This window comes from Mytilus californianus, unplaced genomic scaffold (assembly GCF_021869535.1).
Source record: "Mytilus californianus isolate M0D057914Y unplaced genomic scaffold, xbMytCali1.0.p SCAF_1, whole genome shotgun sequence".
In the NCBI taxonomy this organism is placed as follows: Eukaryota; Metazoa; Mollusca; class Bivalvia; order Mytilida; family Mytilidae; genus Mytilus; species Mytilus californianus.
The window spans coordinates 141,002,834-141,074,922 of NW_026262581.1; the positions used below are offsets into that span (position 1 = coordinate 141,002,834).

General features: G+C 33.6%; 1 protein-coding gene and 2 long non-coding RNA genes across 5 annotated transcripts; 1 reads left to right on the top strand and 2 right to left on the bottom strand.

The window, feature by feature from the left end:
• The first annotated feature begins 32,223 nt into the window (after positions 1-32,223).
• Positions 32,224-59,467, top strand: LOC127737547 (putative defense protein Hdd11-like). Its single transcript, XM_052248384.1, has 5 exons — positions 32,224-32,468; positions 44,608-44,813; positions 48,394-48,560; positions 55,273-55,364; positions 58,932-59,467. The coding sequence occupies exons 1-5, from the start codon at positions 32,419-32,421 to the stop codon at positions 59,125-59,127; spliced, it is 711 nt and encodes a 236-aa protein (XP_052104344.1). The 5' UTR covers positions 32,224-32,418; the 3' UTR covers positions 59,128-59,467.
• Positions 59,468-62,819: 3,352 nt separating this feature from the next.
• LOC127737567 (uncharacterized) lies at positions 62,820-66,463 on the bottom strand. 3 transcript variants are annotated; one of them, XR_007999692.1, is made up of 3 exons: positions 65,201-66,463; positions 64,574-64,938; positions 62,820-64,470 (listed from the first exon to the last, which is right to left on the bottom strand). It is a non-coding gene; the product is annotated as an uncharacterized LOC127737567 (long non-coding RNA). The 3 variants fall into 3 exon arrangements; XR_007999691.1 differs by having other exon boundaries at positions 64,989-66,463; XR_007999690.1 differs by having other exon boundaries at positions 64,574-66,463.
• A 441-nt stretch (positions 66,464-66,904) lies between these two features.
• Positions 66,905-67,210, bottom strand: LOC127737578 (uncharacterized). Its single transcript, XR_007999697.1, has 2 exons — positions 67,163-67,210; positions 66,905-67,101 (listed from the first exon to the last, which is right to left on the bottom strand). It is a non-coding gene; the product is annotated as an uncharacterized LOC127737578 (long non-coding RNA).
• Between the last annotated feature and the right edge of the window lie 4,879 nt (positions 67,211-72,089).

Consider the following 72,089-nt stretch of genomic DNA (forward strand, 5'->3'; position numbering starts at 1 on the left):
ATCTCCTGGAAATTTAAACAAATCGTTTACCCAACAGGAAACACTATTTCCAAAGCCATAAATTCTCAGATAACTGATCGTAACATTTAGTTGCTTACTTTTTCAATTATTTGATAACTGACGGGAATTCTCTTAGGACTGAAGACAGGAATTTTAGCGTATGTTTTGTTGGAATTGACAATGAGATTGAGATCTCTTTTGCGTTCAGCTTTTATCTCAACAATATCCAGGTAGACCAAGGATTAAAGTAAAAAAGAACTTTTCATTAGAAAGTCATTCATCACTCTGACTGGTCAACTTTGAACATTTATTAATAGAGAAAGGTCTTGTTCGGCAAATGGAAAGGCTATAAGATCGTTGATTACAACATCTAAAAGCTTTTTGAACATTAATTTATTAAGCGAAGATCACGGAAATATCAAAACCGTATGTTGTAACTGTGTAAAGTGTTTAATCTGCAATACAGTAATTACTGGTTAGCGTTTTACGTGCTCTGTCAAATATTATAAAGCTTTGTGCGGAGGAATAAACTGAAAGCAATACACATTGCACAACAATTCTGTGAAACAAGATTGAGATTAAAAAAGATTGCACATGCTGTTGCATTTGTGATTAATTAACAATAGGTAACACGGGTTTCATGCTTACAAAAAAATCTACAGGACAATTATAGCACTTCTAAGCTCGTTTAATATGAAATCCTACACGGTATAATATCATGACATTCTATATCTATTGTATCGTGGTGCGTCACAACTTTTATGAATAACATTTTTATTGTTTACCTGCAATAACCATATTATATTTGAAGGGTGTTATAGAGAAAAGAATCAAAATATATAGATATATATTCGTTTCTTTAATAGTGTGCATGTTTATCATATAGAAACTACCCAGGCAACGCAGTACTGAACGAAGAAGCTTAAGCAAGGAAAAATAAGATCTTCATTAAAGTAATTGTTTGACAATATTTTCGAGATTAAAAATTTAAATCCCGTTTACTTCGAATTAAACAGACAATCGTTATCATTTTACAAGCTGACACAAACTCGGGTCATTGTAAATTAGAATTTTTATGAAGTTTTGTATTTTGTTAGCTGCATATCAAAATAGAAAAAAACAAACATACAGACTGTTGACTTTTTGAAGTACACCCAATACTAAAGTAGTGAAATTTTCAAAGTTCACACAGGTTAAGTATTTACAACAGAAATTGCATAGATAAGCATGCGAAATTGATAGCATTGTGCAATTTGAACTTGAATACTTCTAAAACTATTAAAGCTGACGAAGATTTAGCAATTAGAACAGAAATATATGTAAGCCTTAAATCTATGTCTAGCCTCAAATTTGTTCAACAAGTCCTGCACTGTCTTATGTGCTGACCTCAGAATTATCAAAACGTCTTCAAGAAAATATATTTGTTGTCAAAAACATCTTGAAGATCTACACCAAACGGTGAAAAAGATTTGTGTCTTGTGTCTACTGTTGCCTTATCATCAGATAGTGGAAAGCATACACCAAGAACAAACAGTTAAGCTAAATTTATGGAACGCCAAAGCTGTCTTATGTGGAACTCTGATATTACTTTATGTTGTTTTATTATTACTTGATGATATTTTGTCTTTACTTAATATGGTTTTGACATTACGTAATGATGTTTTGGTATTAAATATGGAATAGTCATTACTTAATGATATTTCGATATTACACGATATGGTTTCGTATTGACTTGGTATAGTTTTGTCATTACTCAATATGGTTTTGTCATTACTCGATGTGGTTTCACCATTATTTAATGTGGTTGTGTCATTAGTCAATGTGGTTTTAACATTACTTGATGTGAATGTGACTAAACGTTATGTAGTTGTTTCATTATATGATGTGGTTTTGTTATTTTGTAATGATGATTTGCCTATTCTTTATATGGTTTTAACATTACGTAATGATGTTTCAAAATTTGACGATTTTACACTACATGATGTGTTTGTTTCATTATTTGATGTGGTCCTGTCATTCTTTGATGTGGTTATCCCATTACTTGATGAGGTAAAATCACGTGACCAATTCGGAAAAAAATATGTTCTATTTTTAAACAGATTTCAATATATCATTTGTTTAATGTGCTTGGATGGGTATCGCTATCCATTGAGTTAAAGTTCAAATTAAAGTTCGAGTGGTTGTTCAGAGTTATTTGGTATGAAAAAGGGGAACGGCGGACAATAATAAGAAAAAAAGTATTAAAAAGTTTACAGTACTTCGGACATAATTGGGATATCCCCAAACCACTTGGTCTTGTTGTTTTTATCCTAAGTTCTCAAACGGAAGCAGTATTTTTGTAATAAATTTGTAAAATATTCCACGTAACCCTGTGTCTCGCCTGATATTGCTGCTGCAAGTGTAAAAGCGTCATGTCGATCGGCTGTACATTTATCGGTAAAAACAAAATTAAAAAAAAATGTTTTTCTGTAGATGCTTTTTCTTGAAATTGAGGAATAACTCCTATACAAGTTTTAAAACACTTCATGGAGGTTTACAAATTTATCATGTTAAAACAGTTTAATTCGGTTTTATTTAACTAAAACAAAACTGTATGGTTTTCAACAATAAGCAAAACATATACCCTATAGTAAGCTATAAAAGGTCCCGAAATGAAAAATGTAAAAAACTAGAAACCTAACGATCTATAGATAGATAGATAGATAGATACTTTATTCTCTAAAAAACTAATTACAAGTTTACAGAGAAACATACAATACAAATACAGGTACAATAGTTGAGGTAAACAAATACAGTATGATATTCTAAAGTACAAAATTATAATGGCATACATGTTTAGTAACATGTATAATGAAAGGTTAAACTCAATAGAAATTTAAAAAAATGGAGATGGAGACGCCGACGCCGACGCCACTACCGAAGACGAAATATATGTTTGTTGTGTCTCACTGCCGCTACATTGATGTCGCAGGCTCGACACAAATCAAAAGACTTGAACTTTATTGTTAACAAATGAAACACTTCAAATCACTTCAACTCACACTGAAGTTACAGGGAAACGGGGGGAGGGGGGCTCGGACTTAGCGACAAAGCATAAATACTATAAAATAAGAATTCTCCGATTTTTTTTAGCGAACTTATATGAATATCAATCTTTTATTTGTAATCAATTGAATTCCCTGATCTACCTCGCACTAATTGAAAAATAAACTTTTTGGAATATCTGTTTCACATGTGACGACGGACATGTTCCAGTGGTCGTAACCATAATACCGTCATCTTTTCCTTGAATGTGAACTACCAAATAAAACCAAATCACTGGGTTTGTACTTTCTCGAATAACACGACGGGTGCCTTTCTGGAGCATCCGAGATCACCCCGATGGATTTATATTACCCAGTCATACCGATCTATTGAGTCAGCCAAATGAAACCGTTTTGTATGCCACCGCAACTGGAAGTTTGGGGCATATTGTTTTACCCCTGTCCGTCCGTCTGTCCGTTCCATTATGGATATATAGTTATTCCGCATAACTCCTCCTACAGTTTGAATCCTAGGAAGTTTTCTCTTTACTGTCTGTTTGTACATATATTGAAGGTGTGTATGTGGTCAGGGTTTAATGTTTATTAATATTTGCTCTTTTGGGAGATAGTTGAATTTTTTTTGGAAATTTTTTGGGAAATTTACTTGCATAAGAAGAGCGTTTCCAGATAACTCCTCCTACAATTTGAATGCTAGGAAGTTTTCACTCTGCTGGCTGTTTGTACAATTATTGAAGGTGTGCAAGTGGTTAGGGTTTTTATTTTTATTATCATTTGCTCTTTTGGGAGATAATTGAACTTAAACTCCACCAAGTGCACTTTCTTTATGTACCTGCCCCAAGTCAGGAGCATGAAGTTCAATTGTTGTCGTTGTATAAACGTGTGTCTTTTTTTTTTTGTAGATTGTTTAAATTGTTTAAATATAAATAAGACCGTTTGTTTTGTCGTTTGAATTTTTTCACATGGTGCATGGTGGCCTTTTGTAGCTGACCTGACTATACGGTGTGTTGAAGGCTGTACGGTTGCCTATATATGATTTCTTACACCCACTGCATTTAAACTCTGGTGGATAGTTGTCTCATTGTCAATCACACCACATCTAACTTTATTTCAACTTCTGCATGTATGTATGTATACTGTAACATTGTTTATCTTTTGTACGCATACCCAGGAGCCCTCTTTTCGGAAGCCCCAGCAAAAGTCCTTGTTCCGCGATAGAAAATTTAATTGCGAACTCATATAAGATAGCTCGAATTTCAACTCAAAATCTTAATTAATCTGAATGAGACTTAAATTCGAATCTTACTCAACTCAAAAAGTGACTCATAAATAATGTTGTAACTAGAACTATATACCTTTATATGTGACTCAAACTCGACTCTGAAGTCCAACTCGAAACTCAATGCTAACTAAAACTTTAATTCTAATAATGACTTGAATTCGAAATCGAAGACTAACTCAAAGTATAACTCAAACAGTAACCCGAACTTTAATTTGAACTCTAATTCGATGGATGGCCACACTCATCCAAGGCACATACAACATGGAAATCTATCTAAAAATAGAACAGGTTTTTCCGAATTGGTCACGTGATTTTACCTCATCAAGTAATGGGATAACCACATCAAAGAATGACAGGACCACATCAAATAATGAAACAAACACATCATGTAGTGTAAAATCGTCAAATTTTGAAACATCATTACGTAATGTTAAAACCATATAAAGAATAGGCAAATCATCATTACAAAATAACAAAACCACATCATGTAATGAGACAACTACATATATATAACGTTAAGTCACATTCACATCAAGTAATGTTAAAACCACATTGACTAATGACACAACCATATTAAATAATGGTGAAACCACATCGAGTAATGACAAAACCATATTGAGTAATGACAAAACTGTATCAAGTCAATACGAAACCATATCGTGTAATATCGAAATATCATTAAGTAATGACTATTCCATATTGAGTTATATCAAAACATCATTACGTAATGTCAAAACCATATTAAGTAAAGACAAAATATCATCAAGTAATAATAAAACAACATAAAGTAATATCAGAGTTCCACATAAGACAGCTGTGGCGTTCCATATAAATTTGCCAAAAGTATGGTTAACATTGTGAAGATATTCTTAATTTGTTTTTCTAATGGAATCGACAATTCATAATATTGGAATAATAAAACTGCTATGCTGCTCGAAAATTGATTACGTTAATTATGTTGTAAATAGGTTTTATACAGTCAAAGAGAATGACCAATATATTTAATTAAATAGGAAAGTGCATTTTTGTATTTTATAGTTAATCGTGACAGAATGATATAAACATATCGTTAAACAGGCTTGAAACCTCCGGAGATTACAGTCGTGTTGTAGAACGGATAGAGTAGGCTGCAAACAAATATCCTTTTTAGAAAATTAAATGCCTGGTATCTTTGCTTATTTGTTTTTACTACCACTGGGTCGATGTCACTGCTGTTGGAGGTTTCCTCCCCGGGGGTATTGTTATGAATATGGTATAACATCAGTTTACTCGGAACTACATATACTTGGGTTTACTATTACCAATGTACATTCGGAAGACTACTACGTCATATTTAGGAATTCCGGGATTCCCCATGGTATATTTGACAGTCATTACCCAAGTTGTTATCCTGATCGGACGTCCCCATTTGATGAGCGGCCTGATAGATGACCAAATGACTCAAGCCTAGGATTGTTATATTGAGGTAATATAACGCATACACATACCCCTATAAAATCATTACAGTGGTGTCAGAAGTCGGCACGATTCCACTGATTTACACTGCGGTTTATCGGTGATATTTATTCCCGCCGAATTTCATATTTTTTCTTTGTTTTCGCGAGAGGAAAATTTTTGTTTCTTCTCTCCCGCGATTGTATTATTTCATGGCGCGCTGATTTATCAATACTTTTGATATTTGCGCAAGTGATATATTCGTTTCATATTCATATTGTAATTATCAGACTTTCCGTGTGATAAAATTCCCATCCCCCTTTTTGTAACACATTTACAAAATACACAGATTTGCATACACCTTGAGAATAAGACAAAATAACCTTATAAACAAACTACTAGTGGATAGTTATTGATTATCTATTTGGTTTATTTCAGGTTTTGTTTATTTATTTTAATACAAATCAACACATTTTTTTTTCATTCATTGATATTCCGTTGCATTTGGCGTCAGATCTTCTGATGTCAGATATCATTTATGTTTTTCTTTTGTTTTTCATAAATTATTGATACAACTGTGTGCGTCAGATCTTCTAATGTCATAGTTGTTATCAAATTATTTTTTTTTTCATTTTGTTTAATTGTCTTGTCTGTTTTACCGTCTGAAAAGTGTTCACTCATTTAAGATATAAGAATGTGTTGATAATATACTTGTACTACTAATTGTTGTGAATTGTGTATACATACGTCATTGTTTACAGTTTCATGTCTGTGTTTAAATAGTAATTTTTCGGAGTTTGTGAGTTCGTATATTTGATATTAAAACAAAGACAAATATAAACATATTTGCTTGTGTCACTTATATGTTTATTTACATTTATGCATATGTGAACATTTTTAATATTTAGGTCCCCTGATTTATATGATGATATAAACAGGGTTATTAGAATTAATTAATTTCTGAAGCAGCATTGCGCGTCAGATCCTCTGATGTCATAAGTGTTTTCAGATTGTTTTTTTTATTTTGCTATACTTGTGTTTTCATTGGCAAATCAGAATAAAATTAGTATACCAATTTTTCTTAAATTGTGATTGTATGTACAGGTGTTTGTGATTATTTTTTTAAAATCTTGTTTGTATATTGTAGTGTTACACAGTTTGTATTGTATATATTTTGTGTGTTTTTTGTGTGTAATTCCTTGTAATATTCGGGGTTTTTTTTATGCTTTTATTTTAATCTTAGTTAGTAAATCTCAACTCAAAATATGAGTAACTCAAGTAATTTTGACGGAACAGCGCCGCTCGGATGGTCCCTGCTGAAAGCCGATATAGAGTCTACAGCTTTTGTGAAAGGATGGAAAAGTGAACAAAAATTACAAACATTGGTATCGAGAATTACTGGAAAAGCACTGAAGTTCTATAAGAACAGGTCATATACAGTACAAGCAGACTACGAAACATTGTGCAAACTCTTTAACGACCGATTTGACTCAGTTGGCTATCCATTACTCATTTTGGAAAATCTAAATAATATCTTCCCATATCCAGATGAGTTATTGGACGAATTTACAGACAGGATTGAAGAGTTGGTAGAAGGGGCATTCCAAAATGAAACAGAAAATGTAAAAGAACATCTGACTATAAAATACCTCACTAATGCTTGTTGTGATGAAGAAGGGAAGGAACTAGTGAAAGCTGTCGCCGAAGATTCAGTGTACGAGGCAAAACGCTATCTCTGTACATTAAGTAAAATAACAGCTAAGAGATATTTAAAGCTCAAAAGTTTGTGGGAACCTGAAATGAAAAACAAAAGAGATGAAACCAATTTACAGATTGAAAAGACTGAAGACCAGGATCCAATTGTAGGAAACCAGGGAAAAGAGGAGATTGTTGATTTAGAAGAGAAGGTTGACACAGTACATGTACATAACGGTGAACCAGAATATTATATCCTCTCTAAGCATCTGAGTGAAGAGGAAGATTATACTATGAAAACAAGGGAGAGTCCAAAGAAAGAACAAGATTCTTTATCGGAAACAGATGAAAAAGAGCAAACAATACCTACAACTCGCCAATGTTTCAATAAACCGAAAAGTAACTGTGGATTAAAGATAAACGAAAGAAAAGTAAATGTCACGAAACAGACATAGTCCCCAAGGTTAATTACACGAAAAAAGCTCCATTTAATGGTTCAGTCAATTGTCGATGAAAATAATAACTTGAATAAAAAGATGTCATCAAACAGACGGGAACGGATACCGGAGGAAGACAACAGACTCAGTGCAGAAGCTCGTATACAAAAATACGACAAGGCCAAACAAACTCAGACCAAATATGAACCAGGAGAAAACAAGGACACTAAAAATGAAGTAGAAAGAAATTCGTCATCGAAATATGAAATAAAAAAAGCTTCATGTCAGAATCGATTAAATCACCATGAGTTAGAAATGCTCAGTGACATCATTGACCAATTAGCGCCAACTTCTGTTTATCGTTCAGATAAGTGGCTGACTTGTGAACTGAAGAGTAGGAAATATCGTTATTGGACAACACCACCACTGGTTGATGAAAGAAATACAGGAGAAGATGATGGTGAAAGGAAACGTCAGATTGCTGTTCAAGGAAGTAAACAATATTTTCAAGACGCCATGTGTTACCATCTCAAAGGACAGACTTTAAAGACAGACCAATTCACCCAAACTGACAAAGAATTACTCAGGATGGATGTCAGTCATAAAAGAAAGGAGAGGAACAATCAGAGTACGCAAACAACGGATGATTTACAAATGGATAATGGTGAAGGAAAAAAATGGAGATATGGTTTCACACATACGGAAATAAAACAACAAACAATCAATTCAAAATGTGAACATCACATGGACACACATATAGAAGAACATAAAATAGGAACCACAGGGGAAGAAATAAAGCATAACAATCTGACCAATGATAAATGGGAAACAGAAACTGAAAAGAAACCATACAAAGAGACTCGATCATCCAAGACAAAGAAAAGCAATTTTGTGCAGAAGATAAAACTTGAAAAACGGAAGTTGATCTACCTAAGAGGAAATAAAAATACACACTCAAGGGACACAATTCCAACTACTTCGAGAACACTTATAAGAAGAAAAGAACGACTTGATATGCAAGCTCTACAGAAAACCAGGAGTAGGTTTAGAAAGGGACTTAAAAAACCAACAACAAGGCAAATGGATAAAAGAAAACATTGGATAACAATGGGGAAATTAGTGAGAAATACGAACACTTACAACACTGACATCAACAATGAATGTTTGGGAACAGACACACTATATAGCGGTTCTACAACCTTTGAGAAAGATAGCGTTTTTTAAAAATTAGGTCCTTATTTGCTACCTGAGTGTTTGTATATTCTAAAGTTGTTCTTAAATTTTATTGTAAATATATGTGTAGTTCATATTTTGTATTATCTGTATTGAATGCTGTATATTTAAATGCATATGTCATGTACAAAATATAAGCATGTATTTGCGTTGCTCCATAATTCGTGTTTGTCATTTGTTTGCAGTTGAGATATCTTTTATTTTTAAAACGAATATTTATTTAGCTGTTTAGAGTGAATATTAATGAGCAAAAATACAATCCATCTATTTATTCGTATTAAACATGTTTCCTGTTTAAAAGTTGACGATAGTTTCAGCTTTTGCTTGGATTATGTCGGTATAATATTCATATAAAACATATTTTGTGGGTCTTTCTGTTCTCAAGGAATATCCTTTCTTCCCAGAATTTTTACAGTTAGGATCTTTTTGATGTTGAAGTGAACTCTTTTATCACATTTAGATTTCAGAAACAACACATTCTATAATTTACTGTCATTCCACTTTATTTGTTGAACGGAATAATAACCGCATCTTTCTGGATAATGCTGGACCAGAACTTTTAGTTTAGAACTGATTTTGGTTATATGAAATCATATGAATTGCAGGTACATTCAAATTATAATTAGTTTAGATAACAACTGTATTTGTAATAGAAACCAATGTGGAATTAAGAACTAAGAAGGAAATTAGATTGCTGATCATTTTGATAGGAGAGTGAAGTGGGAATGATATTTATTTGATATTTTACATTGACGTTTATTCATACATCTATAACCATTAGACAGTTAATCCGAAATTGTAGGATTCGTTCAGTGAAACAGCACATGGTTGGCATACATATGCAAAGCCCTGATATTATTTGGATCATTCATCTTTACAGTATATTACAATGTGTTATCCTCAATAGATGAATTCTATAAAGTCCTTGTTTGGCGATTTCAATATGTCGTATTGAAAGCTGTGTCATCAATATTTAGTATAAAACTTTTTAAAGTAAGCTTTTCATAATAAATTTTGTATATAGAGATTCTTTTGTATATTCGTGTACAGATTGGAAAGGTTAGCTGTGTTTCATAAATTAAATGATTATAGGGTTATATTGCATGACATTGGAGAATCTATCTACAAGTATAACTACAACTTTACTGACTAGTGTATTTCAAATGAAGGATGTATTTTCTCGCATTTAAACTGCAAACAGTTTATACAATTTAGTGTTGAGATGTAAAAGAAAGTGCCATGACTTTATTCTACAAAACGGGTCCATTTCTATGAAAGAGGGAGGAATGTTATGAATATGGTATAACATCAGTTTACTCGGAACTACATATACTTGGGTTTACTATTACCAATGTACATTCGGAAGACTACTACGTCATATTTAGGAATTCCGGGATTCCCCATGGTATATTTGACAGTCATTACCCAAGTTGTTATCCTGATCGGACGTCCCCATTTGATGAGCGGCCTGATAGATGACCAAATGACTCAAGCCTAGGATTGTTATATTGAGGTAATATAACGCATACACATACCCCTATAAAATCATTACAGTATCACCAGCCCAGACGTCAGCACTTCTTTATTGATATGAAATATCATTAATATGATCAGATTTATATATCAACTATTTACAAAACAAAGAAATGTTCGAAATGTTAAGGATTTTCTACTCATGAATAGATTATTATGTGATACTTATAAATATAGACGATGCCGTATCATATAATATAAGTTCTCTATAATACAGCCAAACCTTTTCTTTACTAGGTTGTCGTTGACCTTATTTACACAAACTATGGTTAAAATCGGCATGAAATATGAAATATCTTGGTTAAATGTTACTGTTTCATGCAACAATAAGCTTAATTGCAATTCACCGATATTAGTGATCTTCCTTTGGGATCTTAAAACGTGTCATTTGTATGCGTTTAACAGCAGTATTACAATGTGAATACGAGGAGATGAGCTATACAAAATCCAATCGTTATACTAAACATATTTGTTTATATCCTGCACTTCTATAGTTTGTTAGTAAACATTTTATTTTCGAAATCTGAGCCAAATAGGGAACATTCAGAGCCTTCTATCATAAACCTGGTCAAAACAAATATATGTTCATAGGGTACATTCAGACACTTCTACCATAAACCTGGTCAAAACAAATATGTTCATAGGGTACATTCAGACACTTCTACCATAAACCTGGTCAAAACAAATATGTGTTCATAGGGTACATTCAGACACTTCTACCATAAACCTGGTCAAAACAAATATGTGTTCATAGGGTACATTCAGACACTTCTACCATAAACCTGGTCAAAACAAATATGTGTTCATAGGGTACATTCAGACACTTCTACCATAAACCTGGTCAAAACAAATATGTGTTCATAGGGTACATTCAGACACTTCTACCATAAACCTGATCAAAAAAAATATGTATTTATAGGGTTGGTACCATTAACTTGGTTGCAGTACCTTTATGTAAAGTTCATCTTCATATGGGGTTCAACTTGGATGGAGAGTTGTCTCATTGGCACTCATACCACATCTTCTTATTTATATTCATATGGGGCTTTTACAACCTTTTATTTTTAAACTCTCGCGCGTTTCATATTATTGGCTTTCCAGAGTAGCACATTTAGGTTTCGAGTGTGTATATATTATCGCTAATAATTGCATATTTGTTGGAGCAGTGTCAAAGACCAAGTAAGAGATTTCAGTAAAGGAACAATTAAATCGAGAGTACTCATAGGGACTTATAAAACCCAGAGTGTTGTTATCGGTTTCAATAACACAATGTCGGAGGAAGGCAAATTGTGTACGGAAGGCCATGAAGTCTACAAAAGGGTTCTAATGTTCCCTATGAATACATTAGTTGTATTTATCAGGTTTATGGTGAATGAGTCTGACTGTTCCCTATGAATAAATAACTATTTCACAGGTTATAGGTACAAGGGTCGAAATGATGATAAAAGTAAAACAACACAAATACCGAACTCCAAGGAAAATTTAAAACGGAAAGTGTTTCAAACACCATTATTTTTTAATTTGGTGTTTCTATAGAATATTTTGGAAACCTGAGGTTACATGGTTACTAAAGTTTGTACACAGGAAAAAAAGGGGTGGAAATTTGAATGGTTAACTTCCAGTGATGATTATTTTCTTATATGCAATGAAATGTTATGTGAAATTTTGTCTATAGTACTGGAGAGGATATAACTTTACTCATGCCAAGTATTTCTTTATTTGAAACAAAGATAAATTCTGCACATTTTTTTGAAAAGTGCAAATTTAATAAAGACTAATAGGGGAAAATCAATGGTGGTATTACACCTAAAAAGCGCGAGAGTTTAAAAATAAAAGGTTGTAAAAGCCCTATATGAATATAAATAAGAAGATGTGGCATGAGCGCCAATGAGACAACTCTCGATCCAAGTTGAACCCCATATGAAGATGAACTTTACATAAAGGTACTGCAACCAAGTTAATGGTACCAAACTTAGTAATGTTTCGTGTATTAGAAAAGAATATATATTGAATGTATAGCTTTGTGTTCTGTCCATTAATGTGTTTGCCGTATACTAGAAGGTTTGGTGTTGATTGAAGATACTTTATAGTTTCTATTAAACATATAACTAATCACAATTTTTCTAAACTTGTACACAAATAAATTAAAGTTATTGCCCCTTGTACAATATCTTGAATATATATGCTGTCTAAGATATATTGGAGGCATTTGTACCAGTGGATTATCGGATTTATCGAATCTCGATAGTTACATTATCGAATTCTGAAGTCCGAGTCTCGGCGAAGACTTTGAAATTAGATAATTGAACTATCGAGTTTAGATAAATCCGATAATTCACGAGTAACTAAGTAAGAATCTGTTTCTCTAATGATTTCATTTTTGATAAACGACAATACCCTTCGAGTGCCTTCAACATTCCGGACTTCTACGTCATAAAAATGTCAAGTTGTCAATTTCTCAAACACCTGTATATCACCCAGAGAGCTGATAAAGGTTATGACCTTTTAACTTGGCAAAACATCTACTGAGATCATCGGCAATCACACGTTGATAATTTTTAAAACGATGGGCCAAGGAAGGGTTAAAATGCCAAAGAATTAGAGTAAAAGACATATGTCACTTTGTAATAGAAAAATTTATCTCAGTTCGATGCATTTCCGTCAAAAACTCTGGTTTTAGTGAACATCATTCGTGCGATTAGGGGCATCGTCACTTCCGTTCCAATGTTGAGCAAGTGGTTGGAAAACTATAATCCTATATTGCACGACAAATTCGGCAAATTAAATTCTCATAATTGACAATCAGTACTACTGTCATTAGGGAATTTTGATTAAGTACTTACAAAACAAACATTATTTCTAGTTTATCCTGCACAATGACGATCACTAAGACGGTTGATGAACGTTAATAGTGCAGGGATACAGGCGATCCCCTCTATCTGGTAAATGACGTCATAAAGGCGCGCATAATTGACGAGTTTTTTCCGGTGAAGGATGAACTCGAAAGTGGTCTGTTGATTTTGACCCTTTTTGCAGTAATGTCTCCGCTAAATGGACGTTATATTAATATTGTCTTTACTTTAAAGAGGCGTTAACTTTCAGAGTTTATTTCGATGTTATGCTGAAACTGCATCCAGCTGAAAGTTGGAGAAAAACAGACACAACCATTGTCAAAAGATAAATGACGGAAAGACAACCAACAGTTCTCAAAACACAGAAAACTAAATATTGAACACAAACACCACTGAAAACGGCTGATCACGAGTTCTCCGGAAGGATAAGTAGTTCCAGCTTTAATAGTGACATCCGGCGTGTTCCTATCATGCAATAACAAAAATCGTTGATAAGTCGCATTTGGTGATGGCAAAATCAAGCAAAGTCGGCAGGAGTGTGGCTTCGACAAGTGGAACATCTTTCTGGTCATCTGTGACACAACTATTCCAGAACGATAAACAAAAACATGATGATATACGTAAAACTTTGGTGGGAGGAGTCAATTTTACCGTTAGCAACGAAATTGTAATGCACTTTCTGACTCCGCCTCTTTAGACTAGTAAATAATGAACGAATATAATAAAATGAAATAAAAATGACCGTATATTTTCGTACTGTCATATTGATTGGATACCTTTTTTTATCGTGAAGGAATTTATTTTCCAAAAATGTCAATTTATGTTTAGTCATTTTCTCCATTTTACAAAGGTCTTATCTCCGTGAATTGAAATATTTGTCACTGGACCTTACGCAATCAACAACCAATCAATTAACCAATCTTTTTCCACTTGTTGGGAATGGAAGAATAGTAATTACCTTCATAATTGGTTTTTAAAATGTTTCCTTCTTATCACAACGTTCAACTCCTTTGAATCTACACGTCCTCTTTGGGGTTTGAAGGCAGATAAACACCGAAAAACATTTTATAACTACCCCCCTCAAAAAAAAAAATATTCAATAACATATAATATTTTCCATATTGGCCCTGGTATCATCCCGAGATTCCCATATCGGCCTCGAGGCTTTAGCCGAGGGCCGATATGGGTCGAGGGATGATACCAGGGCCAGTATGGAAAAGACATGTTATAATCTATTTATCACATATTTAATTCTGCAGAAAAGAGAAAAAAGTTCAATTATAACAATTTAATGAAATATAACAGGTAAAATCTTAAAAATTTTATCACAAACTTGAAGTGATATCACATTTTCAAATTTAGTTTTTATCATTTACTCCATAGAAATTTATTGTCACATTTCCACTTATTTTGGAATTTGGAATCAGGGCACATTTGCTCTACAAAGTCTGCCTTATCGCTTTCCTCCACTGCGATGAAACGAGCCACCGTCATTGTTCGCCATTGTCGTTAAGGACGCAATGAATGACGTCACGTCATTTGAAATCAGGGCACAATAACCAATTACCTCTCAAGTTTTTTGCCCCGGGCAATTTCGAGGTCATTACATATGCAAAACCCAACGTATTCGTAACAAATATGTGATAAACAATTATTATATGGCATTACAGTACAAATATGGTAATGTTAAAAGTACATACATTTGTAGTTATGCTTAAATTCTTATACTGTGTTTGATTTTTTAATTGTATTAGGAAGAGCATTCCAAACTTTTGGTCCACTGTACGAGAAACTAGACTTATGCAACTCTGTAGTTGGTTTTTGAATTATAAAATTATCAGAAGACGAAAATCTCGTCTTGTATTTTTGGTTTGCAGAAGCTAATAAAATAAGACTTGACAAATATTCTGGAGCTTAACCATTTTTTTTTTTGCCTTATACATTAGTAATAATTTATGATAATGCATTTCTTTTTGTAATCGGGACAATGTCACATTCGGGAAATAATTCGCTAGAATGTTTGCTGTAATCATGTTCGTCTAAAATTATTCTTGCTGCCCTTTTTTGCAGTTTTAGTAAACTGTCTAATATTAAGTTGTTGCAGTTCCCCCATATATATATATTGAACAACAATCATCTAAATGAGGTAAAACGTAAGCGTAATAAAACAGTTTTTTCGCTTTATATAAATGGCTCTCGGATCTGTAAACTTATATGTAAATCCAACGGCAACAAATCATGTACATATAAACGAAAGGTAAATTTCGCGAAATTGAATCACGCAAAGTATTATTTTGAAGTTTTTGAAAATAGGATATTAGAAAGAGATGTAAATTCTAAACTTACATGATTTTATCTATTGTGTATCCATATGCAGGCAAAGGTTATATTTTTTTTCACAAGTTCGTCCACATGTATAACGTGCACAGTACCCAAATTGCACCTATTTTGACAGTTTTTTCATCTACGTTTATTTAATATCATTAAAGATCCAAACAAATATTTAACCATGTTAAACGACGCGCATAATAGCAAATTATTAAAATACAAATTATTTAGTCTTTTTTTATTTGAGATATCTACTTTAACTTTTACGTAACTGTTTTCGTGACAGTTTATAAATATTGTCGCTTAAAAAAAATTTCGATCATCCCTAGGATCTTATCGTATCTTTATACGAACTTAACTCTTTTCTGGTTATAAAAGCTTATATTTTTTTATGATCCAATTAATTTATGAATGTTGAAAAATAGAACATGAATAATTACATTACGACAGGATCGACACCAATCAGCTATATGCTACCCTTTATGACGAGACACATACAATATACAGTAGGCTCTTGTCTAGAGAGATAGAACATGAATAATTACATTACGACAGGATCGACATCAATCAGCTATATGCTACTCTTTATGACGAGACACATACAATAAACAGTAGGCTCTTGTCTAGAGAGATAGAACATGAATAATTACATCACAACAGGAACGACATAAATCAGCTATATGCTACTCTTTATGACGAGACACATACAATATACAGTAGGCTCTTGTCTAGAGAGATAGAACATGAATAATTACATCACGACAGGAACGACAGAAATCAGCTATATGCTACTCTTTATGACGAGACACATACAATATACAGTAGGCTTTTGTCTAGAGAGATAGAACATGAATAATTACATCACGACAGGATCGACATCAATCAGCTATATGCTACTCTTTATGACGAGACACATACAATATACAGTAGGCTCTTGTCTAGAGAGATAGAACATGAATAATTACATTACGACAGGATCGACATCCATCAGCTATATGCTCCTCTTTATGACGAGACACATACAATATACAGTAGGCTCTTATCTAGAGAGATAGAACATGAACAATTACATTACGACAGGATCGACATCAATCAGCTATATGCTACTCTTTATGACGAGACACATACATTATACAGTAGGCTCTTGTCTAGAGAGATAGAACATGAATAATAACATTACGACAGGATCGACATCCATCAGCTATATGCTCCTCTTTATGACGAGACACATACAATATACAGTAGGCTCTTGTCTAGAGAGATAGAACATGAATAATTACATTACGACAGGATCGACATCAATCAGCTATATGCTACTCTTTATGACGAGACACATACATTATACAGTAGGCTCTTGTCTAGAGAGATAGAACATGAATAATAACATTACGACAGGATCGACATCCATCAGCTATATGCTCCTCTTTATGACGAGACACATACAATATACAGTAGGCTCTTGTCTAGAGAGATAGAACATGAATAATTACATTACGACAGGATCGACATCAATCAGCTATATGCTACTCTTTATGACGAGACACATACATTATACAGTAGGCTCTTGTCTAGAGAGATAGAACATGAATAATTACATTACGACAGGATCGACATCCATCAGCTATATGCTCCTCTTTATGACGAGACACATACAATATACAGTAGGCTCTTGTCTAGAGAGATAGAACATGAATAATTACATCACAACAGGAACGACATCAATCAGCTATATGCTACTCTTTATAACGAGACACATACAATATACAGTAGGCTCTTGTCTAGAGAGATAGAACATGAACAATTACATTACGACAGGATCGACATCCATCAGCTATATGCTCCTCTTTATGACTAGACACATACAATATACAGTAGGCTCTTGTCTAGAGAGATAGAACATGAATAATTACATCACAACAGGAACGAAATCAATCAGCTATTTGCTACTCTTTATAACGAGACATATACAATATACAGTAGGCTCTTGTCTAGAGAGATAGAACATGAATAATTACATCACAACAGGAACGACATCAACCAGCTATATGCTACTATTTATAACGAGACACATACAATATACAGTAGGCTCTTGTCTAGAGCGATGGAACATGAATAATTACATCACAACAGGAACGACATCAATCAGCTATATGCTACTCTTTTTGACGAGACACATACAATATACAGTAGGCTCTTGTCGAAAGAGTTAGAACATTAATAATTACTGAGGGAGAACCTTATACAATATACAGTAGGCTCTTGTCGAGAGATATACACAAAACACAAGATGTTCCTGTCCTTGGAGGGAGAAACTTATACAATATACAGTGGACTCCTGTCTAGAGAGATACACAAAACACAATATGCTCCTTTCGAGGGAGGGAGAACCTTATACAGTATACAGTAGGCTCTTGTCGAGAGAGATACACAAAATACAATATGTTCCTGTCGAGAGCGGGAGAACCTTATACAATATACAGTGGACTCCTGTCTATAGAGATATACAAAACACAATATGTTCCTGTCCTCGGAGGGAGAACCTTATACAATATACAGTGGACTCCTGTCTATAGAGATATACAAAACACAATATGTTCCTGTCCTCGGAGGGAGAACCTTCTACAATATACAGTGGACTCCTGACTAGAGAGATACACAAAACACAATATGCTCCTTTCGAGGGAGAGATAACCTTATACAATATACAGTTGGCTCTTGTCGTGAGAGATACACAAAACACAATATGTTCCTGTCAAGTGCGGGAGAACCTTATACAATATACAGTAGGCTCATGTCTACAGAGATATACAAAAAACAATATGTTCCTGTCCTGGGAGGAAGAAACTTATACAATATACAGTGTACTCTTGTCTAGAGAGATACACAAAACACAATATGCTCCTTTCGCGGGAGGGAGAACCTTATACAATATACAGTGTACTCTTGTCTACAGTAGAGAGATACACAAAACACAATATGTACATGTCCTGGGAGGAAGAATCTTATACAATATACAGTGTACTCATGTCTAGAGAGATACACAAAACATAATATGCTCCTTTCGCGGGAGGAAGAATCTTATACAATATACAGTGTGCTCTTATCTAGAGAGATACACAAAACACAATATGTTCCTTTCGAGGGAGGATATAATCTTATTCAATATAAAGTGGAATCCTGTCTAGAGAGATACACAAAACACAATATGCTCCTGTCGAGGGAGGAAGAACCATATACAATATACAGTGGAATCCTGACTAGAGAAATACATAAAACACAATATGCTCCTGTCGAGGGAGGAAGAACCATATACAATATACAGTGGAATCCTGTCTAGAGAAATACACAAAACACAATATTTTCCTGTTGAGGGAGGAAGAACCAATTTTTTACATCACTGGGTCGATACCTCTGCTGGTAGTCCCCGAGGGTATCGTCAGCTCAGTAGTCAGTACTTCGGTACTGACATGATTTATAACAAACTTTTCTAAATTTGTCCGTTTATAAATTTTGAAATTATAAAGAAACTAAGGTTTCAACTCCCTCAGGCAAAGTTGACCTTAGATGAATTTGGCTATTTGTTTTAGGTATTTTTGTCATATAGCTCATCAACTGTTTCGGTACTTATACATCCCTCGGATTTCAAATGTTTGGCATTGAGCGTTCCTGATGAAGGTAAATCCAGAAAAGCGCTTCGGACGCATGGAATTATTAAACGTGTTGTTTCCCATTTTTTACATCACTGGGTCGATACCTCTGCTGGTGGACTATCAGTCCCCGAGGGTATCGTCAGCTCAGTAGTCAGTACTTCGGTACTGACATGATTTATAACAAACTTTTCTAAATTTGTCCGTTTATAAATTTTGAAATTATAAAGAAACTAAGGTTTCAACTCCCTCAGGCAAAGTTGACCTTAGATGAATTCGGCTATTTGTTTTAGGTATTTTTGTCATATAGCTCTTCAACTGTTTCGGTACTTATATATCCCTCGGATTTCAAATGTTTGGCATTGAGCGTTCCTGATGAAGGTAAATCCAGAAAAGCGCTTCGGACGCATGGAATTATCAAACGTGTTGTTTCCAATATTTTATACAATATACAGTGTACTCTTGTCTAGAGAGATACACAAAACACAATATGCTCATGTCGAGGGAGGGAGAACCTTATACAGTGTACTCTTGTCTAAAGAGATACACAAAACACAATATGCACATGCCCTGGGAGGGACAGGCTTATAGAATAAACAATGGATTACTGACTTGAGAGATACACAAAACACAATATGTTCTTGTCGAGGGAGGAATAATCTTATACAATATACATTGTACTCTCTAGAGAGATACACAACACATAATATGCTCCTGTCGAGGGAGGAAGAATCTTACACAAAACACAATATACTCCTGTCGAGGGAGGGAGAACCTTATACAATATACTGTGAACTCATGTCTAGAGAGATGCGAATACGGTATGCAATAGACTCTTGACACAATAGGCTACTGTCCAGAGAGAGGGAGAGGCATATACGTGATCTTAAATCCTATAAATTTCTAGGAGTATCATTGGTTAAAAGCGAATACGTGGAGATCCTGGGTTAGTATTTTATTACACGGTTAATACCAATGTCACGTCCACTTATAAAAACAATAAGACGATGAAGAAAAACCTGAAACGTATCGCTCAGAGCAGCAGATGAAGAAATTGATGATACATGATTGAAAAAAAATGCAGAAAACACATTAAAGGCTCACAAATTGTTATTGTTGGTATTTGTTTTTGTATAAACAAAAAATAATGTAAGAAGGTTGTTAATATTGAAGACTTGATCACTTTATTAGGTAATTAGTCTGAATTCCACATGTTAAGATAGTCGGTAAGATAAATTCGTTACATAGTTTGACAGTGACCAAATTCGATATATACGGGGTCTCGTTACACAGTTTGACAGTGACCAAATTCGATATATACGGGGTCTCGTTACACAGTTTGACAGTGACCAAATTCGATATATACGGGGTCAGTAAATCTTATATGGGTTTGGAGCTTCATTCTCACCCCATATGAAATTTACTGATCCCGTATATATCGTATTAGGTCACTAGCACACTGTGTAACTAACAATATACAGTGGACTCCTGTCTACGGAATGACACAAAGCACAATATGTCCTTGTCCAGGTGATGCATACACAGCATACTGTGTCTAGGGAGAGGCACCTACAGTATACAGTAGACTATTGTCTAGGGAGAGGCAAATAAAGTTTACAATAGACTCCTTTCTAGGAAAAGGAAAATATATCTCTTGTCCAGGAAAGGTGCATACGGTATACAGGTCACTTCTGTCTAAGGAGAGGCATATACAATATACAGTAGACTCATGCATAGGGAGAGGCACATAAAGTATACAATATACTCCTTTCTATAGAGAGTCACACACGGTATACAGTATGCTCTTGTCCTGGAAGAGATACATACAGTATTGAATAAACTCCCGTCTAGTTAGAAGCACATTCGGTAAGCAGTAGGTCCCTGTCTAAGGCGATATACATTTGGTATTTAGAAGACTCTGTTTAGGGAGATATAAATATGATATTCAATAGACCCCATTCTTATGTATGTTTTTTTTTAATTTTTTGTTTGTTTGAATATATTGAGACGAAGTAAATGTCATTTTTGGCGTTAACCATGTAAACACAGCCCATTATCCGATAGAGTATGTCAGTCGTTAACCATGTAAACATAACCCATTATTATCCGATAGAGTATGTCAGTCATGTATGCCAGTGGTAGAGTTGTCAAATATGAAATCATGGTTTTGAAGAAATTTTGGACATTTTTTACTGATAGAAATGACTATTTAATGAAAATGATTTTCCATATTGCACGATTTAGACCACTTGGTTTTCTATAACTGTTGCCGAATTATTTTTTTCACCTGTTAATTAAATATCGTTAACTTTAAAAGTGTTTGTTATATCTTAAGTACAAATGTAACTAAATATTTAATTTGGAAGGAAAAACTATAAAAAAAAATATCAGGACTGATTACTCTTGCTAAAAAAGTGTTCGATTACATATTGTGAGTTTCAAAAGCGTAGTAACTGTTTTATATCATATACCAAATCATTCCACATCTTTTTTTCATAGCTTATCGACATCTAGCGAAAGAAAAATGAAGCGCAAGATCGAGAACAGTATGACAGAAGAAAAAAAAACCTGAACAATTTCTAAAGATCTTTCCATGGAAATGTGGAAGACCCATAATTACTTACATTAATTTATAGAAAAGAGAGGCGAAAGATATCAACTGGATAGTAAAATTCATAAGTCGAAAATAAACTGAAAACGCCAAGGCAAAAAATAAGAAAAAAAAATAAGAAAAAACAACAAAAAACAGTATACAAAACACAGAAAGCCAAAGACTGAGCAACACGAACCCCACCAAAAAACCAGGAGTGATCCCAGGTGATCCGGAATGGTGATCATATCTTGATCCACATGTTGTACCCGTCGTTTTCCTCGAATGGCTACTTGTTCCGTTTCGACTTTGATTTCAGTTTTTTTCTGAACAGAGCATGTTCCCCTAATATTGCCTTCTGTTCAAGGATCAGGGCATGATTTTCGGCAGATGCTATTTTTGATTTAGCAGCCTCTGCTTTGGAACGCTTCCTCCGTGCTAGACTAGACATGTCAGAAACGTTGAAGCTCCCACTGTGTGAAGTTTTTTTACACTTTGATGTCTTTGTTTTAGTGGATTTAACCTTTGTCAGGACGAGGCGATGCTTGTATAGTGTTTTCATGACAAGGTCCGCTTTGGACAGTCGAATATCTGTTAAAAGGTTACGTGGGTCCATATTTTTAAGATTGTCCTACGTTATGGTCTTCTTCATAAAGTTCAGGTACTCATCTGTGAGCCTGTTATAATTAGTACAGGCTTGTACAATTTTATCCTGTGCTCTTAGCGGTTGCTGGAGCTCGTTAAGAGGCGTGGTCACTTCCAATAACTGAAATGCTATACCTGACCAGAGGGCCTCATCTCTAGACAGAACTGGTCACGTTTCTCTGTGAATGCTCCTTATTCTTTTTCGGTGAGTTCACTTACTGTAAACCGGGAAATTTTCGCGCCGTCTTTATTTCGCGAATTACCAACTGAATCTTACTTCGCGACGTTTTGAATTCGCGATTTGTAGGAGTCCTGTAAAAATTTTAGTGAATGATTTTACGGTATAGTTTAACATGTATTGTAAAGCAAGTGTTGAAAATCGATCAAACACTTTTTTGTCTAAACAAAGTGAACAGATTTTCGTCGGTTCATTAGTGTACGCGTATATTTCAAGTTATTTTGCTTGTATGTTGAAGTATAATTTAACCGCTACATTTACGTTGCTTGTTAAAACACATACACAATTAACATAAAAGAATAGCTTTATAAAGAGCATTTTAAATTAAGCTGCGAGGAGTTCCCCTAATTAATCAATCTTTTGATCATATTAATCAGTGTAGCAGATACAATGTGGTAATCATTTTAAAAATGATTGAAGGTGTCATTTTCATAACGGTCTCGAATGTTGTTTATATAACAATATCAATAAATTCCGCTTGTTGAAAATAGATTTCATTTCAATTTGAAATGTTTTGATTTCTAACACTGCCTTTCATTTAGAAATAAAGTTTAATTCAATTTGAGATATAGACAAATATCTGTCGCCTGAAAACCTGTTGTTCTAAATTGGCCCTGTGCATAATCCTATTGGTATATGTTAATGGATGGGTTTCTTTCTTTGAATCAGTTTTCCTTGAAATATTCGCGGAAGTTTTATTTTCGCGTTTCCACTCTTACCGCGAATATAGCGAAAATAAAACTGCCGCGAAAATTTCCCGGTTTACAGTACTCTCTTAGTCTCGGGATTTTTATCTAAATGTGTGGTGTCTGACGGGTTTCCTGCTATCTATTCACAGAAGTCTCTCTTTGCTTCTACGTGTGACTGAGATCGATGATGTTAATCAATTAACGGATAGTTAGATTAAAATTAAAGTGTTGTCAACTTAGACCCAACGTCGTCTTGCTGAGTAAAGGAATGCAGAGAAAACAGTCTGTTTTTAAGCTTTGTCACTGCCGCAAGGTGGCGTTTTCTGTGAGACACGACAGGCAGGTTAAAGCTTATTTATTGTGCTGGCTCGACCAGTCAGTTTAAACCAGGTGATAGGGTTTAAGAAGAGATAAAGAATCAGGTGCTGACTTTTATTCTAGTGCCAATCCAAAAAATGGTAAATCAACTGAAAATACAAAATAAAGTACAAATTTACAATGTGTCAAATAATTATCATAGTTAATAAATCATCCGGTATGAAGCAACGGCGTAGTCTGGAATGTAGCAATACGAGGCTCCGATTCGGCATAGTCCGGAATCTAGCAATAAAGTTCTCCCAACATTAAAATAGTAAGATTTCTACGTAACTTAAACAGTTAAATATCTCACAGGCAGTTTGGAAGCATTAAATATAACGCTGTATAGAATATGTTGCTATATACGAAATTATGAGTATACATCGAGTACAGCTTTTTCTATTCACATGTGAACTGTGGAATTTACTTCCACAAAACATCACCAGCGTTAACTCTTTGGGTCAGTTTAAAATACTGATTCAAAGTCACTACATAAAGACATCTAGCCTGTTTTTAAATATGTAAATATGTAAATGTGTTTATTTTATAAAATGTTTGCACAAAATTATTTTTGATTATTGCACTCATAAAATTGTTATCTTTTAATAAGTGTCTGTTTGCGATGCACCGACGTATAGTCATCAATGTGCTGATGGGTCGTCGTACGATGTAGATGTAGATGAAGATAAAACGGTTGCTAGAGTGAACAAGGTTGCACTGTTAAACAATGGGCAATCCTTCACAGTACAGGTTAAACATTGGGCAGTCATTCACAGTACAGGTCAAACATTGGGAAATCCTTCACAGTACAGGTTTAACATTGGACAATCCTTCACAGTACAGGTTAAACATTGGGAAATCCTTCACAGTACAGGTTTAACATTGGACAATCCATCACAGTACAGGTTAAACATTGGGAAATCCTTCACAGTACAGGTTTAACATTGGACAATCCATCACAGTACAGGTTAAACATTGGGCAATACATCACAGTATAGGTTAAACATTGGGCAATCCTTCACAGTACAGGTTAAACATTGGGCAATCCTTCACAGTACAGGTTAAACAATGGGCAATCCTTCACAGTACAGGTTAATCATTGGGTAATCCATCACAGTACAGGTTTAACATTGGGCAGTCATTCACAGTACAGGTTAAACATTGGGAAATCCTTCACAGTACAGGTTTAACATTGGACAATCCATCACAGTACAGGTTAAACATTGGTCAATACATCACAATACAGATTAAACATTGGGCAATCCATCACAGTACAGGTTAAACATTGGGTAATCCATCACAGTACAGGTTAATCATTGGGTAATCCATCACAGTACAGGTTAATCATTGGGTAATCCATCACAGTACAGGTTAATCATTGGGTAATCCATCACAGTACAGGTTAATCATTGGGCAATCCATCACAGTACAGGTTAATCATTGGGCAATCCATCACAGTACAGGTTAAACATTGGGCAATCCATCACAGTACAGGTTAATCATTGGGCAATCCATCACAGTACAGGTTAAACATTGGGTAATCCATCACAGTACAGGTTAAACATTGGGCAATCCATCACAGTACAGGTTAATCATTGGGTAATCCATCACAGTACATGTTAAACATTGGGCAATCCATCACAGTACAGGTTAATCATTGGGTAATCAATCACAGTACAGGTTAATCATTGGGTAATCCATCACAGTACAGGTTAATCATTGGGCAATCCATCACAGTACAGGTTAATCATTGGGCAATCCATCACAGTACAGGTTAAACATTTGGCAATCCATCAAAGTACAGGTTAAACATTAGGCAATCCATCACAGTACAGGTTAATCATTGGGTAATCCATCACAGTACAGGTTAAACATTGGGCAATCCATCAAAGTACAGGTTAAACATTAGGCAATCCATCACAGTACAGGTTAAACATTAGGCAATCCATCACAGTACAGGTTAATCATTGGGTAATCCATCACAGTACAGGTTAAACATTGGGCAATCCTTCACAGTACAGGTTTAACATTGGGCAATCCTTCACAGTACAGGTTAAACATCGGGCAATCCTTCACAGTACAGGTTAATAGTTTATAAATATGTTGAAGGGATCAAAAGGATATTTCAAATGTTATTCACGCAGTGGTTAGCCACAAATTGTCATATAAAAAGAACACTGCGACAGTCCTTTGTAAAGTGATGTGACGTGGCAAGGTTGATATACAGAAGACGGAAGCGATGGTCCTGCAACAATTAAATGATGTACGGTGATGTCAATATTTTACCCCGAAAATATATAAACTGGTCGTGAATATAGGCAACACTGGAAATAATATTTACTCATTGTGTTGAATATTTGTGTTGGTTTTGTGAGTTAATGTTTGTGTTGAATATGGGAGTTTATATTTGCTTTTTTTGTGTTGGATACAGAGGTTATATTACTTTTTGTGTTGGATACAGGAGGTTATATTTACTTTTTGTGTTGGATACAAGAGGTTATATTTACTTTTTTTGTTGGATACAGTAGGTTATATTAGCTTTTTTGTGTTGGATATAGGAGGTAATATTTACTTTTGTGTTGGATCCAGGAGGTTATATTACTTTTTGTGTTGGATACAGGAGGTTTTATTTACTTTTTGTGTTGGGTACAGGAGGTAATATTTACTTTTTGTGTTGGATACAGGAGGTTATATTACTTTTTGTGTTGGATACAGGAGGTTATATTTACTTTTTGTGTTGGATACAGGAGGTTATATTTACTTTTTTTGTTGGATACAGTAGGTTATATTAGCTTTTTTGTGTAGGATATAGGAGGTAATATTTACTTTTGTGTTGGATACAGGAGGTTATATTACTTTTTGTGTTGGATACAGGAGGTTATATTTACTTTTTGTGTTGGATACAGGAGGTTATATTTACTTTTTTTGTTGGATACAGTAGGTTATATTTGCTTTTTTGTGTTGGATATAGGAGGTAATATTTACTTTTGTGTTGGATACAGGAGGTTATATTACTTTTTGTGTTGGATACAGGAGGTTATATTTACTTTTTGTGTTGGATACAGGTGGTTATATTGACTTTTTTTGTTGGATACAGTAGGTTATATTTGCTTTTTTTGTGTTGGATATAGGAGGTAATATTTACTTTTATGTTGGATACAGGAGTTTATATTTACTTTTTGTGTTGGATACAGGAGGTTATTTTACTTTTTGTGTTGGATACAGGAGTTTATATTTGCTTTTTTTGTGTTGGACACAGGAGGTTATATTACTTTTTGTGTTGGATACAGGAGGTTATATTTACTTTTTGTGTTGGATACAGGAGGTTATATTTACTTTTTTTGTTGGATACAGTAGGTTATATTTGCTTTTTTGTGTTGGATATAGGAGGTAATATTTACTTTTGTGTTGGATACAAGAGTTTGTATTTACTTTTTGTGTTGGATACAGGAGTTTATATTTGCTTTTTTTTGTGTTGGATACAGGAGGTTATATTTACTTTTTGTGTTTGATATAGGAGGTAATATTTACTTTTGTGTTGGATACAGGAGTTTGTATTTACTTTTTGTGTTGGATACAGGAGTTTATATTTGCTTTTTTTTGTGTTGGATACTGGAGGTTATATTACTTTTTGTGTTGGATACAGAAGGTTATATTTACTTTTTGTGTTGGATACAGGAGGTTATATTTACTTTTTTTGTTGGATACAGTAGGTTATATTTGCTTTTTTGTGTTGGATATAGGAGGTAATATTTACTTTTGTGTTGGATATATGAGGTTATATTTACTTTTGTGTTGGATACAGGAGGTTATATTTACTTTTTGTGTTGGATACTGGAGGTAATATTTACTTTTGTGTTTGATACAGGAGGTAATATTTACTTTTTGTGTTGGATACATGAGGTAATATTTACTTTTTGTGTTGGATACAGGAGGTAATATTTACTTTTGTGTTGAATATATGAGGTTATATTTGCTTTTTGTGTTGGATACAGGAGGTAATATTTACTTTTGTGTTGGATATATGAAGTTATATTTGCTTTTTGTGTTGGATACAGGAGGTAATATTTACTTTTGTGTAACTGTTAGATACAGGAGGTAATATTTACTTTTTGTGTTGGATACAGGAGGTTATATTTACTTTTTGTGTTGGATACTGGAGGTAATATTTACTTTTGTGTTGAATACAGGAGGTAATATTTAAGTCTCCCAAACGAAGTTTGGGAAGACTTATTGTTTTTGCTCAGTTCTTATTATTATTATTCTTCTTCTTCTTCTTCTTCTTCTTCTTCTTCTTCTTCTTCTTCTTCTTCTTCTTCTTCCGCCGCTTTTAAATTTGAACTTGTCCGCACCCGTTCTCCAAAACTGCTTGTCGGATTAACTTAGGGTTTCACAATATGTTAGACTAACATGTCTAGTGGTGCAATCAGGGTTTTGTTTTTGCAATGGGGTTTATAAAGGGGTACTTTGAGGGGCAAAAAGAAAAGAGGGTTTTACAGTAGAACCCTATGGGATTTTATTTTTTAAATTTTCAAATGATTATAAATTGAAAACCGTTCGTGATAGACACAAACTTTTTAATTGAAAATGTTCTAAATGATAAAGCCCATTAAATGAAATACAGGGTTAGTCCCCAGGGGTCACCCCCACCCCCTGCCATTTAAGAAAGTTCTAATACCTTGTAAGTGGTCAAGATCCCCACCCCTAAACCATATATATTCTGGTTTGTCATGCTAAGATGGTTTGAATGATATACAGGGTTAGTACCCAGGGGTCATCCCCACCCCCTGCCATTTAAGAAAGTTCTAATATCTTCTAAGTGGTCAAGATCCCCACCCCTAAACCATATATATTCTGGTTTGTCATGCTGAGATGATTTGAATGATATACAGGGTAAGTCCCCAGGGGTCATCCCGACCCCCTGCCATTTGAGAAAGTTCTAATATCTTGTAAATGGTTGAGATCCCCACCCCTAAACCATATATATTCTGGTTTGTCATGATAAAGCACATCAACTGTTATACAGGGTTAGTCCCCAGGGGTTACCCCCACCCCCTGCCATTTAAGAAAGTTCTAATATCTTGAAAGTGGTTAAGATCCCCACCCCTAAACCATATATATTCTGGTTTGTCATGCTAAGATGGTTTGAATGATATACAGGGTTAGTCCCCAGGTGTCATCCCAACCCCCTGCCATTTTAGAAAGTTCTAATATCTTGTAAATGGTCGAGATCCCCACCCCTAAACCATATATATTCTGGTTTGTCATGATAAAGCACATCAAATGTTATACAGTGTAAGTCCCCAGGGGTCACCCCCACCCCCTGCCATTTAAGAAAGTTCTAATATCTTCTAAGTGGTCAAGATCCCCACCCCTAAACCATATATATTCTGGTTTGTCATGCTGAAATGATTTGAATGATATACAGGGTAAGTCCCCAGGGGTCATCCCGACCCCCTGCCATTTGAGAAAGTTCTAATATCTTGTAAATGGTTGAGATCCCCACCCCTAAACCATATATATTCTGGTTTGTCATAATAAAGCACATCAAATGTTATACAGGGTTAGTCCCCAGCGGTCACCCCCACCCCTTGCCATTTGAGAAAGTTCTAATATCTTGTAAATGGTCGAGATCCCCACCCCTAAACCATATATATTCTGGTTTGTCATGATAAAGCACATCAAATGAAATACAGGGTTAGTCTCCAGGGGTCACCCCACCCCCTGCTATTTAAGAAAGTTCTAATATCTTCTAAGTGGTCAAGATCCCCACCCCTAAACCATATATACTCTGGTTTGTCATGCGAAGATGGTTTGAATGATATACAGGGTTAGTCCCCAGGGGTCATCCCGACCCCCTGCCATTTGAGAAAGTTCTAATATCTTGTAAATGGTTTAGATCCCCACCCCTAAACCATATATATTCCTGTTCGTCATGCAATGAACACTTGAATGACGTATAGGGCCAGTCCCCAGGGGTTCCTCCCCACCCCCAATATTCTAGTATCTTGTAAATGGTCGAGATCCCCACCCCTAAACCATATATATTCTGGTTTGTCATGCCAAGATGATTTGAATGATATACAAGGTTAGTCCCCAGGCATCACTAATGCATATAACTTTACTGGACCAAACCAATTTTCACTGGACGTTGCCCATTGTCAGGCGACCCTGGGAATTACGAATTATGGGAGCTTCGTTTGGGAGACTTCGTAACAGCATCCTGTTACAATCATTTCTTGTTACTTTTTGTTTTGGATACAGGAGGTTATATTTACTTTTTGTGTTGGATACAGGAGGTAATATTTACTTTTTGTGTTGGATACAGGAGGTAATATTTACTTTTGTGTTGGATACAGGAGGTAATATTTACTTTTTGTGTTAGATGCAGGAGGTTATATTTACTTTTTGTGTTGGATATAGGAGGTTGTATTTACTTTTTGTGTTGGATACAGGAGGTTATATTTACTTTTTGTGTTGGATACAGGAGGTTATATTACTTTTTGTGTTGGATATTGTAGTTAATATTTGTGTTGGATATTGCAGTCAGTATTTACTTTTTCCATTGATTTATCAATATTTATCTTTTGGTTACGTTATATTTTTTTAATATGTTGTCCCTTTGCTCTCTAACGAAGGAATAACAAATTAGAAGTAGCAAATATTGGCGATAGTTTAAGAACAATAAAAAAGGAACATATTAAATGTACATCACTAATATTGCGGTAGTATTACAGAACGTGTAGTTATACGTAGGGTTAATCTTACAATTAATAATGAATAACATTAAGATCTGATTTAGCCTGAAGAATAAAGATCATTGATAATGTAACGCCTATTGAACGATGTATGAATTTCAAGATTTTATTGGTTTGACGTTGAGCCGGGCAGTTTATATAGACTTATTGAGAAATACATTTATGTGGGGACAGGTAAGCGTGAACACGATAAAAAAAAAAGGATTTAACGATGTGCAACAGAATAGGGCATGTCAAACGAAGGAAAACTTATTGGATTAATACTCAAAAATAACATATACTAGTATAGATAACGTATTAAGGGATACAAGTTTTTTTTCATAAAAAAGTCAGGTAAGGAAGTTTTTTTTCAAATTTAGAATAACTAGGTGTATATAAACTGAATATATCTATATGGACGTCGTTTAAGAGCTGAGGGCAGATTAAATTTTGTTTGTTTGTTATGATCATCAGTTTATTTACTATATTGAAGATATAGCATTGACAAATGTACATACTAGTTTTTTCGTCTCATTTCCCTCCAAATAAAAGTGGATAAATACTAATTTAGTATGCGTGGCAGGTAACGTTTTGTGGCTTTCTTAGATACCATGTATTTTATGAAATAATCACAGAATCTTAATATTTACCATTTCATGATAATTGCGTAACAACACTGCAGCACCTGCAATGTTCAGTAAAACTATGGTAAATTTAAAGTCTACACTTCCAAGGTTTTACGAAAAACTAGTATCATCACATATTTGATCGTTACGGAAAGTCTGTAATAACGATACTAGTATCATCACATATTTGATCGTTACGGAAAGTCAGTAATAACGATACTAGTATCATCACATATTTGATCGTTACGGAAAGTCAGTAATAACGATGATTTTGTAGTTTGTGTCTTTGGGTCTCTGTCTCATTGACGTACCACATCTCCTTTTATTCACACAGTTGAACACTGAGTTTATTGTAATCTGTTTTGATTTATATCTTAGGATAATTGATATCAAAATCTTTACAATCCTTATAAATAAAATACTAAAAAAATAAATCATTTCCCATAGATGATGTAGGTATTTTGTAGTTTTTGAATATTTGTTTGGAGTTGTCTACTAATGTTTTGTTATATCTAACTTGGTGTGTTTGATACTGTTAATGCAGTTAATATTCGACTGAGGAGTAAGCCTGTTAGTGCATATTTCATAATGCTTATCATGCAAAGAAATGCATTATCTATATTCAAATACAGGTGTAATATAATTATTTACGACCTGTAAGCATTTTAAGTTGCAATGGAATTCTTTAAAGCTATTTTCCAGTATGCTTGTACAGACAGTACGTATTTAATGACAAGTCTGTTTGCTGATAGAATTATGTCATGTAAATATAACTTGAACCGGTTGGTTTGACCCAGCCATGGATTGGACATTAGGAGGTATTTACCGGAGCTGTGGAAATTGATGTAGTTTTCTTGTTTGTTACCAAGCCGAAAATCGTATATATTTCCAATAACAAAATATTATGAATAGATTTAAAAAATGATCAGGAAAAAGGGTGTCACCAACGTCATGTAAATGTAAAATAAATCCGAAATAAACGTTTATTCGATTAGTACTGTCAGCAGTAAAAACTGTTGGAGCGGAAAGTGTGCAGGTGAATAAGGATTACTTAATGTTAAAATGTTTGGTTTTCTTTAGCTGTAAATTGACAAATAATAAAAGGTAAGTCTGTTAAGGTTGAATTTGTACAGAAAGACCGCCAAAAAATTGCGTTGGAGCTATTTTTTCAGAAGTAGTTTTTGTCAAAATCTCTATTCATTTTCAGGATTTATAACCCTAACCCTTGCCAAGGCAATCTTGACGCGTGCAGAAAGTATTTTTCGATTTTTCATTTTTATAAATCCCCCATTCAACCGGAAGTCTTCCAAAGCGTCATATTATTAGGAGTAAACCTAACCATAGCAATGATTGTGATTTAAGATTGTTGTTCATTTTTCTTCCCATTAATTGTCATATTATTAGGAGTAAACCTAACTCTAGCAATGATTATGATTTAAGATTGTTGTTCATTTTTCTTCCCATTAATTGTCATATTATTAGGAGTAAACCTAACCATAGCAATGATTATGATTTAAGATTGATGTTCATTCTTCTTCCATTAATTTCAGAGATTATATTAATTGAATCTGTATTAATACAGAACATAGACAACATTGGGGACCTTTATTCTAAACCTTAACATCCTCGTCATTTGGTCTTTGGTGAACAATCATACCATATCTCCTTATTTCAAAATGTTTACATAAATGGAAAAAATAAAGAAATATTGAAGATTAAAAAAAATGTAATAAAGCAAAATCCTTTTCATATAAATTTAAGAATAATGCAATTTTGTACTCAAACAGACATGTATCTCACCGATTACAAATACGTATTTGATAAAAAAAAATATAGCCTCGTTTTGTAGATATTGCTTATCTCGTTTAGGTATATCACACATGTCTTCCAAAATGGAGGCTATCTTTTCCTGAAATTATGAACATCTTTTAAATATCATTTATTACTTAGAAAACACAGTTAGCCACTTCAGTTCAAGACATTACTCTTCGGACATTCCAATTTTATCTGAGTATTATTTACCTTTAAGCTCCAACAGCAAGATTATATTGAAAATATTGAAAGGTAGACATTAAAACCCCCTCCTTTGTTATGTTTTTGACAACCTTGTCTCACATGATTTTGTTATCATTTTATTTGTAAAATTGTCTTTTGTATACGTTTTGGTAACGAGTCATTATTAAGAAGATATTTGGTAGATATTTTGTTTGAATGATTTGTTTAGCCTTGAATTGTGTGTATATTTATAAGTTTTTTTTTAAATTGTCCTGGTTGCTATCCAATATTTGGATTTTAAACAAATTGAGGTGGTACCAAACCCCTTGACTAAAATTAATTTGGCTCGTTTAATTTTCATAAAATTTTGACAAAATATTTACTTTGACCCTTTGACAAAAATATAAATGTTTCAAAAAACTTGAACCACACACTTTATCGTAAAAATTTCATTGGATATATAGCAGTTTGACAAAAGCTAATTTTGATAATTGAGAAGCTTAATATCTCCTTAACAATAGAACGTGATTAAAACGTTCAGCTGATTTTTACTTTACTCGATAATAATACTTTGTCTTATTCTTTAGTATTCTTTTATTTTATGATATACCTGCTATTAGAGATATATCTTATTAAGTTGTTTCTTATAAACATACGACACAAAGTGTGGAAGAATAAGATTATTTTGATTAAAAAAGTTTATAATGAAATTGAAATATTTCAAAGGGCGGATAGAAAAACTAATTTACGTTATATGATATTCATGATATAACCTTACTTAATAACGCATTGGTGTTGACATGTCACGTGAATGGAGTCAGAATTGTATTTTCGGGGTAAATAAAATAACATTTCTGAGTTATAAAATAATATCTATAATGTTACGTTGATTTATAAAACAAATATCAATACCATAATTTTTAATTTCATTTTTAAAAGTTTTTAAATGAATTTTTAAACAATGCATGCAATTTAAATAATAGTATAAACTCATTCAATTCAATTTGATAATCAAGTCCAGATCATCCTTTCCAGGACTACACAGATGGTTCATTATTCTATCCCCTGTCACCCCCTGTCAAACCTAGTATTAGGTATATGTAATATTTTTTTAAAATTTACTGAGTCAGTGAACTTTGTTATGAAATGAAATATATTATTGCTTTTCTACAATCTTGCAAAAACCTACACTCACAATGTGATTAGTCTGCACAAAAAAAATGGTGATGCTTATAATCCATTAAATAATTGTTTATCATCCAAACTTAAAATTTTACTTACATCAGATATTCAAGAAAACAATGGAGCTATTCTTGTCTTATTTTTAAATTGGAGACAACGGAAGTTTTATACAATTGAAATTTTTTCACTGATCAATAATCGTCTAACATCCTCTGACAGCGGTAAACCAATAGACAACAGAAAACTTCAAATCATCTTTTTGAAAGATCGGGAAAAATATCTCAATAACCATCCAGAAGGAGAACTACAAGACTAACAAAGGCCAGAGGCTCCTGACTAGGGACAGGCGCAAAAATGCGGCGGGGTTCAACATGTTTAGATCTCAACCCTCCCCCTATACCTCTAGCTAATGTAGAATAAAGAAACACATAGCAATACGCACAGTAAAACTCAGTTTAAAAGAAGTCCGAGTCCGATGTCAGAATAGGTAACAAAAGAAACTAAGCAAAATGACAATGATACATAAATGAACAAAGGACTACTAGCAGTTACTGACATGCCAGCTCCAGACTTCAAATTAAACTGATTGAAAGATTATGTCTTCATCATATGAAAATCAAGTACAATCCCTCCCGTTAGGGGTTTAGTATCATACCATCATAAAATATATGAGAAGAACATAACCCGTATCATGCCAACAACTGGTTTTAGAATAAATGTGTTTATTTCCGATGCAAAGACCCTATGAGTGAATCAATATTAATACCAAAATATGCAATCCTTAATGACTTGAAAACAGTATCGTAACTATATCCTTTCCGAATAAGTCTGTTTAAAGGTTTGGTTAGCTTTTGAGGTGAATGCCGACATTTTTGTGTTTTGTAAAGAATATTACCATAAAATATTGGATGTGAAATACCTGAACGTATAAGATGTCTGCATGTTGATTTATATTTACGAATGATGTTCTTGTACCGATGATAAAATTTAGTAAATGTTTTGACTAGTTTGTGATATCGAAAACCATGGTGTTATTATTTTTCAGTAATACAGAGATTTCTTTCGTTGAAATCAAATACGTTGTTACATACACTAGCGAATCGAACAAGTTGAGATATATAAACACCATAAGATGGCGACAAGGGAACGTCACCATCTAAAAATGGATAATTAACAATAGGAAATGAAAAATCATCTCTTTTATCATAAATTTTGGTATTAAGCTTCCCGTTAAAGATAAAGATATCAATATCCAGGAAAGGGCAGTGTTCATTGTTAGTATTAGCTTTATTTAAAGTCAGTTCGGCAGGATAAATCTCTTTAGTGTACATACTGAAGTCGTCATTATTGAGAGCCAATATATCATCTAAATATCTAAAAGTGTTATTAAATTTTTGAATCAAATGTTGTTTCGATGGATCTTGGCTGATTTTAGTCATAAATTGTAACTCATAACAATACAGAAACAGGTCCACAATAAGTGGTGCGTGACAGTTGATCACCATGGGAATTCCGATAACCTGACGATATACTGAATCTCCATAGCGAACAAAAATATGTTATCTAGTAAAAAGGGCAGTTATAGTATCAAAGCAGGTCCAATTGACATAGTTCTGTTGTTTGTTGTTACTTAAAAATGACCTAAAAGAGTTTGAACATATATATTCGCATTCCGACTTTTTAAATGCACATTTAATAAGGTGTGTGAATTTTTTCTTAATAAGATCATGAGGCAACGTGTTATATAGGGTAGAAAAATCAAAACTTTGAACAGATTCGAAATCACCAACATAAGCATGCAATTTATCAAGTACTTCCAACGAATTTTTGACACTCCAAAAGTAATTAATTCCACTATTTTCAAAGGCCTTATTTGAACAATTTATTACCAGGTTTTTGATTGTACCAAGTGTACTAGTCAGTAGAATAGATAGTTTAGTAGTGGAACAATGGCTTGAAGACGAAATAAATCTATATTTGTAAGGAGTTTTGTGCAGCTTAGGAAGCCAGTACATAGTTGGAACTTTCATTGTATTTGGTTCTGCTGGTAAAGAGGTAGCTAAAAGTTTATGTTTGTTACAGATGTCATTTTCCGAAAATGGAGTCAGTTGGAATGTTGGTGAATTCGTGATTTCCTTTTGTAGAACATCAATGTAAAATTTACGTCAAACAATAATGATATTGTTAGCAGCCTTATCAGCCGGGACAAAAATATATTCCTTGGCGAGTTCTTTTAGCTTATGTTTGACACGGGATATTGGGCTATTATAGTTGTTGTTTGGAGTAAAATGATCTTTAAAATGTTGAATACGTATATCAACTATTTTCATTACCGAATTAAAAAAAAGAATCTAATGATTTCTTGTCAGCTTTTTCTCGAATTATCCTTTTAGAGCAGTAAGTACGGAGTGAGTCGTGGATGATGTTACGACACTCATTCCAATTAATAATTGACGGGGGACAATATTTAGGTCCTTTACCGAGGAATGATTTCAACTCTCGGTCACGAACGATGTTAAGGTCTCCTGTTATAACATGGGAACTTGGGCCATAAATGTATTCGGATTTACTGCAATTTCATGAGGTAGGTGTATTGTCACTGATATTAACATCTTTACACACTTCGCTGTATTAAACACATATTTCCGGGTAGATTTTTTGTAAACATAACAAATAAGAGGGAGTTCAATATTATCAAAATAGCCAGGAATTTGTTCTTTAACAGAATGATCATTAAAAATACCAGCAATATTTACAAAATCAAAACCTTTATTGACATATTTAATTTTAACAAAATGTTTTTTGTGATCTTCAGGGCGATCAATTTTGGGAAACAATTTAGAATAACAATATGCAATTATAATTTGGACGATTTCCTACTTAGGACTGCAATATGAATTGTGTTGCATTCCTCCAAAATTTGATGTAATTTATTAACAGGCAAAGAACAGAGCTTGGTTAATAGATAGTGTCTACCGTTGCTTTTTGAAATAGAAATTAGGTCCGAAATATTTGTATTGTTATTACGAAATTTCTTTGATTGCGATTTATTCTACGCCCATGAGAACGTTTTTTACGTACTGTTTTAGAAACTATATCCAAAATGTTAACATAATCTGTTCTAGATATAATACCAATTCCCATGATATTGTCGTTAAGACCGAGAGGATGGACTGTCTGTAATTTTTTAATCAAATTTAATTCAATTATTTTTCGTGATCGTACAAATTTTGAATGAGATTCCCCAGGCTGCTTATTTACTACTTCTAGAGGTTGAACTGTTAAATATTTAAAAGGATGATTGTGCTTCTTAAGGTGTTGATAAATGATACTTTTGAATTTATGGGGTCTTTTAAAACGATAAAGGTGTTCTTGAGTGCGTTTAGATAAATATCGTCCAGTTTCACCGACGTACTGAATACCGCATCCCGGTTTGTTTCATGTGAGTAAATATATAATACTGTTAGTTTTTCAAGTAATATCAGTTTCAAAATTTAGGACAAATGTGCGACCATTAAACGTGGACCTTACCGTATTGTTGGTGGAAAGACGGGGACATGTAAGTCAATTTTTGACATGACACTTATAGATAGAAGGGTTACCACGATTTGTGTTATTAAAATGTTAGCGATTGTAGTATTTTTAGATAATCGATTTTGAAGATTGAGACGTGTAGATTCCCTTTGAACGAGTTTAGTATTAAGTATTTTTTCATATCGAAGTTTCATGAGTTGTTTTTTGTTATCTGTTTTACCAATTGAAAGGAGCAAAGAATGGCGTCCAGAATATGAACCAGCACACAGGAATATAAAAATTGATAAAACTGTTTGGCAAAAGACGTCAAACGCTATCCGTCATTAAGTACCCGACAAAATACGTTAACAACAAAACTTGAGGACAAAAAACAAAAGACAGGGTATATCAGGGTAGCGTCTGACGTCTGACTTAATAGTAGAATGGGGCTGAATAGTGAAAACTGTGGTTTGAATAAATATTCCTAAAGTAATGAACATAGGGATGTTCTCGCTCGGACACACACTCCATTAACTAGTATATTATAAGAGCATAAACCTGAAGCACGGGGAGGCACTCTACTGTCTCCACACGGCACTAAAGACAAACTCTGTAAAAAATAAAATTGAGAATGGAAATGGGGAATATGTCAAAGAGCCAACAACCCGACTAAAGAGCAGACAACAGCTGAAGGCCACCAATGGGTCTTCAACGCAGGGAGAAAATCCCGCACCCGGAGGTGGTCCTCAGCTGGCCCCTAAATAAAATTGTGTACTAGTTCAGTGAAAATGGACGTCACACTAAACTCCAAAACATATAAATAAACTAAAATTAAAAAACTTACAAGACTAACAAAGGCCAGAGGCTCCTGACTTGAGACAGGCGCAAAAATGTGGAGTGGGGGGGGGGGGGGGGGGGGGTTTAAACATGTTTTGGGAGATCTTAATCCTCCCCCTATACCTCGAGCCAATGTGGAATAAACAAACACACAGCAATACGCACAGTAAAACTCAGTTTAAAAGAAGTCCGAGTCCAATGATAGAATAGGTAACAATTAAACTGATTGAAAGATTATGTCTTCATCATATGAAAATCAAGTACAATCCCTCCCGTTAGGGGTTTAGTATCATACCATCATAAAATATATCTTTTTAACTGTGATAGACTTTTAGACCAACGAAAAGATATGATAACAATGATAAATAATTGTTGCAAGTATTTTAAAAACTAGACCCCACAAAAAAAACTGATTTGGTTTATGAATAATGAAGATGAGACATTATTTTCAGAATTATGCATATCTATTAAGAAATATGAAAAGTTTTGATGGAATTGACACAAACAAATCCATCTAAATCTTCCTTTTTCGATAGTTACTATATCTCAGATAATATAAAATAAGCACCTTCTTTTTATTATCATTTGAACTTTAGAATTTTTCCGTAGTGCGTTCTAGAGCATCGTCTCTTGATGAATTTTACACAGTAGCAATGTCTAAACCCTTGTTGCTGTGCGCTTATTATGATATTTTTAGGTGGTTCTAAACGACCGCAATTTGATGACCTCTGCATTGTGGTGACGTAAAGTTCTTGACTGCTATGCACTAATCATGAGGAGAACTACTACAAAATATTAAACTATATTTCATATTCTATTATTTCTTTTAAATATATTTTATATCTTCTATAAAAAAAAATCGACCTACACATTTTATACTGTAATAATATGCTATATTGCTCATATTTTATTTTATTTCTATGTGTTTTGTGTATTTTCACTACATACTTTTATTCACACATGTTTTATGATAACTTTTGTATCATGATGTAGGTTAATCTCAAATTTTTATACCTTACAAATATTTTTCTCGTAGGTTTTATCATAAATGAGCCACAAAATTAAGTTTTGTGCACAGAAAAAAATGAAGATGTAAATAATTTTTATTATTCTTTCGAATGAAATTATTTGATGTGATCAAAGTATAGTAAGTAAATTATTTGTTATAGTGACATGTGTAAATATGCACATTTATCAGATTATAAACATATAATATTTGATAAATATGAATACACACGGCCGAATGGACCTATAAGTCACCTAAGTTGATATTAAATAATTATAAAACACTTGTCATGTTCTTGAAAATAACAAATTATTCATGAAATTATCTTTTTGTTGGAGAAAGTTATTTTTTTCAAATAACTATTGTAAACAGAATTGCGTCTTATATAGTATATATAAAACATAAACTTTATGCAAAAATCTTTTATTCTATGAATGAAAATGTGTAGACGGTACCACCGAAAGGGCCCTGACAGACTCTAATTAAGTTAAATCATGGTCACCGATCGTCAATGACAAACACAATCAAGGTTAATCAACAACATACGATTTTCCGTTCTCCTGTGGAAATCACGACCTTGACTATGCAGATTCGTATAAATATTTGGAACTTTGGTTCGATGAACACTTAGCTTTGAATAAAGCTGTAAAGGAGCTTGCGAAATCGGCTAGTAGAGCTCTTGGTGACCTATTTGGCAAATTCGTTTCGGCGGGAGGTATGACTTGGAATGTTTACCATAAAAATACACATCGATGGTGGAACCGATTTTATATTATGGCAGTGGTATTTGAGGAACAAAATCTTACAATGTGATAAATAATGTTTAGACTTAAGCATCCAAATATTTCCTTGTAGTGGGAAAAAGAACTTCTAATACGTCTGTGCGTGGTGACCTAGGACTAACATCTTGTCATACTAAGCAAAAATTGTCATGCATACGATTAAAATGCAAATTAGTCCGAGCAGATGATGATAGGCTGATTTCAAAAGTTGCAAATTGGGCATCGCGTCGTAGAAAAGGCTGGCACTCACAAGTAAACAAATGTATAAACGAACTAGACGTTTCTGATACGGTCAATAACGTTGGTTTGAGAGTGAAAACAACAACACGCATTATCAACGACAAGTTGCTTAATTTAGATCAAAACCAATTTCTGCAAGATTTGAACAATGATAAAAACAAAGTGAATGGCAATAAATTTTAAAAGAACGTACCGCTTATATAAGACGACGATAGAAACCGAAAACTACATTACATGCCAACTTCCACAAACTGTCAGACGTACAATGGCATCATTTGAAGCGTCGCACTACCGCTAGCTGTTGAGACGTGACGATATTCCAGACCGCAGATACCATTAAATGATAGACTTTGCAAATTTTGTAATACGAACTCTGTAGAAAACGAAATACATTTTTAATGGTTTGTCCTTTATATACAGCCATCAGATACGAACTTTTTTCAAAAATCACTAGAACTCATTGATGACTTTGTCAGTATTAACACAGAGAATAGATTTATTGCGCTTATGAACTGTAAATACATACACACTTTTTTAGCTCATACATTGAATAGATTTTTTCTTAGGAAAAGTTTTTATGGAATTATGATTTGCAAACTATTTATTTATCATCAGTATTATTTTTTCTTTCTTTGTATATTTTTGTAATTTACATAAAGGTTAATGTGATAGTCTCCATTTAATACCCAATTTTAAATACTTTGATTTTATTTTTAAAAGATAATGACAATGGTATTTACTATATTATCACAACATTACCATTTTCATAAAGGTTTTTACTTGTGTCAAATGTGGATTTTTTTTATGTCGTTATTAAATATGTGCTTGTAAATAATTTATAAATTATATATTTTAGTGTGTTTTATTGTAAATTTAGTATCTCGTAAGTCTATATAGGTTGGGTATTGATCTTTGTTTTAACTGTTTTGTGTACTGAACTTGTATAGTTACTTGTACGATCAATATGTGACACTTATAATCATTATCTTATCTTATCATATTGGAGTACGCATATTCAAGCTGTTATGAATTCCATTCTATATCATTCCGGTAAAAAAGTAGAAGGAATGTGTGTCGACTAAGAAAATGATTTACATATTCTTTGCGAACTCATTATAATACCGAGATGCATAAGTGTTTCTTTTCTTGTTTAAATGCAATTTAAATCTCTGGGTTTTTTTTCAACTCATCACGGTTTTCTTCAAAATTTTCATATTTGGGTAAGTTGTATAATAAAAAGGAAGTTGGATAGATTGACTCGATAAATGTATAACTTGTCATGCTCTATAGACTATTCAATTATGAAAGAAATTGTTATTTTAACATAAATATGAAATAATTTAAACGTCAAGATAACATTTTATTAAGATGTGCACTTTGTGTTAAGAACAACTGATGTATACATCTTGTTATTTTTATTAAAAACAAGTCAAAACCGCCACGTTTATTTTGTCGATTATAATCTCAACAGGATACTGCAGTATCCATCTGTACATTTTTTGGAGACCCAATTTGTTATTCTACCAATTCTACCAATTCTTACTGCTTTCAAAATATGTATTTTTTTCTCGTTTAATTCTACTCTTTTTGCAAGATTTCTAAAAGACATTTGATTCATGATACAAGAAAGATAACAACTACGTCTTCGAGATTGAAACGTCAAAAGCCTTTGACTAAAGATTTCTCATCCCAATCGAGATTGATACGCTAAAAGTCTGTTACTTAAATTTTCTCATCCCAATCGAGACTGAGACGCTAAAGCCTTTTACTTAAGATTTCTCATCCCAACTGAGGTTAAGACGCCAAAAGCCTTCTACTAAAGATTCTCATCCCAATCGAGATTGAAACGCCAAAAGCCTTTTACTTAAGATTTATCATCCGAATCGAAATTGAAACGCCAATAGCGCTTTACTTAAGATTTCTCATCTCAATCGAGATTGAAACGCCAAAAGCGCTTTACTTAAGATTTCTTATATCTCGAGCCAATGTGGAATAAACAAACACACAGCAATATGCACAGTAAAACTCAGTTTAAAAGAAGTCCGAGTCCAATGATAGAATAGGTAACAGAAGAAACTAAGCAAAATGACAATGATCAACATAAATTAACAAAGGACTACTAGCAGTTACTGACATGCCAGCTCCAGATCTCAATTAAACTGATTGAAAGATTATGTCTTCATCATATAAAAGTCAAGCACAATCCCTTCCGTTAGTGGTTTAATATCATTACGAGAACATAACCCGTATCATGATAACAACTGGTTTTAGCATAAATGTGATTATTTCCGATGCAAAGACCGTATGAGTGAGTCAATATCAATTAAAAAAAATGCCATCTTTAAAGACTTGACCACCGTATCATAACTTTATCCCCTCTGAATAAGTCTGTTTGAAGGTTTGGTTAGCTTTTGAGGTGAATGACTACATTTTTGTGCTTTGTATAGAATATTACAATAAAAAATGGGATGTGAAATACCTGAACCATATGTCAATGACAACGCCATGGTCATGGAGAAAAACGAAAAAGACCAAAAGACAACAGTATACAAAACAGAGCATAGAAAACTAGAGACTGAGCAACAAGAACCCCACCAAAAATAACCTGTCACCATATTTAGATATGGAACAGTAAAGCGTGAGAATAACTGTACAAATCAAACTGTCAAATATACGTTCTTCATTAGAGTAGAAGCATTTAGTTTCATCTTGATTAATAAAAAAAAAACAAACAATAAACATTTAGATCCTATTCGAAGTGCTTGTATTTATAACGACTAAATCTTAACAATTTCCCTTGATAAGATGTAATTGGATATCTTTGTCAACTTTCATGCTTCAAGCAGAAGACATTTTCTAATGAAAGTGTTTTTCAAACAAGTTGTTTTGTGAACGAATTCTGTTGTCCAAACATTTACTCCCCCTACCCTCACCCCTGCTTACCCAAGTCTATGATAAAAGCTTAAAGCAGCATCACTTACTAAAACAGCTATTGAAAACGTATAAAAGCAATAGAGTACATTGCTTCTTAATGAACAATGCTATCTACAGAGCATATCGAGCATTATGATTGTATCTACTTTAGCAAAAGACAGTGGCGGATCCAGGGGGAGGGGGGGGGGGGGGGGGTTCCGGGGTTGGAACACCTCTTTTTTGTTGACGATCAATGCTTTTGAATCGGGACATAGGGTTGGAACCTCCTTTATCCTGGGTTGGAACCCCCTGCCCCCTTTTTAAAAATGGCTGGATCCGCCCCTGAAAGTTTATGTGAATAATTTGATATTCAATACATTTAACAATGTAGACGAACAATCGATGTTCACTTTAGATCATTCATTCTCGATAGTCGTTTAATCTACTTAGACAAAAGGCAGTGGCGGATCCAGAAAGGGGGGGGGCTGGGGTTCTGTGGGTTAGAACCCCTCTTTTTTGTTGACGATCAATGCTTTTGAATGGGGACATATGGTTGAAACCTCCTTTATCCTGGGTTGGAAACCCCCAACCCCCCCCCCCCCCAACCCCCCAACCCTCCTCCCCCTTTTAAAAATGGCTGCATCCGCCCCTGAAAGTTCACGTGAATAATTTGATATTTACTTAATACATTTAACAATGTAGACGAACAATCGATGTCCACTTCAGATCATTCATTCTCGATAGTCGTTTACTATATTATGCCTTTTCTTTTTAGTATGACAGTGAGCCTGTTGATAATTTGCCTTTTGGTGGCTTCCGTCAGTAGCCATGGGTTATACGTACCAGGTCAAGCATGCGTAGACATGAATCCAGTAGGACATTTAGATTCAGAAGGAAATAAGGCCTATTCACAAACAGTATCATCTCCTTACAAAATATCGATCAACAGCACGACCTACACAGCTAATTCGGTCATTGAAGGTAATATGTATTATAGATACAATGGATTCGCGTTGGCTCTTGAAAAAGAAACCATGAGCTTGGAGGGCGAATGGTTTGTTTTCATGATAAACCAACGCTTATCCATTGTTTCTCTAACTTAAACTATTGTTCTGATGTCTTTTCAAAATTAAAGCCTTTTCTTAACTAGAAAGTATTAGAAGTGAGTTTAAATAACAATGCATGGTAGCATGTTCAACGATGCATTGATAAATCAAAGTTCACAATTAACTGGGACTATTATATAAGTATAATAGTCCCAGCAATTAATCAGAGAAATATAAATATAACACAACACTTTTGTCTTTAAATTAACGCACGCATTTTCAAAACTAAATTACTGTATTTGTATATGCATTAGTTAGTTATCTTTGAAAGAAATGATATTACCTCTCATCTGTAGAATATAAAATTAACATAAATTTTACGCCGAAAAAGATTTCACTAAATTCCGTTGTTGATGTATGAAATAAATTAACAAATTTATTAAATCCAAGTAAAAAAGATGAAGTTACAATCATTTGTAAATACTAAGACACTTCTTCTCTATAGAAATCATATACAGGGTCGTGATCAGAAAGTTTTTAAAACCCTAAAGAATGTATATATCAAAGGGAATAGTACATAATGTCAGTGAGTTCAAATAATATGTATATTATGTTAACAGCTATCATATCATAAGTACATCGGTTTTGTACTAAACGACAATTCCGAACTGAACGGATCTGCTAAGAATGGGAAATAAATATGTCAGCTATGTTTACTCTTATTGCAGTTTTCATATGTATATGTCGGTAAATTACCAAACTGTTTTGATGATACGTGTATACATTTTATTTGTTAGAATAATCAAAAGGGAAAACAGAAAACAAACAAAAAGTCTTCTTCAACGAACGGTTTGTAACAATAAAATGTGTAGCAATAGAATATTCACTAGCTGTTCCGTCTATATCTGTTCAGCTGCTGACATTAACATGAGCAATACAATTGCAATGAAAATTATAAATTAACAGAAAGGACTTGATTTTCTACAAGCGAAATATCTGACGATACTCGATTCGCCGGGATAAAAAAAAACCTTAGAATATAGCTTTAACATTTTATGTTCGGAAAATCAGTTCTTAAGATCTAAATGACCGTTTCAGAGGAATATTTATTTACTAGATCATACATACATGTATATTGGTATAGATAGTAAAAAGCAAAACTTCAAATTCAAAAGATAATTATAATTGTTGTGCGCAACTCCCTAAAAATTGCAGCGGCGTTCTCAACGATTAGTATATTTAGTAAATTTCAACATCTAACAGCAATCTTAAGGTCTATTAACCGAATATTGACCAATTTATAAAAGTAAATTTATGAATGTCTGATATATTGATCATCATTTAAAGATCAAGTTGTTAAAATGTTTCTTTAACGTTCAGAAATAGTCCCCCCCGCCTTTCACCAGGATTTAAAATTATTATTTTAAGTAACTTTCTCATAGGGATCGGACGCGTTTTTATACATTTCGCGCTGGAAACGGACATCTCCCACTTTCAGCATTTGTTTTAGTGTTAGACTGGAGAATTCCAGATGAACATATGGGGTTTGTTCATTGTTGAAGGTTGAATGATGACGAATAGAAGCTTACATCTACGTACTTTTAACACAAATTTAATGATGTTTTTTACTTTCCATTCAAAGCTCAGTACTTTCTGACATGACCTCTTTAAAAAGATCAAGATGTTGCCATTTTTCTTTAAAGTTCAGAAAAAGAGGCAAAATCCTTACAAAAGGCTATTAATAAATTCCTCATAGGGATCCTCATAATATCCTTACAAAAGGCTTTAAATAACTTCCTCATTGTGATCCTCATAATATCCTTACGCCAGGCTTTTAATAACTTCCTCATAGGGATCCTCACAATATCCTTAGACCAAGCTTTTTATAACTTCCTCATAGGGATCTGGCGCGTATTTATACATCTCGGGCTGGCAAACGGACTTCCCCCACTGTCAGCATGTGTTTTAGTGCTGGATAGGAGAGTTCCAGACTTTCCCCACTGTCAGCATGTGTTTTAGTGCTGGATGGGAGAGTTCCACACTTCCCCCACTGTCAGCATGTGTTTTAGATGGGAGAGTTCCAGACTTCCCCCACTGTCGGCATGTGTTTTAGTGCTGGATGGGAGAGTTCCAGACTCCCCCCACTGTCAGCATGTGTTTTAGTTCTGGATGGGAGAGTTCCAGACTTCCTCCACTGTCAGCATGTGTTTTAGTGCTGGATGGGAGAGTTCCAGACTTCCCCCACTGTCAGCATGTGTTTTAGTGCTGCATGGGAGAGTTCCAGACTTCCCCCACTGTCAGCATGTGTTTAAGTGCTGGATGGGCGAGTTCCAGACTTCCCCCACTGTCAGCATGTGTTTTAGTCGGAGAGTTCCAGATTTCCCCCACTGTCAGCATGTGTTTTAGTGCTGCATGGGAGAGTTCCAGACTTCCCCACTGTCAGCATGTGTTTTAGTGCTGGATGAAAGTAGTTCCAGACTTCCCCCACTGTCAGCATGTGTTTTAGTGGGAGAGTTCCAGACTTCCCCCACTGTCAGCATGTGTTTTAGTGGGAGAGTTCCAGACTTCCCCCACTGTCAGCATGTGTTTTAGAGGGGAGAGTTTCAGACTTCCCCCACTGTCAGCATGTGTTTTAGTGCTGGATGGGAGAGTTCCAGACTTCCCCCACTGTCAGCATGTGTTTTAGTGGGAGAGTTCCAGATGAACATATTTTAATACACCAGTCTTTAGGTGTCATTACAATGTGAATTTGATTTAAAATTATCGTCAAGTATTTTGAACATCATTGAATTTACTGAAATATTTGAATATTTTTATATTTATGTAGGAGAATATCGGTATTCTTTAATACTGATGTTCCGAATCTGGTAAGATTTTATTGCACGTTTTTTAGTTTGTTCGTCCACCGATTCAGACAAAAAGGGGTAGTGTTGAGTTTTCACAAAACTACCACATTGTATGATAAGAAGATGTGGCTTGATTGCCAATGAGACAATTATCACCCAGAGACTAAATGTCATTGTTGTAAGTAGCTATAGGTCACCGTACGGCCTTAAGCAAAGTGCTAAATATTTACTGTATAGTAAACTATAAAATGCAGGACAAAATGTGAAACAGTTCATACTAAAACAATTAATCGCAGCAATCTCGTCATGAGAAGTAACAGTTTAAGTATGGGTTTCGTTTCGGTTGAATGATTGTTGCATTCCTTGGATATAGTTGCTTGACAATATTTGCTTTCCTCAATTTGTTCTGCTATGTCTTAATCAATTGCTTATATATCAAATCATTAAAAGTAATAGATTAAGTTTGGATTTTGTTCTAGTTTTTCTCACCTAAATTGATATTGTACAGCATATGTATGCCATACCTTCAGAATGCTTATTAGTTGTATCCATCTACTTTGACCTATGATTTTTTATTGGTCTTTAAGTATTTTCTACCGAAGTGAAAAATAAGAAACGAATTGATAACAAACCAAATAGAATTTTAAAAAAAAGTTTTTTTTTTTATAGTATTTGTATATGCCAATGGTGACCATGGCTACACTTTTTACGAGGGAATGCTTTTACAAGTTCGCCGTGGTAACTGTGACCATAAGTACACAGATGTGGCAGTTGGCAACTTTATGCTTGATATTGGAGAAGATTTTCTAACAACGATCTCTTGTACTAATCTGGATGTAAGTGAAGTACATTATTTTACGTCAAGAATTGTTCTTAATTAAAATAACACTATTAATTTGGGTCATTTCGTCTGATAATGTTTAACGTGGCAAACAAAACTTTGTGCTGGAACCTAACATTTGAATGATAGGTATCTAGTGAACACTGAACCACTTGTCATGCCATAATTACTTTAAATTTATCAAACGAATGCTGAGGTCTTTGCTAGAACAAAACAATTCAAAAGAACAAAATATTCATCAGTAGACATCAAAACTTGTAACATACCACCAATTACAACAACAGCCTGTTGCAAACCATCTCAGGGTCTACAAGCTTTTGTAAAACCCCTCTTTTAAAATTACAACGATGGCGGAAAAACCCATAACAACTTCATCCTGCGACACATCTTCCTACTGCGACTAAAAGGCCAAAAATCCATCAGACATCAGAGCAATTTTGGCCTACTACATCCTGTGGCATAAGCCCTAATATAACTACATCCTGTGGCATTAACCCTAATATAACAACATCCTGTTGCATTACCCCTAATATAACTACATCCTGTGGCATTAGCCCTAATATAACTACATCCTGTGGCATTACCCCTAATATAACTACATCCTGTGGCATTATCCCTAATATGACTTCAACCTGTGGCATTACCCCTAATATAACTTCAGCCTGTAGCATTACCCCTTATATAACTACATTATGTGGCATTACCCCTAATATAACTACATCCTGTAGCATTACCCCTTATATAACAACATCCTGTAGCATTACCCCTAATATAACTGCATCCTGTAGCATTACCCCATACTATAACTACATCCTGTAGCATTATCCCTAATATAACTACATTCTGTAGCATTACCCCTAATATAACTACATCCTGTAGCATTACCCCTAATATAACTACATCCTGTAGCATTATCCCTAATATAACTACATCCTGTAGCATTACCCCTAATATAACTACATCCTGTAGCATTACCCCTAATATAACTACATCCTGTAGCATTACCCCTAATATAACTACATCCTGTAGCATTACCCCTAATATAACTACATTCTGTGGCATTACCCCTAATATAACTACATTCTGTGGCATTACCCCTAATATAACTACATCATGTTGTATAAGCCCTCATATAACTACATCCTGTAGCATTATCCCTAATATAACTACATCCTGTAGCATTACCCCTAATATAACTACATCCTGTAGCATTACCCCTAATATAACTACATCCTGTAGCATTACCCCTAATATAACTACATTCTGTAGCATTACCCCTAATATAACTACATCCTGTAGCATTACCCCTAATATAACTACATTCTGTAGCATTACCCCTAATATAACTACATTCTGTAGCATTACCCCTAATATAACTACATATTGTAGCATTACCCCTAATATAACTACATTCTGTGGCATTACCCCTAATATAACTACATCCTGTAGCATTATCCCTAATATAACTACATCCTGTAGCATTACCCCTAATATAACTGCATCCTGTAGCATTACCCCATATTATAACTACATTCTGTAGCATTACCCCTAATATAACTACATCCTGTAGCATTACCCCTAATATAACTGCATCCTGTAGCATTACCCCATATTATAACTACATTCTGTAGCATTACCCCTAATATAACTACATTCTGTAGCATTACCCCTAATATAACTACATATTGTAGCATTACCCCTAATATAACTACATTCTGTGGCATTACCCCTAATATAACTACATCCTGTAGCATTACCCCTAATATAACTACATCCTGTAGCATTACCCCTAATATAACTGCATCCTGTAGCATTACCCCATATTATAACTACATTCTGTAGCATTACCCCTAATATAACTACATTCTGTGGCATTACCCCTAATATAACTACATTCTGTGGCATTACCCCATATTATAACTACATCCTGTAGCATTATCCCTAATATAACTACATCCTGTAGCATTACCCCTAATATAACTACATCCTGTAGCATTACCCCATATTATAACTACATTCTGTAGCATTACCCCTAATATAACTACATCCTGTAGCATTACCCCATATTATAACTACATCCTGTAGCATTACCCCTAATATAACTACATCCTGTAGCATTATCCCTAATATAACTGCATCCTGTAGCATTACCCCATATTATAACTACATCCTGTAGCATTATCCCTAATATAACTACATCCTGTAGCATTACCCCTAATATAACTACATTCTGTGGCATTACCCCTAATATAACTGCATCCTGTAGCATTATCCCTAATATGACTTCAACCTGTGGCATTACCCCTAATATAACTTCAGCCTGTAGCATTACCCCTAATATAACTACATTCTGTGGCATTACCCCTAATATAACTACATCATGTTGTATAAGCCCTCATATAACTACATCCTGTAGCATTACCCCTAATATAACTACATCCTGTAGCATTACCCCTAATATAACTGCATCCTGTAGCATTATCCCTAATATAACTACATCCTGTAGCATTACCCCTAATATAACTACATCCTGTAGCATTACCCCTAATATAACTACATCCTGTAGCATTACCCCTAATATAACTACATCCTGTAGCATTATCCCTAATATAACTACATCCTGTAGCATTACCCCTAATATAACTACATCCTGTAGCATTATCCCTAATATAACTACATCCTGTAGCATTACCCCTAATATAACTACATCCTGTGGCATTAACCCTAATATAACTACATTCTGTGGCATTACCCCTAATATAACTACATTCTGTAGCATTACCCCTAATATAACTACATCCTGTAGCATTACCCCTAATATAACTACATCCTGTGGCATTAACCCTAATATAACTACATTCTGTGGCATTACCCCTAATATAACTACATCCTGTAGCATTACCCCTAATATAACTACATTGTGTAGCATTACCCCTAAAATAACTACATTCTGTAGCATTACCCCTAATATAACTACATCCTGTAGCATTACCCCTAATATAACTACATCCTGTAGCATTACCCCTAAAATAACTACATTCTGTAGCATTACCCCTAATATAACTACATCCTGTAGCATTACCCCTAAAATAACTACATTCTGTAGCATTACCCCTAATATAACTACATCCTGTAGCATTACCCCTAATATAACTACATCCTGTAGCATTATCCCTAATATAACTACATCCTGTAGCATTACCCCTAATATAACTACATCCTGTAGCATTATCCCTAATATAACTACATTCTGTAGCATTACCCCTAATATAACTACATCCTGTGGCATTAACCCTAATATAACTACATTCTGTGGCATTACCCCTAATATAACTACATTGTGTAGCATTACCCCTAATATAACTACATCCTGTAGCATTACCCCTAATATAACTACATCCTGTAGCATTACCCCTTATATAACTACATCCTGTAGCATTACCCCTAATATAACTACATCCTGTGGCATTACCCCTAATATAACTACATCCTGTAGCATTACCCCTAATATAACTACATCCTGTAGCATTACCCCTAATATAACTACATTGTGTAGCATTACCCCTAATATAACTACATCCTGTAGCATTACCCCTAATATAACTACATCCTGTGGCATTACCCCTAATATAACTTCAGCCTGTAGCATTACCCCTAATATAACTACATCCTGTAGCATTACCCCTAATATAACTACATCCTGTGGCATTACCCCTAATATAACTTCAGCCTGTAGCATTACCCCTAATATAACTACATCCTGTAGCATTACCCCTAATATAACTTCAGCCTGTAGCATTACCCCTAATATAACTACATCCTGTAGCATTACCCCTAATATAACTACATCCTGTGGCATAAACCTTTATATAACTTCAGCCTGTAGCATTACCCCTAATATAACTACATCCTGTAGCATTACCCCTAATATAACTTCAGCCTGTAGCATTATCCCTAATATAACTACATCCTGTAGCATTACCCCTAATATAACTACATCCTGTAGCATTATCCCTAATATAACTACATTCTGTAGCATTACCCCTAATATAACTACATCCTGTGGCATTAACCCTAATATAACTACATTCTGTGGCATTACCCCTAATATAACTACATTGTGTAGCATTACCCCTAATATAACTACATCCTGTAGCATTACCCCTAATATAACTACATCCTGTAGCATTACCCCTAATATAACTACATCCTGTAGCATTACCCCTTATATAACTACATCCTGTAGCATTACCCCTAATATAACTACATCCTGTGGCATTACCCCTAATATAACTACATCCTGTAGCATTACCCCTAATATAACTACATCCTGTAGCATTACCCCTAATATAACTACATTGTGTAGCATTACCCCTAATATAACTACATCCTGTGGCATTACCCCTAATATAACTTCAGCCTGTAGCATTACCCCTAATATAACTACATCCTGTAGCATTACCCCTAATATAACTACATCCTGTAGCATTACCCCTAATATAACTTCAGCCTGTAGCATTACCCCTAATATAACTACATCCTGTAGCATTACCCCTAATATAACTACATCCTGTAGCATTACCCCTAATATAACTACATCCTGTAGCATTACCCCTAATATAACTACATCCTGTAGCATTACCCCTAATATAACTACATCCTGTGGCATTACCCCTAATATAACTACATCCTGTGGCATTACCCCTAATATAACTTCAGCCTGTAGCATTACCCCTAATATAACTACATCCTGTAGCATTACCCCTAATATAACTACATCCTGTAGCATTACCCCTTATATAACTGTTACAATTCTCTCTTATACAACTACACCCTGTGGTAATTACCATGTTTTAACTATTGTCTATAAAATATTTCTAATATAACTACATTTAGTGGCATTAAACCTTATATTACTACATCCTGTGGCAATAACCATGTTTTAACTATTGTCTATAACAATACACCTAATATAACTACATTATGTGGCATTACCACTAATATAACTACATCCTGTGGTTTTACCCCTAATATATAACTACATCATTTGGCAATACCCCTAATATATCTATATCTTTTGGCATAATCCCTAATATAACAAGATTCTGTCACAATTCTCTCTAATACAACTACACCCTGTGGTAATTACCATGTTTTAACTATTATCTATAAAATATTTCTAATATAACTACATTTAGTGGCATTAAACCTTATATTACTACATCCTGTGGCAATAACCATGTTTTAACTATTGTCTATAACAATACACCTAATATAACTACATTATGTGGCATTACCACTAATATAACTACATCCTGTGGTTTTACCCCTAATATATAACTACATCATTTGGCAATACCCCTAATATATCTATATCTTTTGGCATAATCCCTAATATAACAAGATTCTGTCACAATTCTCTCTAATACAACTTCATCCTGTGGCATTACCCCTAATATAACTACGTTCTGTGGCATTTCCCCTAAAATAACTACATTTTGTGGCATCACTCCGTAATATCACAACATCCTGTGGCATGACCCCTAACATAACTACATTCTGTCACAATTCTCTCTAATGTAACTACATCCTGTGGCATTACCCCTACAATAAGTAGATTCTGTGGAATTTACCCATAATATAACTACATCCTGTGGCATTACACCTAATATAACTACACCCTTTGGCATTATCCCTAATATAACTACATTCTGTCACAATTATCTCTTATACAACAACATTCTGTGACATTACCCCTGATTTAAATACGTTCTGTGGCATTACCCCTAGAATAACTACATTTTGTGGCATTACCCCATAATATCACTACATCCTGTGGCATGACCCCTAATATAACTACATTCTGTCACAATTCTCTCTAATGTTACTACATCATGTGGCATTAACCCTACAATAACTAGATTCTGTGGCATTAACCCTAATATAACTACATCCTGTGGCATTCCCATAATATAACTACATCCTTTGACATTACCCCAAATATAACTACATCCTGTGGCATTACCCCTGATATAACTACAGTCTGTCACAATTCTCTCTTAAACAACTACATTCTGTGGCATTACGCCATACAGTGGCGGATCCAGAAATTTTCATAAGGGGGCCCACTGACTGCCTAAGAGGGGGCTCGCTCCACTCATGCTTCAGTGATTCCCTAAAAATAACTACAATTTGTGGCATTACCCCATGATATCACTACATCCTGTGGCATGACCCCTAATATAACTACTTTCTGTCACGTTCCCTTTAACATAACTACATCCTGTGGCATTACCCCTAATATAACTACATGCTGTCACAATTCTCTTTAATGTAACTACATCCTGTGGCATTACCCCTACAATAACTATATTCTGTGGCATTAACCAATAATATAACTACATTCTGTGGCATTACCCCTAATATAACTACATTCTGTTACAATTATCTCTAATACAACTACATCCTGTGGCAATAACCATGTTAAACTATTGTCTATTACAATACACCGAATTTTAACTATATTTTGAGTTTTCGTCTGCTAGACCAACACCATATGTGTGGTAAAGAGAGGATTAGGATTCCAAATTGAGTATAAATGCAATTTGAAATAAGACTATATTTGCAAAAAGAAAAAAACGTTGACACCACACCATCTAATATAATTGTACTTTTTTTATGACCTACGACACATCCTTCTTTTACAGGATACAGTTGGCCACATGGCACATGCGCATATCTATAACAGGACATTTTATTGGAAAGCGCCCCCAGTGACAGAAGGTCCACTGTTTATTAGGTATGGGTTTTTCTGCATACTACATAAATATTGAAATATGTAACTAAAGTATGTGTTGCTAATGCTGCTTTATTTACATCACACCAGTGGTGATTTTAATTATATTAAACATGATTTCTGCGTAGTTGTAGGGACTTTATATACAAGCAAATTCATATTCAAGAGAAGCCCTAGAGCAAATAAAAAGTGAAACTAAAGTTTGATGATGTCATGACAACGTAATGTTCTACCATGGAGAAGTTAGTAAATCGTCTATTAAACCATTAATTTGCAGTTTTGATAGATAATTAGATTTTGGATGTTGCAAAGATAAACGTTGTTTTTGCAGCGTTAGATAAATTAAATGTAAAATTAAATTCAAAGATAATGCATAGCATTTAATAAGGTAGAACAATTTCTGTAAAATAAAAACGGAGATTGAATGAAAGTATTGTAACCTGTCTGAAAATCGATTGTCTAAAATTATCCTAAATGAAATAATAATTTCAAAATGTAATGAATGGAAATATATAGAAAACATCGAAATTATTCTACAGACTGCGGACTTGACCATTTTGCAAATGGAAATATAAACGTTAATATCCTTAATAAGCTTTATGGTAACAAAACGACAAATACACAACTATCCAATGTTTTAGAAAAGAGCACTTTAAACATGTAATAATCAATTGTGATTGTTAAACGTATAAGCAGTGAAATTTATCAAACATCGACGACTTTCGCTCAATAAGGTAAAATTTTTGGCAAGAACGAATTTTATGCCCATAAGTGCCACGCTCCAACGAATGAACCTTATAGCAAACAATGAATGTCAGTTATGTTGCTCAAATGTGACTGAAAAGTATTTTTCACGTTATGTTAGATTGTCTTTCTTTCTCGTCTGTTAGAAAAACCTACAAATGAATATCTGCTTTTCAGAGTTGTCACCCTTAGTACAACACAGTGCATGTGATCTGTATTGTCCGGACTTAGGTTATAGTTTAGACAAGATCATGAAAAAATCCAGGTTATAGTTTAGACAAGATCATGAAAAAATCCAGGTTAAGATCATAAAAAAAACCAAGTTATAGTTTAGACAAGAAAAAATCCAGGTTATAGTTTAGACAAGAAAAAATCCAGGTTATAGTTTAGACAAGATCATGAAAAAATCCAGGTTATAGTTTAGACAAGATCATGAAAAAATCCAGGTTATAGTTTAGACAAGAAAAAATCCAGGTTATAGTTTAGACAAGAAAAAATCCAGGTTATAGTTTAGACAAGATCATGAAAAAATCCAGGTTATAGTTTAGACAAGATCATGAAAAAATCCAGGTTATAGTTTAGACAAGATCATGAAAAAATCCAGGTTATAGTTTAGACAAGAAAAAATCCAGGTTATAGTTTAGACAAGAAAAAATCCAGGTTATAGTTTAGACAAGATCATGAAAAAATCCAGGTTATAGTTTAGACAAGATCATGAAAAAATCCAGGTTATAGTTTAGACAAGATCATGAAAAAATCCAGGTTATAGTTTAGACAAGATCATGAAAAAATCCAGGTTATAGTTTAGACAAGAAAAAATCCAGGTTATAGTTTAGACAAGAAAAAATCCAGGTTATAGTTTAGACAAGATCATGAAAAAATCCAGGTTATAGTTTAGACAAGATCATGAAAAAATCCAGGTTATAGTTTAGACAAGAAAAAATCCAGGTTATAGTTTAGACAAGAAAAAATCCAGGTTATAGTTTAGACAAGATCATGAAAAAATCCAGGTTATAGTTTAGACAAGATCATGAAAAAATCCAGGTTATAGTTTAGACAAGATCATGAAAAAATCCAGGTTATAGTTTAGACAAGAAAAAATCCAGGTTATAGTTTAGACAAGATCATGAAAAAATCCAGGTTATAGTTTAGACAAGAAAAAATCCAGGTTATAGTTTAGACAAGATCATGAAAAAATCCAGGTTATAGTTTAGACAAGAAAAAATCCAGGTTATAGTTTAGACAAGATCATGAAAAAATCCAGGTTATAGTTTAGACAAGAAAAAATCCAGGTTATAGTTTAGACAAGAAAAAATCCAGGTTATAGTTTAGACAAGAAAAAATCCAGGTTATAGTTTAGACAAGATCATGAAAAAATCCAGGTTATAGTTTAGACAAGAAAAAATCCAGGTTATAGTTTAGACAAGATCATGAAAAAATCCAGGTTATAGTTTAGACAAGAAAAAATCCAGGTTATAGTTTAGACAAGAAAAAATCCAGGTTATAGTTTAGACAAGATCATGAAAAAATCCAGGTTATAGTTTAGACAAGAAAAAATCCAGGTTATAGTTTAGACAAGAAAAAATCCAGGTTATAGTTTAGACAAGAAAAAATCCAGGTTATAGTTTAGACAAGATCATGAAAAAATCCAGGTTATAGTTTAGACAAGAAAAAATCCAGGTTATAGTTTAGACAAGATCATGAAAAAATCCAGGTTATAGTTTAGACAAGATCATGAAAAAATCCAGGTTATAGTTTAGACAAGAAAAAATCCAGGTTATAGTTTAGACAAGAAAAAATCCAGGTTATAGTTTAGACAAGATCATGAAAAAATCCAGGTTATAGTTTAGACAAGAAAAAATCCAGGTTATAGTTTAGACAAGAAAAAATCCAGGTTATAGTTTAGACAAGATCATGAAAAAATCCAGGTTATAGTTTAGACAAGAAAAAATCCAGGTTATAGTTTAGACAAGAAAAAATCCAGGTTATAGTTTAGACAAGATCATGAAAAAATCCAGGTTATAGTTTAGACAAGAAAAAATCCAGGTTATAGTTTAGACAAGATCATGAAAAAATCCAGGTTATAGTTTAGACAAGAAAAAATCCAGGTTATAGTTTAGACAAGATCATGATCCAGGTTATAGTTTAGACAAGATCATGAAAAAATCCAGGTTATAGTTTAGACAAGATCATGAAAAAATCCAGGTTATAGTTTAGACAAGATCATGAAAAAATCCAGGTTATAGTTTAGACAAGATCATGAAAAAATCCAGGTTATAGTTTAGACAAGATCATGAAAAAATCCAGGTTATAGTTTAGACAAGATCATGAAAAAATCCAGGTTATAGTTTAGACAAGAAAAAATCCAGGTTATAGTTTAGACAAGATCATGAAAAAATGCAGGTATCATTGATGAGTTTTTCCCATTGAAGATAAATATACATGTCTTAAAGATAAATATACATGTCTTAAACATAAATATACATGTCTTAAACATAAATATACATGTCTTAAACATGTTTAATATATGTCAAACTCTAAATAGTCTTGATATGTAATAGCTACCTGCTATCAACTCCTAAGGTTTTGCAGCATTTATAGATTAAGATATAAACAAAGTCAATTCGAGATTTTACCAATCCCGTTTCTTTACTAGTGCACTGTAAACAGTGCATAACAGTTCTGCACTAAAAAAGTACAAAACCAGGACCTCCAGGATAAAATGGCGACAAAATCAAAACTGCATTACAGACAATATTATTAAAGAAATTTAATATTAAAGATGATATGGAAGTATTTGATATTTTATATGTTATTCATTTACAGAGCAACGATTGCTAGGCGCCAGAGAACCTTTTGGATGAATGTTGTATCAGAATTCATTATGGATCCTGGAAGTTCGGTCACCCCCGAAATATGTATTGAACCACCAACCATTTGTTCAGCCACAATACATAAACTGTCGAAGTTACTTGTACTTGCTTTGACTGTTTACATATTTATTATATATCATTCATATTGAAATTGATTATTATATTCAGGGATGGAATACTGTCACAACATCAAAATTTTATTCCTGAACTGATATGAACAGAATTGATATTCTTATATCTCAAAATTTGATTTTTCAAGAGAATTTTGTTCTGAAATGGGCCTTATTCAGAGAGTGGAGAGATTGATTTCTGCTAAATATGTATACAGCTCTGAAGGTCTGACAATTATAATTATAATAAAAATAATAATTAACCTTTCTTCGAAAGTTAGTTTTCTTTTCTCTCAATGTTTACCTTATATACATGTTTGACTATTTATAAACACAATTTCAATTGTATTAGTTTAATTATTAAAATTCTGTAATATAATGAATGTCTAATAGTTATTATTATTGACATGTTTGCTTAAATTTGCTTGAAGACTTGAAAAAAATACAAATGATATTTATGAAGTCTCTTTCACTAAAGAATGTTTTCTTTACTGATCCGGCAAATTTTGTGGAGTACATGGGTTTTTGTCATCTTCGTTATTGTGACCATAGAGTTATGTATATGTTACAGGCATTTTCTAAATATAAGCATTTTGTAAAATGCCCGAAAACTTTAGGCATTTTCTGGAATTGCCCGTAATATTCAGGCCTATAATGGTTTACTTTTATAAATTCTGACTTGGATGGAGAGTTGTCTCATTGGCACTCATACCACATCTTCTTATATCTATGTTATATATTGACTAATTTGTTCAGGCAGTATAAGAAATGCCTGAAAAAATTAAAAGGCATTTTGCACATTGCCTGAAATTATTTTAATGAAATATTCACAAAAAATGAGCAAATGAAATTATCGAACAACAGATCAGTTTTATCTATGATAATAATGGAGTTTTAAAGCTTGCATATTAAGAGTTTTAATTAAGTAAAAGTAAAGTCTACTGAATTATTTAAACTTTCCACTCGCACCGAATTTGACAATTATTTGTTTTTTCCATATAATGTTTGGACGGTAGGATCTGTAACACATTTGTCCTTATTTATTTGCAAATAAATCGTTTAGCTTAAAATATGGTCTTATCACTACAATCTCACCAAATATGAAACCCGAACCATTACACATTCAGCTTTGTCAATACTTTTTGTCATAAAACACTTAAAAAACTTGTTTGTCTTTTGATCTTTTTTTGCCACGGCGTTGTCAGTTTGTTTATGACTTATGACTTTGAATGTCCCTTTAGTATCTATTGCCTCTCTTTTAACATTCGATCATCATTGGGTTTCGCAAAAACCACACACATGAATATCGTATTTTTCGTGTGTTCACAACAGATTCAAAGTCACACAGGCAACCTTTCTGTCACTTTCCAAATACTTTCATTTTAAGCGGCAGTCAAAATTCATGTCCTTTATCTGGGTCAATCCATTGCAGAATTTACCTCTTTGATTTATTATCAATTTGTTCTCGTCTTAAATATCCATGAAATATTTGCTACTGAATGCAAACAAACAACAATCAGTCCATAAAAAATATGCTTTTTTTTCTCTGCTTTATATTACACACTATTGTTTTGAATCTAGATTTTCTGAAAATGTGTTTGCAAACTTTCTTCTATTATAATAATAATTTGTCATTCTGCCATTAAGACAAGAGGGTCATACAATTACTATCTGAAATACAGAGTAAGTACATACCTAACGTAGTTTCAATAGAAACAAACTTTCTCGGCTGGTTTTTGAAGAAAAAACTCAATTTTACCGTACTATTGGTTATTTTCCTTATAAGACATTGTGGTTTAGTCATATGTATCTCAATGATAATTATCCTTTTTTTTTAACAAATTACCTGAAACTGAACAGGCAATTTGCTGAATTTTGTTTCAAATTTCAGTAGTTTTACAAAATTAATAGGTAGTTTTAGTCGTTTTATATAATACCTGTAAAGGTAAGGCATTTTATAAATTGCCTGAAAAATTCAGAAATTTTACAAAATGCCTAAATTTAGAAAACGCCTGTAACATACATAATTATGTACTCTAGACCATGTCTAAAGCTTTTTAAAGCTACATTTTATGTGACATTTTATAAATTTTTCCCTAAATTTGCAATGGAAAAACACTTTTTTGCCTTCAGATCCAATTAAAAATAATGGAATCAAACAATTTATTGTAGAAAAAAACCTATCCTCCTAGGTGAATGGTCCTCCTAGGTGAAGGAAATGTTATATATCGTATTATCATGCATTATCATTTTCGTTTATGCATATTTACAGCGTAACCTAATAGTTATTATAAAATTGAGAATGGAAATGGGGAACGTGTCAAAGAGACAACAACCCGACAAAAGAGCATAAAACAGCCCAAGGCCACCAATTGGTCTTCAACACAGCGAGAAAATCCCGCTCCCGGAGACGGGTTTCAGCTGGCCCCTAAACAAAAATGTGGTTAATTATAGTGGGAAACTAATCAGGCACCGACCACTCCCCCTTTAAAGGGGCATGGTTTTTCTCTCTCGGGATAAACAATTTTATCTATTTTTTATAAAAAAAATAAATATTTACCTTAACATATACCAACGGATTTTGAACGGCCTGATTTATGAAGTTTCATGATATGGTACCATATCTATCAATTAAAGTGTACATATGTTCCCTTTTGAAAATTTTAAATGATACTTAACATAAAAGTCTTAATATGTATGTGCCTTGGCATTAACTGACAATAATCAAAATCGGGCTTACAAAAAATTATTAGCATTTTGATACACGGTATACACAACTTGTACATAACAAAAACATGAAGCAGTATATAACTAACCCAGTGTTGGTCATGTTTCTCAGTCTCTTTATATAATAGTTTCTATGTAATGTTTTGTTAAGGTTGTTAGTCCTTATGCTTTTCAATTTTTTACCATGCGTTATATGTTTTCATTGGACTTGCGATATTCGATCGCTCCCTTGGTTTTTTCTTCACCCATTTAAAATTAGTCTTAACTAAATATGTTCCTTTTGTGCAAATGAACGTAATTATACATCAAACATTTCAATGTTCTGATTCTTTCCCTGTTTGTACAGACTTTGTGACAGGTATTGTACGGTCATATTTTGTTACATGTATTAATTGACCAAACTATGTGTGAAGAATACTTGTAAATGAATTAAACTACCATGCCATGAAAAGATGTTTGATATTATATCTCGGCCATTCAAATTACATTTTTAAATATATTTGTATAATTATTTTATTATATGATGAGAGCAAATGTTTGTAGCAATTTATTTTATTCAAACTTAATCTGTTTATACAATATTGATATATATAATCCCAATAATAGAAAAATATCTACTTTTAGAAACTCGGGAAGGGCTAGGTTTACCGAGACTTTCAACTGTTTCGTGCCAATACAAACAGGTTTATATGTTTCTGACATTGATCCAATATTGTTTTCATACTGCAGTTAAATATGGCCACAATTAAAGATATTTAAGAAAGGGTATAAAAGCTTTGACCGAAGCAAATTTTGTAAGAAGCGCGAGAGCGCTTTTTACTTAATTTTGTGCACGACCAACGCTTTTTCCACCCCATAAAATTTTGAAAACAAGCATTGAATCCTTACGATTAAATTTTTATGCTACAACCATGAAATAAGGCTTTTCGTTTGTTTTTCCATGCAATGTTTTAACCTTTCACGGATAGCACGTGCAGTCATAGAGATTGTCTTTTATGCAGATATAAATAAAATTGAGAATGGAAATGGGGAATATGTCGAAGAGACAATAACCCGACAAAAGAGCAGACAACAGCCGAAGGCCACCAATGGGACTTCAACGCAGCGAGAAAATCCCGCACCCAGAGGTGGTCCTCTGCTGTCCCCTAAATAAAATTGTGTACTAGTTCAGTGAAAATGGACGTCGCACTAAACTCCAAAACATATAAATGAACTAAAATTAAAAAAACATACAAGACTAACAAAAGCCAGAGGCTCCTGACTTGGGACAGGCGCAAAAATGCGGCGGGGTTAAACATGTTTTGTGAGATCTCAACCCTCCCCCTAACGTCACAGTACCCAAATTGCACCTATTCAACAAAAATAGCTGCGAAAATCTTACAAGTTTTCTTTGAGATTAAATAATTTGTATTTTTATGATTTGACATTATAGACGTCTTTTAACATAGGTAACTATATTCAAATATACAAAAAACGTTCACAGTCTATATTTCAACAGATGAAGCACACTGGAAAAAGTAAAATCTACTGAACGTCGCCATGCCACGTTCACAAAAAGTCATCTTTTAAAAATGAGCAAATAAAATATGTTACAAGATATATTTCTTAAAAAATGAATACTAAGCATGGACTAATGTCAAATTGTTCTAAATATTTGAAGAAATAAAACAAAACAACTGTTATTCAATTTTTAAGGATGTGAATTAAAGCATGGTTGCAATTTGGGTACTCCTCATTACAGAATCATGGATCGTTTGGAGGTCGGTTCAAACCCATTTTCTATGATTCACTATGGATTCAAAATTAAATTGGTGTAACTATACAGTAAAAAAGGATACATCTAAAAAATGAACACAGAATGGTAACTTTTGTCTGGATCGTTACAAAAAATAGGTGAAAAAACTGTCAAAATAGGTGCAATTTGGGTACCCTCACGTTATACCTCTAGCCAATGTAGAATAAAGAAACACATAGCAATACGCACAGTAAAACTCAGTTTAAAAGAAGTCAAAAATACCACGTGATTGTTGTCAGCCAATCAAAATTACAGATTCTAATGAAACATACATGTAATGTAAATATCACACCTTAAGGTGGTACATAACACTACAAGGAGATAATTCTTTAAAAATCAGCTGAACGTTTTAATCACGTTCTATTGTTAAGGAAATATTAAGCTTCTCAATGATCAAAATAAGTGTTGGTCAAACTGCTATTTATCCGATGAAATTTTTCCGATAAAGTGTGTGATTCAACTTTTTTGAAATTTTTATATTTTTGTTAAAGGGTCAAAGTAAATATTTTGTCAAAATTTTATAAAAATTAAACGAACCAAAATAATTTTAGTCAAGGTATTTGGTACCACCTTAACAAACCTCAGAATGCAGTAGTGACATGACAAGAAATCGAACTGCACGAAATATCACGTCATTGCTATGTTTGGTTAATAATGACAACATGAAGTTTTCTAGCTACAATATAAATTACAATATTTGCTTTAGTTTCAATATCATTTTTATAAAGAATTTGAAAGTAATGATGTTGTTTGTCTTCTTTTGAGATATATTTGCTTGGTAATCCACTTGACGTCATTTTCAACTGTCTTCTTTTGAGATATATTTGCTTGGTAATCCACTTGGCGTCATTTTCAACTGTCTTCTTTTGAGATATAATTGCTTGGTAATCCACTTGGCGTCATTTTCAACTGTCTTCTTTTGAGATATATTTGCTTGGTAATCCACTTAGCGTCATTTTCAACTGTCTTCTTTTGAGATATATTTGCTTGGTAATCCACTTGGCGTCATTTTCAACTGTCTTCTTTTGAGATATATTTGCTTGGTAATCCACTTGGCGTCATTTTCAACTGTCTTCTTTTGAGATATATTTGCTTGGTAATCCACTTGGCGTCATTTTCAACTGTCTTCTTTTGAGATATATTTGCTTGGTAATCCACTTGGCGTCATTTTCAACTGTCTTCTTTTGAGATATATTTGCTTGGTAATCCACTTGGCGTCATTTTCAACTGTCTTCTTTTGAGATATAATTGCTTGGTAATCCACTTGGCAACTGTCTTCTTTTGAGATATAATTGCTTGGTTATCCACTTGGCGTCATTTTCAACTGTCTTCTTTTGAGATATATTTGCTTGGTAATCCACTTGGCGTCATTTTGAACTGTCTTCTTTTGAGATATATTTGCTTGGTAATCCACTTGGCGTCATTTTCAACTGTCTTCTTTTGAGATATAATTGCTTGGTAATCCACTTGGCGTCATTTTCAACTGTCTTCTTTTGAGATATAATTGCTTGGTAATCCACTTGGCGTCATTTTCAACTGTCTTCTTTTGAGATATAATTGCTTGGTAATCCACTTGGCGTCATTTTCAACTGTCTTCTTTTGAGATATATTTGCTTGGTAATCCACTTGGCGTCATTTTCAACTGTCTTCTTTTGAGATATAATTGCTTGGTAATCCACTTGGCGTCATTTTCAACTGTCTTCTTTTGAGATATATTTGCTTGGTAATCCACTTGGCGTCATTTTCCACTGTCTCCTTTTGAGATATATTTGCTTTGTAATCCACTTGGCGTCATTTTCAACTGTCTTCTTTTGAGATATAATTGCTTGGTAATCCACTTGGCGTCATTTTCAACTTTTACATTTCTTAGATCAAATATAAAAAGAAATGGAAGAGGGTTTCTTTTTTTGAATTTAACAACTAAATAAAAATGAATTTAATCGAAGTAAACCTTTATTTAGCAGTTGTTTTTCACCTGTTCCGTTGATTGATAGCGTATGATTTTGTCATTTTTTATGGACTTCCCCTTTTGAATGTGCCTTGGAGTTCAGTATTTTTGTTATACATTTTAGATGAAAATTTCAAGTCATTTCATGGAGCGATTCTCAAATAATCGTCTGGAAACTTCAATCTAACGGACGGACGGACGGACTAATAAAACACTATATACTCATATTATGCGAGAGTATTTATAGGATGAGTGAATTTTGCATATCTTTCAGAGTAAGGGACTTCATCATATTTACTAGGTTGCAAACATCTGTTCTAAGAACAACCATAATCTAGAAGATATTACTTGTTTTTTAATGTTCCTCTTCATAAAAATTCTTATGAAGAACTATATGAAAATAGCATGCTTGTCTACATGTGTGATCTTATATATATCTTTTTCTAAAATTCTTGCTACCGTTTTGTCAACAGCAAAAAGGGCCTTCAAAATATTGTGTTTAGATATACTCAACCTGCGGTGTTCACTAGTGGTTGATTCCTAAAAATCTACTAAAAATTCTTCAATCGAAATCATTACAGTTTTTGAAGAAAAAAAACATGATTAAGACCTAAACAATTCAGTATACTTACGATCAATCTTAGTTCTAAGTTATTTTGTGAAACCGACTCCTGATCTTTATTGGCTCAACTTTACTATTTCCCATTCTCAATTAAAATATCGGTTACATATCTCATTAAACATTGATTTTCCAACAAACGTGGGAATCCTAGATAAAAATCGTTTGTTTTATTTTAAAAAAATCTGATCTGATTGTGAAGAACTCTACTGATCCCACAACAAATATGACAAAAAGATATTATCAAATGGCTTGACTTTTTGACCGACAACATATATTTGCTGAGATCACCCCCCCCCTCCCCAGTTTTTGGTGGGGTTCGTGTTGCTCAGTTTTTAGTTTTCTATGTTGTGTTTTGTGTACTGTTGTTTGTCTGTTTGTCGTTTTCTTCTTTAGCCATGGCGTTGTCAGTTTATTTTCGATTTGTGAGTTTGAATGTCCCTTTGGTATCTTTCGCCTCTCTTTGATAAAAGCATCTTGCAATCAATCTTTGATATGTTACTGGGCCTTAATTGTGAACTGTTACTGATCGAATTGATTTTAAACTCGTTTAAAGCAAAAATTGTCCAAACACCCTTTCAAAGACAAAAAGATGAAGCATATTTCAAAGTTCTTATATTTCGCTTCAAGATATAGTGTTCCATGTACTCTCACTTAATAACCCACATTTCAATGCATGCTCGTCTCTGATATATCACAGTGAACTTTTAAAACAATCGATGGTCGAAGTCGTACGGTCACCTATAATTGATATATCACAGTGAACTTTTAAAACAATCAATGGTCGAAGTCGTACGGTCACCTATAATTGATATATCACAGTGAACTTTTAAAACAATCGATGGTCGAAGTCGTACGGTCACCTATAATTGATATATCACGTTGAACTTTTAAAACAATCGATGGTCGAAGTCGTACGGTCACCTATAATTGATATACCACAGTGAACTTTGAAAACAATCGATGGTCGAAGTCATACGGTCACCTATAATTGATATATCACAGTGAACTTTTAAAACAATCGATGGTCGAAGTCGTACGGCTACCTATAATTGATATATCACAGTGAACTTTTAACACAATCGATGGTTGAAGTCTTACGGTCACCTATAATTGATATATCACAGTGAACTTTTAAAACAATCGATGGTCGAAGTCGTACGGTCACCTATAATTGATATATCACAGTGAACTTTTAAAACAATCGATGGTCGAAGTCGTACGGTCACCTATAATTGATATATCACAGTGAACTTTTAAAACAATCGATGGTCGAAGTCGTACGGTCACCTATAATAGCTTATATCCACGTCTTTTGAACTCTTGTGGATAGTTGTCTCATTGGCAACCATACCAGACTGACCTCTGATTTTATCTTTTTCACTAGGACCTATAACACACGTTCAGCCTTCCTATTGTCAACTGTCTATTTCTCAACCGTAACATAACTGCTATCCAATCGAATGGTGCCCACATATCTCAATTGAAACGGTACGTACGTGCATGTTATATCATACAGACTTCATTAACAGGGGTATGCTCCTGACTCAAAACTTCTTCAGCAGGGTAATAAAGATTTTCTGTGTCTCAAAAGGTTTGTTTTCGCTTAACGAGTGCTGCAATGTGCATAGTAGAAGACGCTTAACGAGTGCAGCAATGTGCATAGTAGAAGACGCGTATATAGCGCGCTTAGCGAGTGCTGCAATGTACATAGTAGAAGATGCTTAACGAGTGCTGTTATGTGCATAGTAGAAGACGTTTAGCGCGCTTAACGAGTGCTGCAATGTGCATAGTAGAAGACGCTTAACGAATGCTGCAATGTGCATAGTAGAAGACGCTTAACGAGTGCTGCAATGTGCATAGTAGAAGACGCTTAATGTGTAATACCACCAAATCATAGTACGTCACATCCGGTTGCATACGAAAATAGGTCGAAAAAAAATATTCCCTTGAATTTGACAGTTGTAGGTAATTGATCCTACATTTCATTGCAGTAAAACATTTCTGGGTCATAAACATATATCTTGGGTATTTCAAAGCACCATTATTTTTTTATTTGGGGTTTCTATGAAATATTTTGGAAACTTGAGGTTACATGGTTACTAAAGCTTGTATACAGGTTAAAAAAGGGGGAAAATTTGATTGGTTAACTTCCAGTGATGGTTATTTTCTTATATGCAATGAAATGTTATGTGAAAGTTTTTCTATAGTACTGGACAGGATCAAACTTTACTCATGCCAAGTATTTCTTTATTTGAAACAAAGATAAATTCTGCACAATTTTTTGAAAAGTGCAAATTTAACAAAGACTAATAGGGGAAAATCAATGGTGGTATTACACCTAATATGGGAAGCTGTACATGCACATTTGACCTTGTGAGTACTCTCATGTGTTAAAATTTCTTGCTATTTAAGTGAAATATTACTAATAATGAAATATTCTGAGTGGATTGAGTCTCCAAAACACATTTTATGAGAAAATTTCCTTGAAATAGGACTTTACCATGAATATTAGTTGACAGAATAAGCCATACTTAGAGTTTTGGGGAGCTTTTTCTCCTTTTTTCTTATATTCTGCTATACTAGAAAATTTTTCCTAAGAAATACTTTAATAAATATATAGTTTTAAGTAAATGAAATTATTTTTAAAGCAGTAACAACAAATTATTCACCAAAAGAGAAGCTTTTTATGTCCCTCTCTGGAACGCGGCGTAAATTTAAGTTTTACGTAAGGACTTATTGAAACCTCCTTGGAGACAGTAAACTTTTATACGGATAGTTCATTCAGCTTGAATACTTCAATTTATCATTTATTATAACATTTCTATCATAAATGAGTGAAAGTTACCCCAAAATTTTTATTTATTGGCCTATAAAGTAGAAATTTTGAGGAAATGAGAGGTATAAATGGACCAAAAGAGACCTTATAAGGAAGACAAAGAGGTCCATTGGTAGTATTTATCATCCTAAAGTCATCTTTTGTATCATATCCAACTGTTTGTAGGCAGATGAGATAAATATTTGATCATTTATTGGTCCACACTATATTCTATCATGATGCGGCTTGGTTTGGATTTTTCGAAGAAATTTAGCTCGAATCGCTGCAGATGTCGCCTTACATTATACTAGATTTTTCCCAAACTATTGAACTGATTATGACAAAACTTGACAGGAATTCTTGAAATAACCAGTATAACAAAGGAAAAAAGTCACATTCAGTTTATTTAACAAAAAAGTCTTCTTTAGGTGTAATACCACCAAATCATAGTACGTCACATCCGGTTGCATACGAAAATAGGTCGAAAAAAAATATTCCCTTGAATTTGACAGTTGTAGGTAATTGATCCTACATTTCATTGCAGTAAAACATTTCTGGGTCATAAACATATATCTTGGGTATTTCAAAGCACCATTATTTTTTTATTTGGGGTTTCTATGAAATATTTTGGAAACTTGAGGTTACATGGTTACTAAAGCTTGTATACAGGTTAAAAAAGGGGGAAAATTTGATTGGTTAACTTCCAGTGATGGTTATTTTCTTATATGCAATGAAATGTTATGTGAAAGTTTTTCTATAGTACTGGACAGGATCAAACTTTACTCATGCCAAGTATTTCTTTATTTGAAACAAAGATAAATTCTGCACAATTTTTTGAAAAGTGCAAATTTAACAAAGACTAATAGGGGAAAATCAATGGTGGTATTACACCTAATATGGGAAGCTGTACATGCACATTTGACCTTGTGAGTACTCTCATGTGTTAAAATTTCTTGCTATTTAAGTGAAATATTACTAATAATGAAATATTCTGAGTGGATTGAGTCTCCAAAACACATTTTATGAGAAAATTTCCTTGAAATAGGACTTTACCATGAATATTAGTTGACAGAATAAGCCATACTTAGAGTTTTGGGGAGCTTTTTCTCCTTTTTTCTTATATTCTGCTATACTAGAAAATTTTTCCTAAGAAATACTTTAATAAATATATAGTTTTAAGTAAATGAAATTATTTTTAAAGCAGTAACAACAAATTATTCACCAAAAGAGAAGCTTTTTATGTCCCTCTCTGGAACGCGGCGTAAATTTAAGTTTTACGTAAGGACTTATTGAAACCTCCTTGGAGACAGTAAACTTTTATACGGATAGTTCATTCAGCTTGAATACTTCAATTTATCATTTATTATAACATTTCTATCATAAATGAGTGAAAGTTACCCCAAAATTTTTATTTATTGGCCTATAAAGTAGAAATTTTGAGGAAATGAGAGGTATAAATGGACCAAAAGAGACCTTATAAGGAAGACAAAGAGGTCCATTGGTAGTATTTATCATCCTAAAGTCATCTTTTGTATCATATCCAACTGTTTGTAGGCAGATGAGATAAATATTTGATCATTTATTGGTCCACACTATATTCTATCATGATGCGGCTTGGTTTGGATTTTTCGAAGAAATTTAGCTCGAATCGCTGCAGATGTCGCCTTACATTATACTAGATTTTTCCCAAACTATTGAACTGATTATGACAAAACTTGACAGGAATTCTTGAAATAACCAGTATAACAAAGGAAAAAAGTCACATTCAGTTTATTTAACAAAAAAGTCTTCTTTAGGTGTAATACCACCAAATCATAGTACGTCACATCCGGTTGCATACGAAAATAGGTCGAAAAAAAATATTCCCTTGAATTTGACAGTTGTAGGTAATTGATCCTACATTTCATTGCAGTAAAACATTTCTGGGTCATAAACATATATCTTGGGTATTTCAAAGCACCATTATTTTTTTATTTGGGGTTTCTATGAAATATTTTGGAAACTTGAGGTTACATGGTTACTAAAGCTTGTATACAGGTTAAAAAAGGGGGAAAATTTGATTGGTTAACTTCCAGTGATGGTTATTTTCTTATATGCAATGAAATGTTATGTGAAAGTTTTTCTATAGTACTGGACAGGATCAAACTTTACTCATGCCAAGTATTTCTTTATTTGAAACAAAGATAAATTCTGCACAATTTTTTGAAAAGTGCAAATTTAACAAAGACTAATAGGGGAAAATCAATGGTGGTATTACACCTAATATGGGAAGCTGTACATGCACATTTGACCTTGTGAGTACTCTCATGTGTTAAAATTTCTTGCTATTTAAGTGAAATATTACTAATAATGAAATATTCTGAGTGGATTGAGTCTCCAAAACACATTTTATGAGAAAATTTCCTTGAAATAGGACTTTACCATGAATATTAGTTGACAGAATAAGCCATACTTAGAGTTTTGGGGAGCTTTTTCTCCTTTTTTCTTATATTCTGCTATACTAGAAAATTTTTCCTAAGAAATACTTTAATAAATATATAGTTTTAAGTAAATGAAATTATTTTTAAAGCAGTAACAACAAATTATTCACCAAAAGAGAAGCTTTTTATGTCCCTCTCTGGAACGCGGCGTAAATTTAAGTTTTACGTAAGGACTTATTGAAACCTCCTTGGAGACAGTAAACTTTTATACGGATAGTTCATTCAGCTTGAATACTTCAATTTATCATTTATTATAACATTTCTATCATAAATGAGTGAAAGTTACCCCAAAATTTTTATTTATTGGCCTATAAAGTAGAAATTTTGAGGAAATGAGAGGTATAAATGGACCAAAAGAGACCTTATAAGGAAGACAAAGAGGTCCATTGGTAGTATTTATCATCCTAAAGTCATCTTTTGTATCATATCCAACTGTTTGTAGGCAGATGAGATAAATATTTGATCATTTATTGGTCCACACTATATTCTATCATGATGCGGCTTGGTTTGGATTTTTCGAAGAAATTTAGCTCGAATCGCTGCAGATGTCGCCTTACATTATACTAGATTTTTCCCAAACTATTGAACTGATTATGACAAAACTTGACAGGAAT

What these genes read in the sequence shown, in the direction of transcription:
- LOC127737547 (XM_052248384.1), top strand. Translation starts at nt 32,419, where the DNA reads ATGTTAAAATGTTTGGTTTTCTTTAGCTGTAAATTGACAAATAATAAA. An exon ending in AAATTGACAAATAATAAAAG is followed by an intron (nt 32,469 to 44,607) that starts GTAAGTCTGTTA and finishes TTTTCTTTTTAG; the next exon opens with TATGACAGTGAGCCTGTTGA. An exon ending in AGCTAATTCGGTCATTGAAG is followed by an intron (nt 44,814 to 48,393) that starts GTAATATGTATT and finishes TTTTTTTTATAG; the next exon opens with TATTTGTATATGCCAATGGT.